The sequence below is a fragment of the Sylvia atricapilla genome, chromosome Z (genome assembly GCF_009819655.1).
Source record: "Sylvia atricapilla isolate bSylAtr1 chromosome Z, bSylAtr1.pri, whole genome shotgun sequence".
Classification (NCBI taxonomy): domain Eukaryota; kingdom Metazoa; phylum Chordata; class Aves; order Passeriformes; family Sylviidae; genus Sylvia; species Sylvia atricapilla.
In genome coordinates, this window is record NC_089174.1 from 24,571,508 (window position 1) to 24,643,596 (window position 72,089).

Sequence of the window (72,089 nt, forward strand, 5' to 3'; positions counted from 1 at the left end):
TTTTACTTCAAGATTTTTTGTTTGATCTTAAAGGTGTTTTCATCTAGGTAGACTCCCATGACCTAAGAGAATTCTGCTCAGGGAAGCTACTTCAGCCTTTGCTGGCCAACATCCCATTAAGCCTATCCAGGAAAATGAGATTTCCACAGGAACTGCTGCAGCGAGGCCCCTGCCTGGTTCTTTTAAGAACCTTGTTAGTTATTTTTATTTGTGGCTGGATTTCTGATCATCTCAGCATGTGGGCAATAAAACCAATTCCCAAGCTCTATCCTCCCCCATTAACTCCTTTATGTTCCTTGAGTCAGTATCTTTTGCTCCCTAATCTTACCCTAAGCAACTCAAATACTTTTCACCAGTTTGGTTCCATTATTACTCCACATTCTTTGCTCTTGCCTCCAGCCTCGATATCTCCCAGTCTTCATTTCTCTTACTCTGCAACAGTCCTACTCAAACACCTCATTCCCCCTCTCCAGTATTAGCCTCACAGTTCTCTCGGTTCAAACCCCTCTGAACTTCCTAGTTTTTCCAACTATTGATTCTCTCCTCCTTCACGTAAAGTGTCTAATGGGATATGTCTAAGTCACACACCTCACCCTGCTTCTCCTCTTCTTTTCTAAGCAGATCACTATCACTAGTTATGCTCCCAATGTTGCCACGTAAATTAATCTGCTACAGAAATAAACCCCATTTATTTAGGTAGGAAGGCTGCCACAAGTTTGGACAGTGGGATTGCTCTGGTAGCCGAAAGATACCTATTGGACCTCTCTGACATGTGCGCTAGGGGCACAACTACAGTACTCTTTTCACTTGCCCTGAATTGCAAAACAGGAATCATGTTTATCCCCAAAGCTCTTTTTGCTGGCCAAAGTAGTCTACATCCTGTCTCTTTGGGCTCAGGAGTGACAAATTGTGCACCTAACCTGTTTTAAGAAGTCTTCAGTTGTCTTTGGAACCTTTAGGAAAAAAAGTGCTGTTAATGACTGGCAAGTAGAAAGACATAGTGGTGTCTACTGAATGCACAAACTGACCTGCCACAAATGCATCAGCAAGTAACTGCTTCAACTCTGAACAGCACTTCAAGCATACAAAGTAAGGCACTAGTAAAGCACTAAAGAAGCTGAGAATGTTCATCATTACTCTAATTTGAACAACTTCAATGTATTGCAAAGGTTTGTCTTTGGAAGCAGGTTCTAATGCTACTCTTGCATACAGGTATGCTTCCAAAAGACTAAGATGAATATCTCTTATTGACACACATCAATAAACCACACTCTTAGTGAACTTCACAGAAAGAAACTATTTCAGATGAAAATTCTTTGTCTGGCTAACAATCCACTACATCTGTGTAAAACCTACTCAGTAGAATTATGAAATCCATTTAGCAAGGCCACACAACTTTATAAGTCCAGTATATTGAATAAAATATTTTTATTTGTATTTAATTAATTTTTTTGTGAAAAACAAAGTTTATGGAATCCGGAAATTGATGATAATAGGTAACTTTTAACTGAGACTTAATATAAGAGATTCTCTACCCAAAAATATGTCAAACAGTAAGATTATTAAGAACTTCAATGTTCTGTGCTATACTGTATGAAATGTAAACAATTTTGAAAATATTTCCCCATTCTATATTTTGACACAGTATGCACAAGTTTAAAAAAATAAAATTAAAACGAAGTTTAAATGCCTCAAGGGATTTCTTAGAAGTAAAGCCATCTGAAAAGCCATTTACAGTCTGCGGTGACAAACTTCTATATAATCAAAATATTCCCCTTTTCACAATGCAGAATAATCTGCGGAAGGCAACTTCCTATCAAAGTCATGCCAGCAAAACAGATCTGATTGTATGACTCCAGCACTTAAAAGAGCACATTGGTTATACATGGCTTTTAACCTTGGGCTACAATTATGCTACCAGAACTAAATTCAAGTCTAAATCAGTCATGTAGAGAAGTGTGTGTCATCTGAACACAGTTTAAAGTCCTTGTTTTCCAGATCTGATGAAGGTGGTGAAGACGCTCTGATGCTCTTGTGCTTACATTCAGGGCGGGGTGAACTTTGCAAATTCCAGATTCCCCAATTAATGACAAACCACAGATCCCAAAGTAGGCATGTAAAGCATCTGAAAGAAGGACAGAAAAGGAAAAATAAAATTATTTCAGGCTGTAACAGCCAAGTGTTCCCATATTTAAACACCTCCAAGTAATTACGGCCAAGGAAAACAAATAATCAGGTGCTGTATTTTAAACTTGAATTTTGATGAAAGGAAAACATTTCTGCCCAAAGCAAGCAGCATCATCTAAAGTCCAGACTTCTTTTATAACAACTTGTGCACTACTTCATTTTTTCTGAGTGCCACAGCCAAAAAGCAAAAGGACCTAACTATCTAAAAATAACCTGTCCAGAAACCAATTTTTTTTTGCAAGCATTTTTGGCCGGTTACTTTATGAGCAGCTAACTACTGAAACAACAAAATCAGTGCAAATAGCTACCAAGAGCAAGACTTAGAGAAATTGAAGAAACCACTGCTTTTCCTAGCTTCCCTTTTTCCTGAGAGATTATCCTAAGGATAGGAATTCATGCAGCTTGATCAAGAGATGCCTTCCACCAAAATGGGATACTCTTACTCTCCTGTTCCATGCTGCTGCTGATGCCCACCTTACCCCAGGGTTACAGTTCACTGAGTCTGCCTCATCTGGGTAGCAGTAAGCTGTCAGATTGGATTACCTGCCCATGAAATCACAGGCAGAAGATTGAAAGACAATGGGAATTTCATGTGCCCCTCGCAAAATCTCAGATAGCACTGTGCGGAGGTGTGAATAATTTAGTATCTCACTAAAATGATCACAGAATGGTTTAGGCTGAAATCAGAGACCGCTGAAAGCAGAGTCCAATCCTTAACCTAACACTGCCAAGACCAGCACTGAATCATGTCCCTAACTGTTGTATTGTATCTCCAGGGATGGTGACCCAAACATGCCTCCACAACATGTTTTGATGTGTGTTCGCATGGGAACACAGCAAGTCTACAAAATAGTATTTCCCTGAATAATCAGCTGGAAAGAGTTACTTTTTAACATTGCAAGTCCATATAACACATAGATTATCACAAGCAGTTGACTGTCTTCTGAAATCTCTTCTAGTCTTCTTCCTAAAAACATTATTGCACAGCAAAGATAGCTTGAGTCCCCAAATCTAAACAGAGCTTTTTATAAAGTAGGAGCCACATAGGTTAAAATCTAATTCTGACTAATTCCTAATTCTTAGGAATCTTTATAGTGTAGACATGATTGAAAGACAGCTTGCCTTTCAGACATGAGACTGAGCTTGCAGGAAGCTCAACTGTGGATCTATAACAACAAAAACGTAAGTCTTCAGAAGCAATCTTTCCAATGTTGCATCTAGAGTCTTTCATCATAACAGAACTCTTTATTTTTTCACAACTAACTTTTTCTTCCAAACATGGCCACAGACTTATGCCACCATCAGCCTGAGGAAAAAATGCTACAGTAAGCCTGGAAAATACACAAACATGCACACACAGTAAACAAAGAAAAACAATTATTATCTGTCCTGCCTTTCTTAAATCTTATCAAACAGTCACAACTATGCTAAAAGACAGAATCACGGAATCATAAAATACCCTGAGTTTGAAGGACCCCACAAAGGCGATCAAAATCTGACTCCTGGCTCTGCATTGGATATCCCAAGAGTTACACCAGGTGCCCAAGACCATTGTTCGAAAACTTCTTGAACTCTGTCAGGCTGGTGCTCTGACTACTTACCTGAGGAGCCTGTTCCAGTGCCCATCCACCCTCTGGGTGAAGAACTTTCCCTGATATCCAACCTAAACCTCCCCTGACAAAACTTCAGGCCACTCCCTCATGTCCTATCACTGTCACCAGACAGGAAAGATCAGTGCCTGCCCCTCCTCTTCCCCTCACAAGGAAGGTGTAACTGCACTGAGGTCTCCCCTCAGTCTCCTCCAGGCTGAACACACCAAGTGACCTCAGCCACTCCTCCCACGGCCTCCCCTCAGGCCCTTCACCATCCTCATGTCAACAGCTCAATGTCGTTTTTGTATTGTGGCACCCAAAACTGCCCCCAGCACTTGAGGTGAGGCCATTCCAGTGCAGAGCAATTCCTTCCAGTCCTGCATCCAAGTAATTTATGAATATATTGAAGAGCACAGGGCCAAGAACAGATCCCTGTGGAACCCCTCTAGTGACAGGTCACCAGTCTGATGTCACTCCATGCACTACTGCCCTTTTTGCCCACTGAGTGAACCAGTTGCTCACCCACCCCATGATGTGTTTACCCAGCCATGTACTGGACGGGCTGTCCACTGGAAGTGACAGTATTTAAAGCCTTAGATTACGACAACTGGCTTTCCTTGGTCAGCTACGGGGACAAGCTTGTCATAAAAGGAAATTAGGTTTAAGACAGGTTAAGGCACTTCATATATGATGGGCATTTGAAATAGACTTTTCTAATCTCTGACTCACAAGAAAAATGTTTCATTAAAATAAACCAAGATCACTCCAAATGATAATCTATATGATGAGGAGTAAATACATCTAAATTCCTCAGAAATCCTGAACTGGTTTTTAGGAAGAGGCAGATCCAAATCTATCCAAATCACTAGCACTGTATTTTCAGTGTAAGCTCACCTTGAAAAATTATGAACTGTTGTTCAAAATGAAATTATGAAAGGTTCTAAACAGATTCTAAACAGACTCTTCTTTTATTATGAGTAAATTTTTATCTTACTTGGTCAGTTTAAAGACTGTTCATCTTCCTTATACAAAATGCCATGGGCAAACACTACTGGCACAAGGTTTGTTTTCACAAGTTTGAAATACCTTAACTGTATTCTAACAACTTTTAAAATTAAAAGACTTTCACATCCTTTTGAAGATTTTCACTACTTCAAATTATCCACTTCTGAAAGCATAATAACTATCAGACATAGTCTTATAACCACAACCTGGAAATTACAGTACTTTGACTGCTTTTACATGTATCAATGACTTCTGAATAAGCTTAAATTACTAATTTACTAAAGAAACTTTTGATAAAGTTTTTGTTTTGATATATAGGTTTTGGTATATAAGCTTTGACATATTAAAGTCAATTTACACAGACACTTGCAACAAAATATTTCCTCTAAGCTGAACAGTTAAATGCATACTAAATAGACAGTGACACTCTTAACAGTAATCTAAACAACAACAGCTCACTTACTCTGTGACTGAAAAAGGAAAAACTTCATCTCCCTCTTTACACTTCAAGAGTGAAAATCTTATTATATTCTGAGACTTGTTTTTGGTTTTTTGTTTAGTTTTTGTTTTGTGTTTCGTTCTTTTTTAATTGAAGGGTATGGTTTCCCTTACATCCCTCAGATGTCTGGAATGTATTTCTTACTTAGAACACACTCACTGCAATTTTGAGAAATCATTTTACCTGGATGACTGTCTGGCCACTTGGCAAATCCACCAACAAGGCGATCTTGAGTTGACAGGATGTAATTTCGGTTTTTCTCAAAATTTGTATATTGGAATATGTTCAAGAGCTGCAAAGGAATTGGATTGTAACAGTAATATAAGTCTTAGTACTAAGTCTTTAACTAAGTCTTAGTATATTTTTGACACTACAATAAATGCCTATTTTTGAGGTAAGCAGTGACAGCACAGATAGCGCTCATCTGGTAAACCTCCATTTCCTGCATTTTTTGCAAGATGAAAGACATTTACAATCAGTTGGTGCATACTGGTGCACTTGTGTCAAATACCTAACTCTTTCAAGCAAAGAAAATAGTGCTTAAAGAAATCAAAATATCAATCAGTACCATCACTATAATATACCATCACAATCTCTATAGCTGTTCTGTACACTACCTTCAGCGTTGCTCCCACCCAAAAGGAATAGCAAGTGTCTACAGGTTTGTTGGGTCGTCCATGGTAGCCATTCTGTTGCCTCATTATACACCATCTTCTTATTCTGTTCAGTTCTTTTTCTGAAAAAACTTCCTCCAGTTTGCCCATCAAACACAGTGATGCAATACCACAAAACGTAGAGCCACCTGTGAAGAGAGAATAGGGTTTGCAATGCTTTGATACAGATATTCTGAAATGTGTATGATTTCAGTCAGAATTTTAACTAACTTATTAAGTCTAAAATACAAATGAATAAGAACACTCTAGTTCAGCAGGTAGGGGGGGGGGGCGGGGGGGGAGAAACACCTCCCCAGCTCTTGCAGAAACAACCCAGCTCATTTTCTTAAAGCTGTTTCTTCTCTCAGTGCTGTGCAATTAACATTACACGGCAGTCCAGAAATAAGTAACCAGCATTGCAACAGAAATATTTCTCCATTTGTAACTTAAAAAAGAAAGCTATTGGAATGCCAGCAATCAGACTGAAGCAGAAATGCCAAAGCCAGACTCAGACAAAATCCCCCAGAGGATATAAACAAACAGAACTGTCTGGTGAGCAGGAGAAAAAAAACCCCTCAAACTAAAATTAGTAAAAAAAAAAAAAAAAAAAACCCACCAAAAGCGCACAGTTAATACAGTGAGAAGTCTCCTGGACTCTCATGGTTGTAATACATAAAAATTGTGCTTCTAAGGAATTTTTTGCTGTCAAGGAAACTGTACAATAAAAAAGATAAACTCATGTTCTTTGTGTAGCCTAGCCAGCACTTTTTAAAGCCCATCGAAGTTTATTTTGAATGTAATAACTGATATGACAAAATAAGAGCATAAAGACCATAAGCAAGAAATAAGTAAAGATCATAAGCAAGCTGCTGACAGGTGACTTGAGTCCCAAAGTTCCTTATAATATCCTGGTGCTGGAAGACCCCAGAAGCTGTAAGGTTATTTTCATTCTGATGCTGAAATGCAGTGCTGAAGTACTGCTATTTGTTATCACTAACATTCTACAGAAAGTTACTTAAACCAATTGTTTTAATACCTAGGGGTATAATTTAAATTTTTCAACTTTATTGATCCAGCAAGAAAGAAACAGACAAAAATGCTATCAAAGCTCAATACTAAGGATAAAGATAGCAAATATTTGATAGGATCATAGAATCATTTAGGTTGGAAAAGACCTTTGAGATGAAAGAGTCCAAGCTTTGACCAATCACCACCTTGTCAAATAGAACACAGACCTAGATTTAGCATCAGTCACCCAGAAGTCAAAAGCTCCTCTGTCATAAGCAGACTGCTACTTCATGGCATAGAAACATTTTGCTTAAAAATAGCAGTCTCCTAGGGATTTCTATCCTCAGATCTACCAACTCTTTACAAAAATTAACTGCTGCTTTAAGATTTGAGCCCCAAGAGATGCTGTATGTATCAAAGGAAATGTTTCTAGGTTTTACCTAAGCTGTTGAAATTGGAAATGATCAGTTTCCAATTTCAGATACATTGCACAAAATCTCGTGCAGATAAAATCCTCAGAGTAACAACTGCACATGTGGAAAACGTTTGCTCTGTCAGCAACAGCTGACAACTATAAGCAACACCTTTCAACAAAACAGTCATGTGATTGATGGAGGTGATTAAGAGCTCATCTGTCCAAATATTAAGCTAGATCTAACAGAAGAAGAGTTGATATTTGGAGGCATGTTTTGGATTTGCTCCTCCTCACACACTTCCTTAAAAATCAGAAAAGCAGGAAAGGCATGGCATACTCTGCATCTCCTACAGCATTTTCAATACCACTCTGAAAGGTGTAGAACATTTTGACATTCTTACCATGAGATTCCAGTCCAGCTCCCTGTGCCAGGCCATTATCATAAGACTGAAGAAAAAAAATCCCACAAAGCAGTTACTTTAGAACCACATCACTTCAACAGACATTGCAATTTCTTAGTTTATCAGCAAAATTATCATCATTGCCACAATCTGACCTGAAAAAAATCTGAATCTCCAGAAGTTCTTGGCATAACACAGTTAACAAATCAGCCCTCTCTCAATGCAGGCAGTTTTTATGCCTTTCATGAAATTAATTTTAGTTGTGACACGTTAGAAACCTAAAAAAGGGTAAACATATTTTGCCACAAAGAAAAAAACATGTAATGCAGGTATAAAAAGAAAAAAAATGATATGTAATCAAAACAAAACAAAATTAAATAGATAATATAATCTGTCTCTAATCCAAGAGCAGTTTAACATTAAAAAAGGGGCAAAATGCAAGGTACTACTCTGTGTAGAATACTCAAACCCAAGCAATATTTTAGTAAGAAGCAAGCACACCGGCTTTAAAAAACAAAAAGAAGAAGAAAAACCACATGCAAGAAGAAAATTATAACATGCATTGGAACAAACTTAAATTTGCCTACAAAATATTACTGTAAAAAAATTACCATTACAGTGCTGAAAAATCACTCTGTTAAGTGCAACAAAAGGAGAAACTCAAGACTGGCAAAGCACCAAGAATATCATAGTTCACATCTGTCATGAGCAATCTAGGAACACATGCATATGTAAGAATAACAATCTTTCTTCCCTAAAAATCCATTAAATCATTTTACTTGAAAGGAAACAAAGGATTATATAGGAAATTATTCATAAAATGGAAAATGCTTGTTTTACAAGACTTTATAGAATACTGAATGAATTATCTCTGAACAAGTATCAAATTGCTTAGTAGGAACAATGACGTACATCTTAAAGTCAAATTACATAGGTCCTACATATCCTACATCAACTGCTCAATTAATGATCTGATCAGACAGTAAGCAGCAAAACCTTCGCCCCATATCCTGCAGATGCTGACTATGAAACAGTCTCTAAAACAGTGGCTAGTAGACACAGGATACTTTGATAAACCACTAATGACTCCCATAGTCCAAACCAAAGAATGGCTACAGAACTATCGTATCTTTAGAAATCACCTAAGGATTATTTTGTACATCTGCTTTTAAAGCTGACATTGAGAAGGTAAAAGCAAACAGAAGACACAGAAGCTACATTAAAATTGTATTCCTGGTTTTGAATTGTTGCTGCAAGCTGAAGCAACTAAAAAGACTAATATCTGATACATACACTTCAAGCTGCAGCTTGATTTCTCAAGTTTGAACCAGTAAATTTTAGTAATCTCTGAATGTTAAAGCACATAGTGTGAACTCTTTTTTTCACTGCCTTTTGAGAATCCAGTACAAATGTGCTACCACATTCTACAAATGCATTAATTGCTAAGAATTAGCAAAGCTATGCTGACAAGGCTAATTATTCTACAAACAGCAATTTTAAGAGGAGGTGGCTTGCTTTATGTATGACAAAGTAAAGCTGTTAAGTGTGCATCCCAGAAGCTAGTATGTTGGGTTGTACAATTAGCTTTAAACTCTAATAGACAATAGTTGACCATTGGCTAACTGATGCCTATTTATTTACAGACAGCAGCTGCTCTTTGGGGACCTGTCTGCCCTAAAGAACTAGGGAATACTTCTATTTCTTTGTCCTTTAGAGAAGACTCAAGAAATTGTATGCAAAAGGAGCTCTTGACTACTGCAACATGACAACTGCATAATTAAATATCATTGTCAGGAAACATGTAAATTCAGTTGGGTAAAATCTTTATTTTAAAGTCTACAAGTTTTACAACCAGCTTAATTATATCAACAGACCAATAAAAATGCATTTGAAGAAGACTATACTAGAAGAAGCAGATAATATTTTTAAAGCTTCTTGCAATATCTCTACTTTAAATAAAACCAAGCATTGTTGCAAAAAGCAGTGTCACTGAGTCTCTAGAAGTCATTCAAAATCTCAGCATCCTAGTGTCTGCTGTCTTTTGATTAGTGATATATCTGAGGTTTGAATGTGAAAGACAAGAATCAACCTACATTGATAAAAACTGTGTTGGAATCTGACTATTTTAGTGACAATAAAACTGACCCAGAATTATTTTTGTGATCAGCATTGTACAAACACTTTTTTAGTTGAATGGTAACAAGAAAGCTATTTATTCTGTATGAAGATTCAATTATTTTTAACATTTTGAACATCATTTATGTTGCAATCTCCTGCTGTTCTTGACATGCCTAACTACAAAAATGCACTCCCTCATTCAGCGGTATTGAATTGTATGTCACAATCTTCAATAGTGCATCACTAAAGGCAACAAATTCCAAAGAATAAAAAAAAAAACAAACCCACAAGCTTATTACCAATCACTGTGTTTAACCAGTCATGTTACTTTCAATCCACATGAGTTGCACTTCATTTGTATGCCAATTTGAAAAACCGAAAAAAGTTCTGTAACTGTCACATGCTACATCTAGGTGCAAGTAAGTGACATACAACTGTAAATCAGAACCTTTCTGTCAAAGCAGCTTAGTACTGAGCAATGAAATCTCTTTTGTTCTGTAACTAAAAAAAGTGCCAGGACGAGGTGACATTGTAGCAAAACAGGAATAAGCATTTACAATAAAGCCTATATTAATTGTATAGTTAGCTACACAAGGAGTAACAAATGAAAGAATCTCAAGCAGGATTTATTTTAAATCGTTCCATTTTATAGGTTAGTTTTAGCACCTTCTACAAAACCTTAGTGAGAGAAATCAATTTAACATTCTTGAATGCCATATTTCATGCTCATTGCATCTATTTATGAGATACACTTTAAGAAATACTTGGCTCCTGTGATAGGTAATTGAATTGAAATATATCTCAAGGAAAGCGGTGAAAAGAAATGAATGAATGAAAGAAAGGAACAACCACTGCTGTGAAATTAGCTTCACAATGGGCTAGTCCCTGAATGTCTGAGACTTCTTCAGACATATCTGCAGCTCTACATGTGACCAAGCAGGATGCAAATCTTTTGTGTCTTTTCCTAGAATTGCCAGGCACATTGCAACCGAGTTAATACACAGAAACCCTGGCAGACCAAGGAGTTTAAACCCAGAAAAAAGAGAGAACTAGTATACGTGTGCATACCAACTCTGCAGTGAATTGACAGCATACCAGTGGTTAAAAAAGTCGTACTGAACACGTGTATAGTTAACTTACCAAATCATGGTAAACCTGGACCAAAATAGAGCATGTCTTGCTACACATTTCTACATGCTAGGATGACTGCTGCCTACAGAACACTGTTTATAGGATCTCTCCAAGTTACATTCTGAGCTAGCCAGGAAAAGATGCAATCTTTGTGATAAGCCACAGAGTCTTCCGAAATTTTACCACGCCAAGACCCAATTCTACTTTACTGGTGAACAGAAGTATTAGTAGGAGGCCTTCCAGGATGTCTTGCCACGTTCAGGCTTCATTTAGTTTTTTTTAAATGGTATATATTTTTACAATAGGAACATAATGACTGGAATTTCCAGGTGCAATGATTAATGCTAAGCTCTAGAATCAAAGTATAAATTTGGTTCAAGATCCCACTACAGAGTAAATCTCCAGTACCACTTCAAAACTCTAAACTTTCAAAAAATCTCCACTTGCCTGCTCATTTAATGGCCACATCTGATGCTCTGTTTGGTCTGTCTTAGAAAAAAGTGGTGGCTTCTCGCTCTTTATTTTTTCAGTGTTACCTGTTACTTTACATATCTCTGTCACACTCAACAATCTCATTTTCAGAATAAAGACTCCTAGTATACTAAATACTCCTTTTACACAAGCTGATTTTACCTTTCACAGCTCAATTCAACTGTCTTTGTCCCCTTCCTAGTTCCACCATTTCCTCTGGGACCAAAGCTGCACTCAAATGTTCAAAAGGTTAACTAACAGACAATGTAATGTACAGAACTACAATGAGGTTTTTGCTCTTGGGTTTTGCTTTCTACTCTTTTGTAACATTTGATTCTCCTATTGTATCTCTGCTAAGCCATTTGACTAAAGACTGATCTCAGTGAACACTAAGGTCCAGAAAGGATCAGAGGAAGAAGAATGCTCCCAACCTAATCAGCAAGAGCAAGCACTCTGCCTAAGCTCCTCCCTCCAGACTCGGAAAGGATGATGGATAAGTCATTGTCCTTGGGTGAAACCCACTGAAAGGATTCAGCAAGGATATTCTCATGCTGAGAAGCCAAGCTAACTAAGGTGAGCTAACAACTATGGGAGAAGGGCTCTTAGGGGATGCAGGGGAGGAAAATTCCAGCATTCTATAGAAACCCTCTCATCATGGACTGTTTTCTGGGGAATGCAGGAGTGAGCATAACTTATTATGGGATGGCTAGGGAAAGGACCAATGGCAAGAAATGGAAATACCAAAGCAGATTGGGGAAGAACAAGTAAGGGGAAAGAGAGGGGAAAATGAGATAAAAGGTGCTGCTGAGGTGTGAACAGACTGCAGGTACATATCCTTGTATGACTGAGCCCTGACCTTGATCATCTCAATCTGTCCAGGACTACGGCAGTGTTCCAGAAAGCTTCTTGAGGTATACAGTAAGAAATACTAAGACACCCAACTACCTCCTTTAAAAATTAACAACAAATAAAAACCAAATTGGTGTGAAGCAGGAGATTTTCAAGTCTTTTTTTAAACTTATTTCTCACATAAATTTTACAATCTTGCTGCTCATTTACAACAGAAGTTGTATGTCAGCATAATTTTGGGTCTTCTTTGTGGATCACAAGAGTTTAATTCCTGTTTACTCACACTCCGGAAACTGCAATTTTCGAGCTTGGTCAGTTTCCTTAAAAAACTGTGTTTCTATCTTCGAAAATGTAACTCAATTAAACTAATGGAACCACATAAAAAAATGAAAAGCTCCTTTACTCCAATCAAATATGAAGACAACTTGCACAGACACAGAAAACAAATGTGTACATACTTATGAATAATTTTTTCATTACAAGTATCTAATAAATAAATTATGAAGTGCATGACTAGAAACACTTAAGCAGGAACTGATGTCAATTTGTTTATTTGAATCTGTGGGTCTTTTAAAAAGCAGTACTACAGCTTAATGAAATGTGAGGATTTTATTGGTACACTTTTCAAAAGTGCTTTATGCATTTTTTCTAAGTTACACAAACATCATACCTCAGTTTTCAAAAATTTTGCTTTCAATTGTTTAATTACTTTAAATAAAGAGGGTTTTAAATTTAATTTGCAGTGAACAAACACGCCAAATAAATTTATCTTGCTAACACACACATTTTAATTAAAATTCAAATGCAAAAATCCAATGTACTTTGTAATACTCAACTTGCTAGACCAGGAAGAAAAAAAAAAAGAAATTACTGTAATACAGTTTGGACAGAGATTTTTTTTAGCCATATTTAAGAAAAAAAGCTACAAGGCTTAAACCATATACGTAACAAGCAGTAACATTTTGCGAACACTCACCATACTTCTTCTGATGTAGTCTATTGCTTTCTTCATATCCATGCCTGACCAGTTATCGAGCATGTAGCAGATACAGGAAGCACAGTACACAAACCTCATATCATTCTCACTTCCTTCCAGCACTGCACAGAAACTGAAAGAAACATTTCTGTCTGTAGACACTGTTTCACCTGTTACACCCGAAAATATGAAATGCAGTTCAAAGAATTGCACAGTGCTTTCTTTAAAGATTAGTTTACAGTAGTCTCATAAATATAACCCAAAGCAACACTAGATTTTCTTTTTAAAAGGTGTGATTCTAAACCAAGGAAAATGCACAGAACTATAAACATTTAAGAGCCTGAGTAACTATTTCCAGCAACATAATGACACTGGTATTTATTTCTTCCAAGATGTTTATGCTTATGGTCTCTCACCTATTACAGTATATACAGATACCTGACTTACCATTTTACCTCTTTAGGGCAGAATTCTTTGACTCCCTAGGAATCCTAACAGCTCACAAGGCTTTCTTTCCTTACTGCAAGTTGAGAACCAGTTTCCCAGATATGTATAAAGGTAATTGCTAATACTACCATTTCTAACAGAAACGGTCAATCACTTTTTCATTACTTGTTGTTGCAATCTCACTAAAGTCTACAAACATTTAAAAATATTGATATCTGGGTTATTTTGGCACAATCTCAGAGACTCTTAAGATGATGATGATGGATGTCCTGATTTGGATGTTTGTACAGAAAGTGGCTAGCTGAACCAGGGCAGTGACCATCCCCCTGCACTGGGCACTGGTGAGGCCACACCTCAAGCTTTGTGTTTTGGACCCCTAACAACAGGGAAGACCACTGAGGTGCTAGAGAGTGTTCAGGGAAGGGCAGAGGAGCTGAGCAAGCGTTTGAACAAAAATCTGACGAGGAGCAGCTGAGAGAGCTTGGAGTGCTCGGCCTGGAGAAAAGAACACCAAGAGGACACCTTATCACTCAGCTACCTGAAAGGTGGGAGGGTCACTTCCTCTCTCAGGTGGGACAGAGGAAATGGCCTCAAGTTGCACCAGGTGAGGTTTAGACTAGGTATCAGAAAAAATTCCTTCATCAGAAGGGTTGTCTGCCACTGGAAAAGGCTGCCCAGGGCAATGCTGGAGTCACCATCCCTGAAGGTATTTAAATGTGGCAGTTAAGGACATGGTTTAGTACTGGATTTGGCAGTGCTGAGTTAAGAGCTGGACTTCATGATCTCAAGAGTCTTTTTCAACCTAAATGATTCTATGAGATACAAAAATAGGTAAATGGTTGAATTACCTGTGACAATAAATAAACCTTTAATTGTTTCTTTTAGGATTTGCTACTTGGCACACCTCCATTTGGTTCAAAAAGCTAGTTAGTATCCTCTGATGACTTACTACTGGGAAGAAGTCATATGACTTACATGACTACCAATCAAACTATTTTCTAATAGAACAAAAAGATTATAGCTACTTCTACAAAAAACATGTTTCTTATGTTTCATCTCACATGCAGGTTCCGGGAGTTGCAGCATATAAAGTATCTTTTACCTTCCATCCTCCAGCTGGAGAGCTCTCAGTCCTGCCAGTATAGCATCTTTATTTATTCGACTTAAATCATCTCCAAGAATAACCAGACATGATAGTCCTGTGTAAGTCATTGCTATGTGCCCACTGTCATAGGGATGAGATACACCTGGACCCTAAAGAAGAGGAAAAAAAATTGAAATATTAAAACTTATAGGACCTTATACTACAGGAGAGCGCCTTTTTTTTTTTTTTTTTAAGGTAAGAAGTAAACAAACTACTTTTCCCTTCACTCATTGGGAAACTGCAGGTATCCTGCTCAGCTTTCCTCATCAAATTCTCCTCAGCTCTCCTCATCAAACTAAGTTACTGCATAACTCCGCTGTTCTTCTAAACAGTTGGTCAGCAGAAGGTCTGGAAAAAAAACTTTGCTAAGAGCTCCATCTGCAAAACAGTTAAAGAAAAAGATGGGATGACCTCAACTGTACCTAAGTTTGCTGGGCAAATCACGCTGGGCATTAGCTCCCTGGCAGCTGGGTAAACACTCCTAAACAGCCAAACCTCTGGAGAGCCCATCAGCAGAGATTTTACAACATAATGATCTACAAGTAGAAAGCGGTGTGAGAGATTATTAGTTATCAATTGATAACTATTCAATCCTTAGTGTCAATTGAAACAATACCAAACTAGCCACTTAACTACTTTCATCTCTATTTTAAAATAACATTCAGAGTTCAAACCAAGCATTTATATACCAAATAATCACAGAAACATAGAATATCCTGAGTTGGAAGGGACTCACAAGGATCACTGAATGTAAACTAAGAAGCAAAAATAACAGTGAAAGGCTGACTAATCCTGCAATACAGGTCACAGAAATGAGCAAGGTATTGATACAGCTGTGCTAAAACTACTGTTTTTCTTTATGGTATTTTATAGGCCCATCCAGGACTGTACCAATTCATGAAAACAGTGACCCCATGTAACAAGATGACTGTGGATACTTGGAATGGTTCAGTTTGGAGTAACTGGAAGATAACGATTTTAAACACGATAAAAGCTATTTCAATACTGAGTAGAAGAGATAAATTTTAAGTTATATTTTGTTAGCGTTATTGCCCAATCAGTTGCAATTCTTATTTTGAAATTCATCCTAAAAACACAAGGAAAAAGCAGTATGAGACCAAATTTTAAATTATATTGGGTGTAACTGGTATTTTTAGGCAAGTCATGCTTATTTCCAAAGCCAAAAGGCTTTGCTTCTAGTAAGAAGCTGGGAGAAAAATTGTTATTACCCACCAGACAGGAAGAGATTGCTCTCATAAAAGGGAATCAAAGACAGTTGGGAAAGAGAGGGAGAAAAGAAGGTAAAATGAGTTCACAGCAGCAGTGAAAAAACTATGTAACAGAGGAATACAGGAGAGTGAGTGCCGAGAGTTGCACCTTTTCTCCCTTATTTCCAGTCCTGGACCCTCTCTGGAGAAGGCAGCACAAATCTCCACAGCTCCCACTCCCATCCCTGTATTGTTAGTGACCCCATCACTGTATCCTACTCTGCACATTGAACAGACATACAGAGCATATTAAATTGCTTTTGTAAAGTGGTCTTCTAGTGACCTGAGCTAATGGTGCAGACATACTCTGAGAAGATAACAAAGCAGCTATGGCCAGGGCCTGTTCTCTATGCACGTTGTCTTTTGTGAGAATTAATCTGGAGGTACCACAGGAGACAGATTTACTTGGATCTCAGAGACAGAGTAAACAGTTCTGTTCTACTGGCATTACCATCACGTTCTCCACAATCTCAGGCTTCTTTAAAAGAATTAACACTCAAAAGATGTAATTTGAGGGGAAACTTTTCAGCATTTAAACTTGGCTCAGCGATGTGACAGTGTTTCTACAATATCAATTGAACAGCTATTAAACCATAACTCATGGCTACCAGGAATTCCCACTGACCACTGCAGGGCTAACAAACTTTCTCTGCTGCAGAAGCATGGGCCAAGATCTCTCAAACACTAAAAAGAATGCTACCAAACAAGCACTTGCACTGGCCCAGTCAGACTTTCAAAAACCTTTCTTCTCACACCTGGCACTGTTGTACCAAGACAGGGCTCCCTCACCCAGGGTGCCAATCCACAAGCGGAGTTAAGCGGTTTTGACACGTATTGCACAGAGGTGCTAAGTCCACCAAGCCAACACACCTGGTTACAGGTGAGGAGCATAATTATGCCTTCAAAATACATAAATATGCAGTTACCTGATTTCTAAATAAACGCCTACTTAATAGCTCTTGGCCAATCAACCTTCTGCGTGCTTTGACGCATTTCACAATACATTTTGTAGGTGTTCAGCTGGTAGGGGTCTTCACTTGGACATAGGCAGCCTCAGCTTTAGAAAGGTGTTTTTCACATTACAATGACTTAAGTTCATCTAAAGCATGAATTAAGCTGATTTAGCTAATTTGAGTAAAACTTATGGTACATTGTCAAATGCAGTATCTAGCAACTAAGTGTCTTTGCTGCTGTAGTCTCTGTACTTGTTTCATAACTATTCTGCAACATCTTGCCATTTCTCACTTCATGGAACCACAAAATGCCCTGGGTTAGAAGAGACCTTAAGGTCATCTAGCTGGAACTCCCCTTTTCCATAGACCATGCTGCACAAGACTCCTAAAAATGTAATACAGAGATGTTTGATTAAAAAAAAAAATGCAGTGCAGAGACATTTTGGCCCAGGCTTACCTGCATCTTTTTAGTATTTATATTTATTTTTATCTTATATTTACTTTTATATTCTATGTATTATCTTTTTTGTGATTCACTCCGCAAAATATTTTTCATTATTCATCTTTCACTAGTATCAATGCTGCAGCCTTGAGAAAATACAATGTTGTGTCAGGAACACAAAAGACATCTTTCTTCTCCCCAAGTGAAAGCATATGTTAATTACCACAATTTTACACAAAAGGTGCAGCTATTTGCTTTCAATTTAGCCCTAAATCTGACTCACAACACTTAAAAGATACTGAAAAGATCTGAAAAGAGCCTATCTGAAACTTTGAAGAGACTGTTCACCCCTAAATTAAAAAGCTAGTTTAAATGTCAGCAACACCAAATCAGAGAGACTGCAAAATCTGGACCCATTTCAGTATATAATTATTTTCTAATTCTGAAAGTAATCATGTTTTAACTGCGGTAATAGGGGAGTCAGTCTTAGCCTTCATTCACAGTTAATACTGTTACAGTTCATGAGGGTTGTGCTGTGAGTTGGTGAAGTGGATATGCTTTTGTTTCACTTTTGCTTCTGTCCCAAAATACTGTGAAGACACTACCATCAAACACCTCCAAGGCAACAGCTAAAGTACCACTACTCCGCAATCAAAGCCAAATGACCTTTTCCTGAGAGATTCAGTGAAGCTGGATATTGTAACATAACTTTCGTTTTTTTCTATTATTTTCAAGAGTCTGTAGTGACTGAATACATCTGGCTACCTCCGGTATGGTATTTTCTTAGAGTTCAAGAATGAAATCACTGTAGTGGCTTGGGAAATGTCAATGCAAACCCAAAATGCTTACAGGCTTTTTCAAAAAATATTTTGCAAGACAGATTTAACAGAATACTTTTAAATAATGAAAAAAAGAAAAATTATGTGACTGTAAACACATCTTAAGAGTCATGGCAGTGAATTTCCAAGTCTTTTTTTTTGAGTTATTTCAGAACATTTCAGGCAACAGTGCTGGAAATGCTTTGAACCTTTCTTTGTCAATAAATCAAACAGATGCAAGCCCACAAATGCAGATACAATGAAAAAAGTACTGCAAAGCTTGTATAAAAACCACATCCACGTGCAAACAATTTTCTAGAGATAGTAACCTTGTAGCTAATTTCTAACATGATTCCACTCCTTTATCCCGTATGTATATTGGCCAACACATTCTAAGACACCAACAGACTGCAACATATTTCCAGTAAAGATAGTATTTCAGTATGAAGTATGTACTATTGGAAGTTGAGAATTTAATTAAAACACCAGAAGGTGCTGTGAGGGAAAAACAATGTTTTGCAAATCTTAACAGACTTTTTGTCTTCATGGTGCTTTACAAGATCTCAGAACTGTACTCAGAATAAACTCTTCTAGCTTCGTGCATTGGAGGATTTGAAAAATGTTTCCAAAAGTATGTACTGATTTAATGTACTATACTGTAGAGCTGCTAAAGGTGTGATACAGCTGGAAAAGGAAAGCAGAGGCCAGCTAGCAGGAAAGACTATGAAAAAAGTACAGTAGTTCTGTTCTATCTTTGAGCATGAAGAATCAAGTTGCACTGAAAAGTGGATGAAAAATCTGTGAGAGCACTACACTAGCCTCTACTAACCTAATTTCTGTCTTTCATTAAAAGCGTTTTCTTTTCTTATGTGTCCTAGGGTGACTTTGTGATGCTTGTATCCCCAGCTGTCTGTTCTGTTTATGCTGGATATTGAGTACATGTTTAAGACTGGTTTTGAGAGGGAAAGAGGGGGAAAGAAGAAGCACGCAGTTTGTTTGAGAAACTGCACTCGCTCCTCCACATTCTGCTCCTGGACTGTGCTGTCAGTGGACAGACAGTGAGAGAGAACTCTCCTTTGCTTTTTAGTTAGTTTTAGCTAGCTGAGGCAGAGACGTTCCCTGGCCGTCTTTTTTTTCCTTCTTCTTGGAACTGTTTAAACCTGTTCTGCACTGAAAACCCAGAAAACACTCAGAGCTCACGCCTGCAGCCCACTGGGGCCCAGGACAGCATTTCCAGCACCAGAGGGACTGATGAGAGTCTGGGCAAGCTGAGCTACAACCCACAGCAAGGACGCGCTCAATTTTGCCACCTCTCTTCAGAATGGTGAGAAGTTTTATTGTTTAATATTATTCATATTTTTTTACACTTGTGAACACTTTGCTTGCTGAATAAACAGTTTTTTCCACTTTTCCCTAGGAAATTTTTTCCCAAAGCAGTTGGGGGAGGGGCTGCTTGAATTGGCCTTCTAGAGGGACCCCATTTGGAGGGTTCCTCCCAAAATTTGCCCTAAACCAGGGCAAATCACCTTCAAATCATCTTTTCTTATGTTCATAACAAACAGGGATGAACAGAGCCTTGACTGAGCCTGGGTGGGTATCAGATGCAATCAAATACACATGATTCAACACAGGAAGAGAAATACCAGTTGCAGACACTGACTTTGGAAGAAACAGTCACCCAGTCTATTAATACATGCCTCCCTGGCTGCTGTCATTGCCAAGACTGTATCAGACATACTGGCATCAGATTGGATTCACCTTTCTCAGAGGACCTGGACAAGCTCCAGAAGTGAGTCATGAGAACTTCATGAGATTTAACAACACCAAGTGGAATGTGCTTACGCCCAGGTCAGGACAACCCCAGACTGGCGGGGTACAGACTGGGAGAAGAAGTTAATCAAGAGCTTTGGTTTGGGAGCTCTAGTGGGTGAGAGGCTGGACATGACCCAGACAGGAGCACTCACAGCCCGGAAAGCCAGACGCGTCCTGGGCTGCACCCAAAGCAACATGGGCAGCAGAGGATGGAGGCAATTCTGCTCCCCTCTGGTGAGACCCCATGTGAAATGTTGTGTCCAGCCCTGGGATCCTCAGAACAGGAAGGATTGGAACCTGTTGAAGAGGTTCATAGGAGGCTGCTAAGTTCATTAGAGGGCAGGAGCACCTCTCCCATAAGAAAAGGCTATGGGAGTTGGGATTTGTCAGCCTGGAAAAGAGAAGCCTTTGAGGTGACTTAATTGTGGCCTTCTTGTTCCTGAATGGACCCCTACAAGAAAGATGGAGAGAGACTTTTTACCAGAGTATGCAGTGACAGGACAAGGGGAATGGCTTCAAACTGAAAGAAGGCAGGTTTAGATCATGTATTAGGAAGAAACTCTATATTTTGAGGGTGGTGAGGCATTGGAACAGATTGTCTAGAGCTATGGAATCTCCATCCCTGGAAGCATCCAAGGCCAGACTGAACGAGGTCCTGAGCAATCTGGTCTAGTGGAAGGTGTCCCTTCCTGCAGCATGGGGATAGGAGCTAGATGATCTTAAGGGCCCTTTCCAGCCTGAACCTTCCTATGATATCAAAGAACAGCACGTTCTGCATCACTTAATTAGGGCTATTCTGGCCTTCTCTACCTTATGACAATTCTTCAGCTAGAGAAGTTTCCCTTTGTTAGTAAAAGACCAGAGAAGGAGGAGACTCCACTGAGATAAGCCACAATTTGCATGTCAGTTTCTTCACTGCTGTGAGAATTGAAATTCTAGGTATCATTTTAGTATGTTTCTTATGCACATTTCTTAAGAGTTCTGCAAAAATTTCAGTATTAACAATACAAAATTCTCTGCGTTTCAGACACTCTATAATTATGTAATTAAGCTACTATTACAAAAAAAGACACAAGATTATTTAGTGCCTAATTGAAAACATTTCATGTACACATTCTTAACTGACCTTGGAGGGATTGAATGGCATCCCTAAATATGAAGAACCTCTGAATCCACAGCGATTCATGTTCGATCCTGGAAAAGATTAAACCAATACTCAACTAACTTGTTGTGTGGAAACATTTATTATAAACAATTCTTGAATGAGACCAAGACATGTTAGTTCAACACTATTCACTGCCTTAACAAAGTGTGTCTCTCAGTTCCCAACCGTAGTTTATCTCTCTGATTAGCAAAAAAAATAAAACCACAAGCAAACTTAACTTACTTATTGCTGTAGTGACAAAACTCAAAGCATCAGATTGTTTTGTTTTGGTTTTTTTATTTGGTGTAAATACAGTTTGCATCACCACAGACTTGTCTTCCATGCTCATAAGAAAAAAAGAGAAAAAGGACAGCTCCCCTGGGAAAATGGCCAAAGTTAACATTTTTTTATTCCTCTCCAGATTCCCGCCTGGTAATACCGTCTGTTCCCAAGCAGAACTGTTTCAACATACTTTGCAACATGTTCAAGGGCAAACAATCTGCACTTTTAAGCACACTGTAGCTATCAAATATTTCTGTCAGTGATACAGTGTAATTTGTGTCACAATACCTGATCATGTAGCACACAGAAGTGTGAACCACACACAGTCAAGAATCAAGAGCTTTGCAGGGCTCAACCTTGCTTTTGCATGGCAAGACCTCACTTGTTTATTGCTCAGTGTCTGAAACTAAAAACACGTTAGGCTTTTGCCTAATGAATGCCACAATCAACCCGTAGCTGAGTGTTCTTAAATTTTCTCCACCTCTTCAAAGTTATTGAATCTTTAAGCTAAAAATCCTCATGAATATTAGGGAAAATTGCACCAGAATAAATAAGAATGAATTGTTATAAAGCTGAAAGCTCTAAGTAACATCATTATGCAATGTGCCTACAAGCTTTGGTGCAATCTAGCAACATATTACCTTCTAATTCTAAATATACTCTCTATATATATGCAAAATTCGGACTAGAAAGGTTTTATTAGCTTAAGAATTTCAACTTGGCCTGAAGTATGCAAGTTTCTCTACAAGACAAGTCTTTGGATCTAACTGACATGGAGCGAAACATCTGCAATTCTCCACTTCCTTCACAGTTCAGTCAAAAGTACTTTTCAATGATTCTACACACATAACAAAAGCAACTTCAGCTTGCTGAAAAGCTGGTGTGTCATAGTCATCCACACAGAGGAAACAGAAAGGAAAAAAAATTAATAGCTCTTTTATTTTATTGTAATATAAACATTCTCAGTAGAGAACATTTTTCTGTTCATTTGCAGAGTCAAAAATTTGCACTTCATGTTGCCTCAGTCTGTGGAATGCACAAAAAATTAAATGAGTCTTAAACACTTATCTAAGATCCTGAAGGACACTGCTCAAAAAAGCATCACACACAATGTGAACAAATTAGTAAAAGAAGACCTAGAATTCTTGCCCGGTAAGTCCCAGATTTCCTAGGTGACATGGTGGGAGAAAAAAAATCACCATTCACGTTAATTTTCAGTAAAAGTGAATATGCGTCTTTAAGCAAACTAGAACACTCACTTTGAAATGATGCTAGTGTGGCAACTCTTCATCCAGAAAAGAGTTATTATGCTACTAACACAGGTATTCTAGCCTGCTGCAAAGCAAACTGCTACAATTAAGAGAGCTCTGCAGCTGAACGAAACTTAGCTGACAGTTGCTAGATGGAAGGATTCATTCCAGAAATACTGATCCCTATCACTGGCCTTTCTGGAGTGTAGCTTATAACTCATTATCAAGGTAGAAATGGCAGCATGAAACCCAAGTTTATGTGCTGTTAGTGGGTCCCTTCGATCATCTTCTGAATTCACAGATGCTATACAAATACATTAAAAATAAATACATGAATGAAATCATGATCTATTATCCCCTTTAGATGTTCAATTTTCATGCAGCATTTTAAAACCTTTTTTGTACTACTAAACTTTTATAAACTAGAAAACAGCATTTGTAATTTTAGAATTGGATTTAAAGTTGGATTTTTAACCACATGCTATGAATTAATATCTATTTTGACACTTTTTTTTCTCATTTCCCACTCTAAATTTCACACACTGACTCGTAGGAAAAACAGAAGACCAGCATGCAAATTTAGGGCAAATTTTGCAGGGAATTTTACCTTGTCCTCAAATGTGCCTGCAACAGACTTTTCCTAGACCTTCAGTATTACAAGTGAGTTGCTAAATCTCTAGTCACAATACATGAAGTAAAAAATAGAATTCAGAGTTGATAAAGGAAGCATTAAAACAGGAACTGAAAACAACTTGTTTTTAACCACATGACTCTGGAACACTGATGTAGTGTCTCAATTTGGGTTTTTTAGCATCCTGTGAACATACAAGTTGAAAATCAAATGAGAATCAAGGCAATTTACAGGAAATGACTGTCTTTCAGTTTATGAAAGAAACTTTACAATGTGAAATTTCATCCTCTGTAAAGTTTGCTTTACTATTTTATTGCAGTGTACTTGCACTTCTTGTTTTATGTAATAGCTTACTATTCCTAATGAAACTCTTCACTTTCCTGAACCAAAAATGGGCTTCCAGGATCAGAAATAGAACTAAAAATTACGTAGACCCTAACTAAAAGGATGTGATCACGGCTTATGTCCCTTGGGAAAAAACTGCTGGAGTGGCCAGTTCAGCTCCAGAGAGTTTGCTGTGCATCGGTTCAACTGCAGCTGTGAAACGGCACCACCTGGTGTTCACTTCCACCACCAACCTTACTTAGCCACTTTCTGCAGGAGCTGAAGACAGAACAAAAAGTAACAAATATTTCATAAACTGCTGTGTGACTATCTGTGGTGGTTTGAAAGCTGAAAAAACACACCTGGAAAAACTTTTCACATTTGACAACTAAAGAAAACTGACCCATTTCCAAAACCAAAACACTTCATGCTTAAATCAAGAGCAGAAACTATACTGTGGAAAAAAAAAAAAGATGTTACTTACGTGCCCTTAAACCAGAAAGTTCTTAAGACATGTAAAAGAGTTTCAAGTGATGACCACAGACAACTTACTCTAAGAGCTCTTTTTTTACAGACAGGGAGTTTTTGTCATTTATATTTTATGATTTATCTTGCTTGGAAGGACTGCTAAACTTTACCACTACTTTTTCACATTGAAATTATTCATGCATTCCTCTGGCTGCAAGGCTTGTCTCCTTTTGCTAAGTACAGGAGTTTACATTACTAAGTCTTATATTAAAAAATCATAGCTTTAACATAGGCTGATTCAGTCAGTATATCCAGGTAAAACTGAGCATGAGCTCTTCTCACTGAACTAGAGCTTGTAATCCAGTAAATCTTGCTGTTCTTGTAAATCAAAACACTAGAGGATCTCATGAAATGCAAAGTTGCGTTCTCTAGAATAGATTACATATCCTGATAAATACTTCAAAGGCAGCCATAAAAGAAAGTTACACTGGAGAAAAATTTGTATTTTTGCTCAAGAAACTCATGATCAGGATGTTAACACGTACCAATGATTTTAAAAAAGTCAAGGCCATTTTATGACTTTTTTTTTCAGTACTGCCACATAAGAAGAAAAAATCATTAATACAAATCTAAATTTAGACTTTGATAGAAATAATTTTTACGTCTGCCATGTAGCATACTGGTTTTCAGTCTGGTATCCATGGATTCTGGGGATTCAGACAGACAAAATATGTTTCAGTGTTCCTTCTGGTTCTATTTCATAGTACAGGAAAGCTAGTGAAGCATCCAGCTGTCAAAAAGTACAATTTTCTCCCCCCTCCCTTAGCGGGCTGGCACTGGCACTCCCAATCAACACAAAGCTAACACAACACCAATGCAACACAAAGCTAACCTCTGTTAGATAAATAAATGTGTGGTTTTATCCCACTTCAGCAAGCTCTCAAGCAGGGTCAAACAAATGCCACTGTTCTTTTGGGGAAGGATGGTGGATGAATATGGCCAAGCAGTGTGCTTTCACGGTGTAATTAGATTACTTGAGTACAAAGCTCTGGATTCACTTTCTTTCAAAAGTGCTGAACCGGCTCTGAATGTGACTTGCAAGACACTGGAGTACATCTATCTTAAACTGCTATGAGTTGCACTTTAGGTAGTTAAAATAAACTTTAAATTCTGTCAAGGAGCTGCACTATGAGAGGAAAAACAGTAAAACACTGACATGATAAGGATCCTAAGAACAAGCAACTAGTTAAAAGAGGGTGTTTGTCAACTGTTTTCCAATTTCACTAACGCTTAAAAAAATAATGTGTTAATCTAAAAACACATAATTTCTGAGGCTTGCAAAAGAACCCTCCTCAAAATGAAAAAAAAAAAAGAAAAGAAAAAAACCCTTTAAGATTTCAACCTCTTTCTAGAAGAAAAATTAGGTCTTCTTGCAGTGAACACACAAAGAAAACAAAAACACATTGTCGCTATGCACCTAAGCAAAGCATGAACTAAAAGGCAAGGAAAGGTAACAATGGCCAAAATCTGTGCAAGATAAAGGCAAACTATTTAGCATGAGCTATAGAAGGCAGGGGCCCTTTGAACAAGCAGAAGGCAGCAGTTAAGGCAGCAGAAGCATTCAGCTAAGAATGTGTTTTTGTGTGAGGGTCAGTTTGCACATGTGACATGCTATTTATTCCCTGCAAATTAGGACTGGTATTGAGCCAGTCTCTGGAAGACTTGAGCTAAAATTACGGTACCTAAAGGACATAATTTGTTTGAGTCACAGCTACAATAAACCCACAGAAGAATACAGTCTATCCTGACAGACCCTTAACTTCAGCTTAAGTGCATTTTGATTAGGCTGACAGATCTTATGTTTGCTTTCTTACTGAAGTAGATCAAGATCTCACCACTTCAGCCTTAGTGAGCTTTAGTTTCACATAAAATTTCAAAGGTTACAAACCTTTGAAGTGAAGCTATCATTAGCCATCAGATATATTACATACCAGTAAATACAAATATGTCACTACAAACAATCATAGGGTAATGAGAGACTTTATCCTGAATTTTCTAGAGGTTCTGTAACACTCTGCTGGGTGGGTTGACTCCAACCAGCAGCTGAGGCAAGAACACAGAGATAAAGAGAAGACTCACAGAGTGAGACATAAACAGTCTGATAAGTAAAGCAGTTTGCGGGCACGCAAAAAAGCAAAGTTGGAATTAATTTATTACTTCCCATCAGCCAGGCCATTCCTTGAAAGCAGGGCCTCAGCAAGTGTAAAGGTTACTCAGGAAGACAAACGCCAGAACCACAAATATTGCTCCTTTTCTCCTTCTTTTCCCAAGCTTTTATTGCTGAAAATGATGTCAGATGGCATGGAGTGCCCCTCTGGTCAGTCCAGAGGTCAGTCTGGGTCAGCTGTCCTGGCTGTGCCCCCTGCTGTATCTGCCACAGGAAAAGGAGTGCAGAGATATAATAGCAAAAGGAGACAGCCTTGACTGGCACTGCTCATCAATAGCTGAAACACTAAAACATCATTTTAGTACTAGGCTGAAAGCAGAGTAGATTAGAGGCTACTATAAAAAAATCCTAGCCCAGCCACTACAACTACTATAAGAGTTATTGATAAAAATAAACAAATACTAAGTTTGCAGAGCACCAACTGCTCTGTCTCCCATCCACTGGAAAAGACTGTAAGGTAGCAGTAGTTCTCAAAAAAATTTGAATTCACCATCTTAAAAAAATGCTTTAAATAAAAATCAAATTAAGTACTGTGCATAAAAGAACCTTTGCAGGGGCAAACGTGAAAAGCAGAGAAATTTATTTTTCTAATAAGAATTACAGGAATTCTCTTTTTGATTGATACCAAATTCTAGAAATTCAACCACTCTTGCAATCAAGAACAAATCCCATGACTCTGTAAAAACATATTTCCATTTAAAATGTAGCTTTTAAATTGGTTTTCAGTCAAAGAGCCAAACTCAGTGAAGACTTTTATCAAATACAATGCAATTACTTTAGATTGGTGGAATTCATGATTATAAAACAGGATTTTAATTGAAATTTTTAAAAACCAATATTGCATAGAAAGAGAGATTTATCAGAATGCATGAAAAAAACAGCATGTTTCTTTAAAAGTAAAATGTTGTGCTTTCTTGGTTTTGGTTTGGGGTTTTTTTTTTTTTTAACTTGGACAGATTCAAATTTATCAAGCTAATAATCAAGCTATCAAGCTTTAACTGGATACACAAGCACTTTGAAACTAAAAACTTTAGTGCTGTAGCCTACCACAGTTTAATTACTTTTTCAAAGCAGCTGAAAGAAAGAGTAGGAGCTCTGCTGCTGGCAGGCTGCCAATTAACAAGCATTGCACCCACTCAGGATTAAAAAACAGAGAGCCAATACATCTTACTGAAAGTAGACACTACCAGAGTGTAGGCGTTTCCTTCTTCACATTTAGTTATTCAATAGCCAACCTGCTGCTATCAGCATCATTTACATTTTGTACTTTCTACTGCCCAACAGAAAAAGCAAAAATGAAATATAAACACAGAAGTTTTAGCGATCAAGTGACCAGATAAGAGCAGTGTTATTACCAAAAGCATAAGAAGAACAAGAGTTATTACAGTATGATACAAAAGTACAGGACTTGAAGGGAGGCTTGTTCTTCTAGTGAAAACCAGAGATTTATTACTTGGAACGCACAGAGTGTGCTGCTGGAAGTGCCCTCCCCAAAACACCTCTCAGTTTTATAAGCGGATGATAGCTAGAAAAAAGGAGCACATCTCTGTTGAACTGTCAGCCTCCACATCTGCATGCTGGGATTTTTACTGCCCTCCCTAGGAAGCTCTAAACAATGGCAATATTCTAAACACCGGGAAGGTAGAACCCCAGAGAATTACTGCATACGATCAGAGATAAACAAACAAACAGAAATTCCTGTTCTAATCGCTTTTCTTTGCAAACTTCCCTCTTTTGGAATTAAGCCTTGAAGACTGGAATAAAAGACAAAAAGTGAGCAACTCTTAGAAACAAAGCATGTATGCTGTGGAAAGATTTCTGAACAGGAAGGCACAGGAACCTTCTAATCATTAAAAAACTTTGTAGGAATATTTATGTAATCCAAACTCGTAATTTTCAAGAATCAATCCTGGAATAGAATACAAGAAAAGATAAATCTATCAAAATTAGTCCCCTTTTGTAGATCTGATGGTTTCTAAACCTCTGGAGTCAGAAAAAGGATTTTTTTATTACTGTAAAAATTAAGCATCAGCAGTCCTGACTCCTTCATAAAACTGATTTGAGATCTAATTTGTTGTATATAATTAGAATTGATAATAGAAGAAAACACACAATTTTCTTTCTACATCCATCCAAAGTACGAGACAAAGTACAAAGTCTGTCATTTTACAAAAAAAGTAATGGAATTTCCTTTTCTCTAGAGACCACCGGTCTGGGGCTATGCCCACACAAGCATTTAACATGCCAGCACCTTCTGTCACAGAGCAGCAGCGCCTCACCCATGTCCCCTTCCTCCCACCCCTTCTAGTGTTACCAACCATTCACCTGGGCTGCCACAGAAAAAACTGCCAACACCAAACAGCCCACAGGAACAGCACCTCCCTAACCTCTGCCAAACCAACGGGGAAAGAGACATTTCCTGTGAGTTCCTCACCAGCTTTTCTGCTATGCACTTTCCAATCTGAGGACAGCTGGGACTCAGCAGCCGCATTATTTCTTCTCAAAACTTTGGGTAAATTTAGCCTTCACCAGGGACTGTGTTTATCTTTTTTGCTTCCTACCCTTACACCTCCAATTCTCCAAAAGCTGTTGTATATAAACACACCACCGATCACAGCTCCTGGCATTGGAGTGGAAGTCAACAGAATCACTACTAGACTTGTAATACTTCCACAACATATGCATTTCTTTTAGAACCAGGTGAAACATTCCTCTGAAATGCCTAAAGGTGCAGCTTTATTATACTATTTTATACTGGCTTATCTTCAAACTAATTCCTGTTTTTTCTAGTTTTATTACTTGTGAGGGATCTATATCCAAGATTTGCTCAGTATCACTACCTGAAATTATCAGGACTGCACTTTAGGAAGGTCAACCTTATATTTTATAAAAACAAGAGCCATCCACTATTCCCCAAGTACAAAGCAAAAGCAAAAATGTTAATATCAATAAAAAAACTAAAAACTCACTCACTGTCTTCTGTGGGAAGGACCTGCAGGGAATAAATCCATTCTATTATATCATCTTTGTTCACCACATCTAAGGAATCCAACATATCCAGACCAGAGAGAGCGAAAAATGCAATCGTCAACCTAAAAGAAAAAGATAAGTCTTACACTTCCCACCATAAATGTCATGGGGAAATTAGCAAACGTTTGCAGTAACAGATACATCTATGAATTCTCAGCCTTTGACAGTGGTGCAACACAGAGCCGAGCTTAGAATGCATGAAAGTCATCTACTGGACAAAATAATGTTCTTTGTACTGAAAACATTTATCTGCCTCAACAAGGTTGTTCATATAAGCTGCTCCTCCTTTTATATAATAATGATATGTCAATTAAAAATTTACCTAAAGGTCTGTTTACCTGAAAGAAAAGCCCAACAAAACAACTCACTACAAAGTAAGCTAGGTCATAGTATTAACATATGGAGTACTTGCTCTCTGTGAAGAATTCTTAAATGAACAATCCCTTAAACATGCATTAGGTGCATATAATAAGCTACTTCTTATTGTGTCCCAAACTAAATTTCAGATGCTTAGATGTCAATGTCAAGCAGCGAAGCCTACTCTGTAAACAAACAATGCATAAATAGGCACATAGGATGAATTAACATCTAGAGGTACTTATTTCCGGTCCTTGGGTGTAAAGCAGCCTAGATGACTGCCTTAGAATGACACATTCAAGTATTCAACAGAGCGGGTGGAGTAGCTAGCAGGCTGAATGTCCTTCCTACAACTTGTTTCCTTCCATGAACAAGTGCTATATGACCTGCTAACTAACACCTTCTTTGCTGTGTTTAACTCAAACCATGGCAGCCACCCACACATGGCCCTCCAACAGTGCATTACTCACTCTGACAGAGCACCAAAACGACAGCACTGGGTTAGAACTTGGGAGAAGTTGCTATGAGAGAAAATGCTCATGTAATGGTACCTTGGATGTTCTGACTCAGACTAAAATTAGCTGGATGTATATTTTGCCACCCACACTTGTCTGCTGATCCTTCTTGAAATTCTTGTTCTCCTTACACCAGACAAGATGATGGACTGTGAAACAACTGCTAAACATGTAGAAACTATAACTCAGCATACCAAGGAAAACCAACAGTTAATAACTTTCCTTATGAGATTAAGTTGTAATTCGTATTTACCTTACAAACTGGTGACCCACCTTGGCCACCAGTAGTTGGTATCTCTGAAGCGACAGATGTGGAGCCTCCATAGCCACTTAATTTCTGCATGAGGTTCTGCATCAGAACCACGAACAGTAAGACCACAGAAAAAAATGGTGATGTGAGTCAGCCCAAAGCACACATCCAAAAGAATTATTCTAATTAAAACACAGCAGCCAAATGACAATGCAGCAGATGCTAACCTCAATACAGCAGCACAACCTCCTACGGTGACGTTCCTACCAGTGGGCCGGTAAAATATGTAAAATATGTCGAAGTGCAAAATTAACACTTCAAGGCTTATAAAAACTTTTACCATTGATCAGATATCTGATTAATCCAAAATCTGACCCTAGATAACAAATAACTAATTTAAAAAAAGCACTCCTTTTATTAAAAAAAAAAAAACAACGAAGGAATTTACTGCTCAGCTACAATAAACTACTTCTTTGAAACGCTGCCGGTATCTTCGGATTTTCACAAACACTGACAATCTTTTACTAGAGCTATTAAAAAGACATTTTCACTCTATTTTACCCAACTAAATTACTGCCAGTTAGGCAGAAACAACATACCATTTCAGCACTAGAAAATACTGCAAAGTAGGTGCAAAACCACAAGGCCATACATACAACACAGACGGCAAGCTATCTCATCTACAGTTAAAAATGCCTATGTCAGATATATGAATTTTAAAAGTGATTTCACATATAGTTACGGTATATGTGAGTTTACTTATTCAGAGTTGACTGTCTGTCTCCAGCACTACTAAAGAACAGCCTATAGTGTGATGGAATTTATTTACAGTGGGCAAGAGTGTCTGGCCCCACTGGTCATACACAGGTTGCAATACAGCCGTTTTAAGTACTGCACCTTTACTCCATATGCTATCCTCCCTCACAGAAAATCAGACATATGTCCTAGCAAAAACAACTCTTAGCAGCACCTTAGGCGACAAGACACATGCCAAGAAGTGTAAATACTTGATCTACAGCCATTTCCACAGAGGTCGGTCAACAGGACACTCCTCATGGAAGATTCAGACCCCTTTGTCTTCAAGCGAGGACAGAGACTGCAGTTTCACAGAAGAATTCAGAAGGCATTTGAAGTGATAAATTTGAGAAAAAGATTAAGTGTGCAACAAAGAGCACCATGAAGTACCAGTATCTTAAAAGATTTCAGAGACCTGGAAAGTTGCATTCTCTTGCAAAACCTCACTGTGCTGACAATCAGTGTGTATGAAACACTATTAATCAGGATGCTTAAAAACTACTCTTGCTGCCAACTACTGCTGCATGCAAATGACTACAAGATAAAATAATTACAAAGGCTTTGAGGCAAGAGGTTGAGTAGAGAACATGAAATGAATTTTCTTTATTCTCTATTATTGTTTGACAACCTACAGATTAAGTTGAAATGCACCAGCACAGTGAGGAAAATTTCACTCTCTATCACTCGTGTCTGGGTGAAAACAGTTTTCTACTGCAGTGCAGTAAAAAAAAAAAACCCATATGGCAAATTTATTTATTTATTTATTTATTTAACAAATCTCCCTTTAATTTAGTTGAGGTAATCTACGTCAAAATAGAACCACTTCAATTCAAACAAAAGGGTAACAGCATTTCTTTCTGCAGCTGTATCAGCTCCAGAGGTTTCCTGAAGGTTTGCTGAAGTTAGTGACCTTGAACTTGGCAAAAAGGGAAACTTAATACTCTTGAAGACAAACTGGATATAATGCACTTATGGTTCAATCCCCTGCTTAGAATTTGTCAACAGACAGGTGTGCATCCCTGCAAAACATGCCTATATTGTCAAGGGATTCTGAAGATCACTGGTCCCACCTTTTGAAGAACACAAGGCCTCAGAGATGACCCAGGACCCTGAGAAGCTACATCCTCAAAGGTGACTCCACCACTTCAATGGCAAGCTTTTCACAGCGAACTCCTCTAACAGTGAATATTTTTCCTACAGCGACACAACTCTCCCCCAAGTGCCTCATTCCCACAGCCTCCTGCCCCGCCACCATGGTCCCTTACTAACAGTACACCTTTCTCAGTATGTAGCTTCCCACCAATGGAACACTTTGATTAGATGCCTTCCTCTCTAGGCTGAAGAGAGAGATTTCTTTACCTCTTTTTAAGTGTCAGTGTGGCTAAGGTTAGCTATTTGTGTTACCGCTGTAGTACATCTGCATGCTCTGGTAATTTTAAGGCCTGTATATAGCTGAGCATAGGATGCCCAGATTTCCCCATGCTGTCACTAAAATAAATGAGAAAATAGACTGAAACGCCAGCTAATTTTTAATGCATAAAGGATTTAGATAGCTGCAACCAAACTTTCACAAAATTACACAATAGCTGGGGTTGCAAAGGACCTCTGGAGACCATCTACTAAAACCCCCTTCTCCTAAGGCAGGTTTCCCCAGGATTGTGTACAGGCAGATTTTGAATATCTCCAGGGAAGAAAACTCCACAATCTCTCTGGGCAGTCTGTTTCAGCGATTAGTCACCCCCAATATGAGGAAGTTTTTTCTCATATTGAGAGGAACCTTCCTGTGTTTCTGTCTGCTGTGTTTCGCCCTGTCACAGGGACAATTTAAAGAGTCTGGCCCCATCCTCTCGCCATCTATCCTTTAAACACTTGAAATGCATTGGTAAGACCCTCTCTCAATCATCTCTTCTTGAGGCTGAACAGGCTCAGCGCCCCCAGCCTTTCCTCACACAACAGATGTGCCAGTCCCTTAACCCTCTTCGAAGCCCTCTGCTGGCCCCTCTCCAGCAATTTAATTTCTAACTTTTCAGTATAAAGTTATTTCACACAGCTCAGCACTATCTGTTCTAGTCCTTACACCTTTATGCCAGGTGTTTGCGCTCTAAACCAAAATAAAGTAGTATGACCTGATCAAAGCCATGGAGCACTCCTCACAGGATGACTTGCAAGACATTACAAAGTGTAAGAAATTTTACTATTTTAGGTTATCAAACCACCTACATGTCTCCAACATTTTTTTTTACCAAGTGCAGCTTGATAATCTCATTACGGGTATTCTTACATCTTCAGTGTAACTATCTTAAATGAAGACTTGAAGAATATCAAAGAATTTAATTTTGAAGCCATTAGAGGAACTAACGTCCCTCCAATTCAAAGTGAGCAACACACTTCACTAGCATTTTCTCTTTTAAACTAGGCACTGAAGACTTTAAAATACTTGTTACATGGAACAAGAGTCTCTTGCATGCCGCAGTGAAGCTTAAGTGATTTATTTTAAAATGGCTTCCAGGTTAGATTAGGAGAGTGAAGCACTGGATTTAAAACAGATTAGAAGGATCAACAAGTCTTCCCTCGTGGATGTCACGCAGTTTACGCGAGCAATGACTACACCCCTACGTTAGCACATAATTTTTGGGAGCCGTCTGTTGGTGGCCGAATTTATAGGGATTTTTTTCCTTCCAGCCGCGGACCGATGCTCCGCGCCCCCGGAGGCGGCAGCGCTCCGGGAGGGGCTTCCCGTCATGGCGCCCGCCCGCCGGGCGGGGAGCGCGGCCGGGCCCGGGACGGGCGGGGGGCGCACATGACAGCGCCCGTCCCGCCTCCCGGTCCGCCAGAGGAGCCCGGCCCGCTGCTACCTGCTGGTCTCCAAGGACGAGTAGCGCTCGGGCAGGATCTGGAGGCACCGCTGGAAGAAGCGCACGTGCCGCTCCCGCAGGAAGTCCAGCCGCTCCGGTTCCCCCGGGCATGGAGCCGCCGCCGCCATCTCCATCTTGCCGCTGCTGCCCGCGCCCGGCGCGCCCGGATCGTGTCACCCGCAGAGCCCGCCCCGGGGCGGGGAAACGGAAAGGGAAGGGGCCGGGGGAAAGGGGCCGGGGGGAAGGGGCCGGGCGCCTCAGTTCACTGCGGCTGGGGATAGGGCGGTAACCCCACGGCAACCCCACGCCACAGCCAGCTGTGGGGAAAACGCGCTTTTAATGCCAAGGGTCATCACAACCGGCCGCTCTGATATCCAGTGCGTCAAACTCGACACTCCCAAAATACATTGGTAATACACGCCATGGGTCAAGCCAACTCTGTGCCGGCTCCCGGGAAGTGCTGGCTGCTGCTTCGTCCTGTGGCAGGGACATGCTGGCGCGCAGCTACGACCCTCCTCTCCAGGCTGGGACAGCTCTGACAACAAAGCAAAAAGGCATAAAGTATAAAAGTACACTTGTGTCATGCTGCACGTCCATCGGTCCCCTCCTCACCTCTGAGAAAGGCGCAACAGCGGTTCCGCAGCTGCTGGTGCCATCTCTCGCCTGCGTTCCTCCCAACACTTGGAAGGTCTATTCGACCTGGACGAGTCTCTGGTGACCCGAATCTCGACCTCACAGTGAAAAAACAACCAAAAAAAAAAAAATTAGTCTATTTTGTTCATCACAAAAGGAATTCTGTGATGCTCATTGTGTCTATGCCATAGAAGACGGTGACACCGCTTGCAGGTGTCACTAAATTTTAATTATTTAAAAGGTTCAACTCTTGTAAAACCCAGTGTATGCAAAATGTTTCTGGGAGATAGCCTACTTATTTAACTAATCGTAGAAAACTATTTGAAAAAAATAAAAGCCAACGCCCAAATTGCAGCCTACTTTTGTGATCTGTAGGGCTTCTCTAGTGAAATACTGCCATGAGATACATAAATTCTAGGGATTTCTCCCCGGTTTCTTTTCCCCCGCTGCAATTTTGTCTCTTGATAACAGGCATGACTTTTTGTTTTCCTTTATCAACCATTTAGATAAAACAATCACTTTTTAGATCAATGGAAAAAAGGTCTGCTTAAACCACCAAATTGCACACACATCTTTGGTTAAAACAAACGAAAAATTACCTTCTCTCTTAACTTGGCCAATCTTTTTTCTTTTTCTTGTTTCTCTCTCTCTTTAGCATGTTTCTGTAAAACCTTTAGCTCCAGTTTATGTAGATCCTGAAACACATTGAGTGGAAAAGAAAACATTTTCTTTGGAAGTAAAATAAATGATATAAAAATATACATGCAGCCTTTTCACAACTTCATTTTGGGTTTTTTGGGGAGTTTTGTTTGGTTTTGTTTTGAAATTACTGTAATAGTAAAGAATAAGGTTTCACTAGGCAGCTACATGCTATAGCTTGTCCTGCACAAACACAATACAGTTACATGGCTTGGAAAAACAAACAAACAAAAAAGTAGTAGTTTAAACTCTGTTTGTAAAACTTTAGTGTCAGTGAACGCTGACAACAGCACCAATTCTCCAGTAACTGCATGTACATTGACATAGGATCTGACTTTGCCTAACAGTACTGAAAAACACAGGACATTCAAACAACTCTTTCTACCTACCATCTGAATACAACGCTCACGTCCTCTGATGTCTTCTTAGGCAGCATAGCCCAAGTACTTTTCCCAAATAAATTATTTACTGAAGAAATAAAACCACTTCTATATGTATAAAGAAATTCAAGCTTGAGTAATCCTGTAGAATACAGGATTATTTAGATACTGAATAAAAGGAGCATCTTTGTCTAAAATCAAGTTTCATACTGTTTGTCTGCAATAGATGCTGTTATGTAATGAATCAATAATGCACTTTGAATGAAACTTAGATTTTAAAATCTGTTTAACTGATTATATCTTAGGAGGGTGTATCAAAATTAAAACAATGACGTGCAAAAATGGAGATGAAATTACGCACATGCTCTTGAAACTTAGAAATTTCTTCTGCACCAATTTTCTTCCTTCCCTCCTTTTCAGTTTCCTCTCTCTTCTCATTTTCAAGCTTTTCAAGTCCCTCCTTTACCTTTTTTTGCAAGGTATTCTTTTCTAACAGTAACTTCACATGGCTCTGGCACTCTCTTTGTTGCTTTTTCTCTTTCTCTTCTAGTTTTAGTTGTGATGCTTGATCTATTGCAAATGCTACGACTTTCTGTTTCTTCCAGACTTCAACTGCAGCTTGTTTTCTTTTTCTTTCTTCTTCTACTTTTTGCTTCTGAGCTTCTTCACGCTGTAGGCATCTTTCCTTGAGCATTTTTTCTGATTTCATTTTCTCCTTCAAGCTTCTTTCTTTTTCTTGCTGCTGCTTTTCTTTCCACTTTTTAATTGACTGCAAGAGACCACAGGAAAAAAACTCTAAGGTTTTCATGAAAATTTTGCATATTCACATTGATTCAGTCTGATGAAGACACTTGTTCCAAGGACACAAAATGCACATAGGAATTAAAAGTTTACTGAAACCAAGAAGCACCTACATGTGTTTTCTTTTTTTTTTTTTTTTTTCCTATTTTATGGATCACACAAGCAGGTTGAACAGATGTCTGCTAAAACTGTTTCAGTTACAGCAATAATAATAACTTTGAGTAGTTATAAATGTTGATGTAATATGCTTTTTTAATGCAAACATATTTCAGATCTTACTTTTTTCCCAATTAAATACTGTTTTATAGTAGTTCTTGTGTCAGTATGTATTTTATCACCTGGATAGTTCTTGAGAGAATCATAATTCGGCATGTCAGTCTGTCTTAGGTATATTGCTTATACAGTGGGACAGACATTCTCAGAGACAAATGTTAACACGAAGACAGGACCACTAACTGCTCTGGGCTTGGCACCTAATGTGCTAGATCACTGAGTCCAAAAGCATTTATAATGTACTTTGGCAATACACAGCCCACTTCTCCACATTGTTAGGTCTTTGCTTATTTGTAATTATTTATTAAAGACAAATACTTTGGCAGGTTGGGGATGCTACAGACCTCAGTTATATACCATATACGAGAAATCTGCCTAGCAGTACTACCAGAGATGCAGATACAAAAACAAGAGAGCATTGATTTCAAAAATAAGTATGTTCTCTGAAATCTTCAAAAGCTTTAGAGGGGTTATTTTACCTCTTTCTTTCTTTCATGTAAAATTACATATTCTTGATACCATTTGTCATGCTGTTCTATATCTTCTTTTGTTCTTCCACTGAGATACTCAAGGGCTTCATCCATATAAGACAGCCTTCCTCTATATTTTGTCCGTATTTTCAGAAAATTTTGATGGTCATAATCATCCCAGCCTCCCTGCCGCCCCCCTGTTCGCTGAAGAAATCTTTCAAACTCTACTACTTCTTCTGGTAGATGGTTTTCCAGTGTTTTATCCACTGTGACCCTGGCTGATGGTAATTTCCAAACTTTTTCTGCTGTTGAGCTCCCTAATGCCCACAGTTCCACTTTCCTTTCACAGAGACTAAGCTCATTAATGACAGCTTTTTCCTCTTTCAAAAGCTGCTGATATCTGAAAAGAGACAAACACTGAAATGTAAGAAAAAAATTCCAATATTCATTGTCCATTCACCAAAAAAAAATTTTAGAATTGTTCAATGCCACACAAGAGCTATTCTTCAAAGAGTAAAAGCTGAAGTGGTAACAGCACAGTTGTAATGACCCGATAATAAAGCCCTACACAATGAGAATTAAGTTACCCTCTTACTGAAAGAACACATTTATGGCACACATACAACTAACTCAATCCCCTTCTGACATCAGTAGAGAGAGGAAAAAGAAACCTTCCAAACCAAATTAGACAACATAACAACAACAAAACCACCACAATCTAATCTCTTCTCCAGCCTCTCTAAAAAGCCTATTCATAGGCAAATAGTTATTACATTGAAATGCTGCAATAGTTATATAAACACCCTCTCTAAATGGCAGTTTATCAAGATTCTAACACTGATTGTTTGTGCTTTGATTTACATACCGCAGGAATTACTACCAAAAGTGTAAATCATAAGAACAGTTTGCTAAATTAATGTGAAGTTTTCACTGTGTCTTATGAAAGCCCTTTTTCTAGTAGCTGAAACATGCATAAGCATACATTTGCTTCTGTTCCTCTTTAAAAGCATTGATTGCATTTTCAATTTCTTCCATCATTTCCTTGATCTTGTCAACAACTAAAAGGGGAAAAGAAGAAAAAAAATCATATCACTGAAGAAGTCTACAGTCTTTGTCAACACTATCCAAAAATTCATGACATATGGAGATTTTCAGGACACATATTTCTGTGTACAAAACAGCCTTAAAAGACAAACTCTTATTTTTTCAAAAGGTGTGTTTAGGAAGGGACTTAGCTAACTGGATGCAAATCCCAGTACAAATGTTTATTTCCCTTAAAGAAGTCTCACCTTGACTAACCTTCAGCTGATTCCCAAAATAAGACAGACCTATCCCAGAGTTACACTTTAATTTTTATAGCAATGCAGTTAGTGACTTAAGCACACTCAACTCTGGTTTATACTGGACTATAGCAATCCTATTTAACCTGCAGGCCACTACTTCTACAAAGGTGAGAAAGAAACACCAGAGTAAGACTTCGTCCTGTACTGTCAGCATGCTGTAGTCCTGACTTAAGACAGTAATACAGCTGTCCAGAGAAGATATATTTTGCAGTGGAAAATCCATCCATTAGATTAGATTATATTATTAGACTAAAATCTCTTTCACAACATCTCTATAGACACACTGAATGCACAGTTTAATGAACTTGTATTTTGGTACAGTTATATAAACTAAACCTTATTTTTCAGTTTTCATGCCTTGTTAGTTCTTAGTATCTTGACTGACAGTGTAAGAAGATAATGATTTTTAATAGATAAAACACTGAATAAATGAAATGGGATGCATTTCATCCAGCATCAGAAAGCCTTCAGCTCGTAGGAGGCCCTCAACCTGAGCTCCACAAAAGGTAGTGGGTACCACTACCATGAGGATGGGTCTTTCAGAGCCTATTACCCAAAAGTTTTAAAACATCCAAACTGAACAAACTGCTGCAGCATTTTCTGTAGAATATTCCAATTTACATTTCAAACCACGTGGTGGCTAGAAATGAGTTCCCTGTAGAACCTACTCTGTTACCTCTTACCAGATCAAAGGGAGTTACATGGTAGTAGAACACCCAGTATATTTTGCATAAGGCAAATGTTATAGATAGGAAATCTGGCTTTCAACAGTCTCAATGAACAAACACACATCACCTGTAAGACAAAGTAAGTTTCTGTTTCCACAAAGAACTGCACAACCTTTCACCATTTCTTGGGTTTCTGCCATTTCTAGGTTTAGTCTTTCTTTTCCTGCAAAATCATAAAGACTGGAGGAGTGTCCCAAGCCTGCATGAGAAAGACAACTATACAAGAAACTCATCTGTAGAGGAAAATGTTTTTAAATCTGTTGCCATGACTTACACTCTGGTGTAGGCTTCACATCTTTTAATTGCTGCTGAAGTCTCTTCATGTTGTTTTGTATTTTTGATAGCTGCTGCAGGATTTTAGCTTCTGTTAAACAAAATAGGGTGCTGATAGTTCTAACAGTTTCTTCATGCATTAAATCCAGTAAAAGAACAAGAGCAATGAAGTGTCCAAAATAAACCAGGGGTTTGATTGAAGCAGGGACACAAATTCTGTTTGATGATAAGAAACTGCTACAATACTAAGCATTTTTACTGGTAATTGCATGTATCTGACCACGTAGTCTATGTTAGTTCCCTACACGGCATCAGCAGATTTTAAAATTAGGAGCTCCCATTTCTAAAGGGGACCTTTGAAAAAATTGCCTATGCTTCTAGAGTTTGGAGGCAGACTTTGACCAAAGCTTCAAAACACCCATTTATGAAGAGAAAACAAACTTTGAAAGTGTGCATGAACGTACTACTTCAACAGGATTCATTTATTCTTTGTTAAATAGCGAAGAATCAATGTTTTAATGTGCTCCCAGCAGGTCTGCACTTACTTGCATTGTTACCACTTGGCTCCTCATTAGTCTATAAATACACTGCTGAAGAGCATGAAGTTCTGGCTGCATCTAAGATACCACAGAGCTGTATCTTCTATCCTAAAAGATTTGGATTAAGGAAAGTGCAAGTTTCTGCTGAGAACACAGAAAATCTTAAAGCGCAGAGATCATGCTGAAAGATATAATATATCATAATATAACATAATGAATGGGGAATTGGAGGGGAGTTGTACACTTTTGTATATTTTAGGATATATTCCTTCACATCTGACATGTAGTGCTCTCATCACTGTCCTCTTTATTATCTCATAGCATCCTTTCCATCCATATGCCATGCTCCCTTCTTACTCATGGAAAAGATTCTGACTTACTAGCTTAGTCATTCCTCAAAAATTTACAGTTCCTAAGGACTGCAAGATGTAAAGGATATTCTATGATTCCTTAAATAAAAGGCACACATCAGAACACATGCAAATTTGTAAGAAAGTATACTTTCAATTGTTTCTACATTCCTTTTCTTTTAACATATTTTGATCTGTATCAGATGGCATAGCATGATTTATGTAATTATCGTTGAAAGAATTCAAGTACTGTGAGTAAAGGGAGTAACTTTGTTTCTTGAACTATATTATAAGTCTGTAAGTGGAACAGATTCTATTAGGACAGACTGTGTACCATCTCACAGCACTATTTGAACTAGGAATATTCATTGCCAAAAAACTCAGAAAATGCAAACACAGAGCAGTTTAAAAGGGTATTTAAAGGCAACGATCAGTGTGTGAATGTTGAGGTAAGAATATTTGCAATACAAACACAAAATTGATTGCAAGTTTCTTGAACAGCACAGTGGTTTTACATTGAAGATCAAAAGAAAACAGTTAATAACATAAGAGGTCCAACATGTTTATGCTTCTGAATTTTGCCATGAATTGTGTGTTTATAAGCACATGGTGAAATATACCACATCAGTTATCTATCTTCCACCTAAGCTCATCTCTCTGTACTACTAATTTTTAAACCATTTACAAAAAAATCCAGTATATTAATGGAAAAGAAAGTAAACAAGCCCAAATAAAACCTCACTTACTTTCCATTTTCCTGCTGACAGTCATGCTGTGTTCCAGTTCCTCTAGTAATCTGTATTCTACCCTGAAATCACTCTTCCTACTATAAAGGTGTCCACTTTTGTCTTTTTCTATATTTGCAAGCCTAGGAAGAAAGAGTGCCACACTGAGTAAGGCAGAAACACTCAGAAAAAGACCAAGATTTTCCAAGGTTAGTGTGCAGGCTGTGTTAACAGGCCTGTTAGATTTTATAAAAAAATCCCTTGTTTGTTCTACAACTGTTTTCAAGGAAAATATTTCTTCAGCTATAAGACTACACACCACAGTAACTCAAGAACTTTAACAAGAAATTAACAAGGAAATCGCCTCAGTGGCACGCAATGGTTTACACACTGAAATTTTATGTGCATGCTTTCTCTCTAGGAGGCTTGCGAGAGTTTTCCCTCAAAAGTTCATGCAGACAGTTCCCATTAATGCAGTGGCACACCTAGATGAAGCCCCAGCACAGACAACATTACAGAGGGATGCTGAGCCACAGTTAAATGGCACGCCTCATTTCCAGCAGCATGGGAACATTTACATTAATCAGCAGTCAAGCCCAGAATCCGGGGTAATCAAGGGTAACTCGATTCAGTAACACAGTGTAAAACACTGGTGTGAGACTTAAGTGCCCTGTTCAACCAGGATTCACAACGGCAAAGGTCTCCTTCCGTCAGACGGCTACATTAGCTATTCCTCATAAAGCTCATCTGTCTGAGAAGAAAACTCCCTGTTGCTACCAGTGCAGTTGTTATCAGCACTAGATCAAGATGTGGGGAAGCAGGTTTAAATCACTTATGTGGCTGAGCTGTCTTGAACTCCTGTTTTTCAAAACAGTGGCCTAGATATTCTAGATGAAGTCTTTCAATCTTCTGTTGCAGCAGTGCCCTTTTTGTCGGTATGTCTTAAGGGCTTTAGGTCCTTAGAAGGTAAGCAGAGCTAAGTAGGGAGACTGAGAACTCAATTGTGCCACACACACTTCCTTTTCTGTGTACCTAAGAGCAGCAACTCTTAGTAAATTCCTACATGACTAGTCCAAATAGTTATTTCAACAACGGGGCATTTTGGAGCTTATAAGCCTGTCCTGAGCTACTGTAAAAACTACAATAGCCTAAAGATTTCATTACCATACATTCGAGTTAATATTAGCTCCAGAACAGAATGAAAACATACTTATGATAAAGCGTTTAACTTACTGAGCTTTTAGCTTTTCTGCAGTTCTTAAGAATTCAACTTTCTTAGCTCGTTCAGTTTTGATCTTCCAGCTCTGAAATTGTCGGCCAGCACCTGCAGTACTGGAACAGCTCTCATTCTGTAGATAACAAAATCAACTGTTATTTACAACTTTTTTTTTTTTTTTTTTAATTTATTTAATGCTCGTAGGCTACTTTCAAGCAGACAACACCATAGTGCAGAGTTCGGCTTTCTACTAGCGCGATTCAAGTACGATTCAAGTAATTTTAAGGGGCACGGGCACGGAGCTGGATTGAGGAGTGACACGCCCGCACACACCAAGGCACCGCTCAACAGGGAAACGCCAACTCCGCCACGAGGAAGGGCCGTCACAGGGGCTGGGCCCCGCGGCCGGCCAGCCGCACGCATCCGCGCAGCCCGGCACTCCCCGGGAGGCTGGGCCGCCCCGGGACGCGCGGCCCCACCGGGCCCAGTGCCGGCGGCCTTTACCTGGAGCCGCCCGGCCGCCGCGGCCAGCGCCGGGGCCAGCGCGGCCATGTTGCCGCCGGCCCGCCCCAGGGGAGGGGCGGCCGCGCCCCTGCTGCCGCCTTTTAACTCCTTCCTGCCTCGGCGCCCTGCGCGCGCTGGTCCGGCTTCCCTCACGGCCGGCGGTTTGCGTCGATTGCTTCCTTCAGGAAAACCGGGATATACCTCGTTATTGTCTCAAATGCGAAGAGTTCCACATGGTTCGATAAATTCTTAGAGCGAGTTCTGAAGATCTTGTTTCTCACTTATGTGTGCAAATCAGACTTTCAAATGAATTGCCATTTAACATTTCTTTGGAACAGAAGTAATTATTTATCTAGGGGCATTCCTGCTACAGAGGTTTTAGGAACCAGTGTTTTCAAAGCCGCAGGACGCAAACGCATTCAAAGATCCTGCCTGAAGGGCTATGCTGAAGATATTTTATTGTCTAATTGATGTTTTTAATAGCACTTTCTAGATATATTTTCCCTCTTTCTATTTTATCACAATGCTTGTTCTCTTTGTATTTGCTGAAAAAAGAATTAAAAAGTAAAGGAGAATATTTCAAAACATGGAAATAATCTTCAGCATAAAATAAAGAGGGTTGCTCTCACAGATTGCTCCCTGGAAGGCTTGTAAAAGTGTTCTCTTCTCAGCACTGTTTCAAAGTCTTCTTTCCCTTGGCCTTAACTATTGGGTGTAAGAGAAAAAAACTAAATTGTGTTAGCATTTGCTTTATTTTGTCAGCTCTTCCAAGGTTCCTGTTACTTGTGAGCAGCAAATTGGTCACTGGTTGGAGACTGCTCTACAGGATGCACCTGTTTTCAGAAAGTGCTTTAATAAGGTGTGTCCACTCATAGTGTAACTCAGCTACTGTTCAGTAGTTCATTAGTTTCTGGCTGCTCAATCTTTATGACTGTCTTACTTTACTTGTGAGTTACTCAGAATCCTGAGGATTTTTCACAGTTGTTCTTGAAACAATATGCAGGGATATTTCAGGTATTGGAGCATAGAGCTTTGCTTACTTCTGGCTTTGGACAGCAGGGACTCAGACATCAAGTTGTGATGCTGGTATAAAGATGAACCCTGGCTTTCAGCTGTTCCAGGACATTACTTCATTCTCTCTGTGGAGAAGAGCTCGTTTCAGCCAGGATATGCCTGCAGTGGGTTCACCTTGACTGAACAGTGGCATCACCTGGAGCACCAGGACTCCACAAAGATCCTCCATCACTTGCTCTGCTCAGCAGGACAGGGAGAGAAAATGAAATGAAAAACTCGCTGGTTGAGATCAAGGCAAAGACCACACTGGGAAGCAAAAAGATTTATTCTCTAATTGCCCTTAGCAGGTGATATCTGGCTACTTTCTGGGAATATGGCCCCAGTACATGTAGCAGTTACTTTAGAAGACAAACACCTTAATAAAAAAAAAAAAAATTGTCACCTCTTAGCTTTTGTTTTCACAACATCATGTGGTATATAATGTCCTTTATATAAGGGCCAGCTGTCGTAGCTATGTCTCCTTTCCCAGCATCTTGCACTGAGGCCTCCTGGCCTGCTGGCCTTTGTGGGAGGGAGAGACAGCCCTGAGGCCACCTGAGCACTGCTCACCCTGGAGCCCAGCGCTGGAGTGGTCTCAGTTGTTGTGGCTACAAACACAAAGCACAGCTGTTTGAATGTTAACTCCACCTCAGCTAGACCAAATATGACTGTGACTCTGGGATGGCCTGTTTGCCAAACAGGTAAATAGCTAATCTGAATTCAGAAGAAGCAATCTAGATAATTACGTAATTTCCTTCTCACCTCTACCACAGTCTTCTTCGGCTTAGTTTGGTATTTGAAGTCAATGAATCCTTGACTTCTCTGTGTATTTTACTTCATAAAATCAACCAAGATTTGGCACAAAAAGAAGGCATGGAAGTACGCCAAGGAAAAAATACAGTTGTTAACATTTATTTAGAGAATAGAGTGTATGTAGAACAGGAAAAAAAGCAAATAACAGGACAAAAAAAGCTGTTAACTTGGAAGATGCAATGCCAGCAATCCAACAATTGATCATGGCCACCTTATATATTGGAGGGGCTTCATATGTCCCAGCATTGATTCAGCAGTATCTGACATTTTCTGAAATTCTTTGTGCCAAATACAGAAACAGGACTGCACCAGAACTTAATATTCCTATGCATGATATCCTGGAGGAAACCACCCATTTCACCACAGGATATAAGCCTCCCCAGAAGAAACACTTTTTGAAGTACATGTTTCTCTTCAGAGAGCCATTTTTTTCCCCTTTATATTGCTAACTTACTTCTGAGACCTCAACAGGGATGATTAGGATAGTTGCATCAAGCAGAAAAGACAGACACTGTAACAGAAGTAAACTGGAATTAGTTTAAAAGAGGAAGAGTAAATTAATAATCAGAAGAAACTAAAGCCTTTAACCTTCTGAGTGCAGCTATCCACTTGTGAAAGCATTCATAATATTGTCTAGTTATCCCACACCATAAAAGCATCCTGTTGCTCTTACCAAAGGCTTTCCCTGTATTTTTATTTTTGGAAATGGTGTGTCTGCTCTAGCCTAGCGTCAGACTTGGAAATCAGAATTAAACGAACTCAGGACATGCGTCAGGGTAATAATTAAAGAATAAATAAAATGTATATGAGTGCTGAAAAAAGCTGTTGCAGGTACATGGGTGATACGTGCTTATTCTGGGCAACTGTAGTAATGGACTGGGGGTGTGGGGTGGGTAAGTAGAGTATGGAGGAGAGCTGATAGGTGCACCTGCAGTAAGTGCTGTAGTGACGCTGTGCACATGGATCCAGGTTCTGCACTATGAAGGCAGAATGCTTTCATCTTGTTAGCTTTTGTCCACCAGGTGTCATCTGAGAAGCACATGATAGCTACTAAAGGCTTAGCTTTTGTATTTTCATTTGTTTTTAGAAACTAACAGCAAGCTTTCAGTGTCTGTAGATAACAGAGCTTGCATTCAGCTCTTCAACTGTCTCTGTCCCTCTTTATGGGACTATCTGGCTCCATATTAATACCATCAGCTTCTCTTTATTCTCTTTTTGAGGACTGGGTGGTCTTCAGTTTTTTCTGTGAGTCCTGATCTAGAGTGCTGGCAGACCTGACAGCCTGGACACAGACAAGGCTGTGGCTCTTCAGCTGCAGACCAGTGTCCCCCAGTGTCCCCCAGTACCTTCTTCTGCCAGTGCCTAACTTGCCCCAGAAGTGAAGGAGCTCCACTACTTGATAGTGGCATTATAGAACTTCATTTTCTATTCCCCAGATGAATTCTTATTCCACTCACCCCAACTCGTTTTTGCATAAAGCTGTGCTTTAGATAGAAGGGACTTTGGTAGATGGCATGATGGCAAGGAAAAGTAGCTTAGCTTTCAGGTTTTTTCCCTGTAGATGATCCAAAGAAACTAGAAGCACAAGATATGAAAAGAGGCCTGGAGTCAGTAACTTTGTTTTAGTATGTGTTTGTAGAAGAATATAGGTGGTATGAACAAATAAAATAAAATAAAATAAAATAAAATAAAATAAAACTGTATTCTAAGTATCCACTGAAATATCTGCTCATGTAAACAACTTTCCCCTCCCCTCCCCTCCCCTCCCCACCTATCCTCTCCCCTCCCCTCCTTTCTCTGTTTGAACCCTCAACCCTCATTGAAATCTAGATTTCACTATAAAATTGAAATGGAAACCAAAGGGGAAAAGAATAAACACTGGCAAAGTCCAAGGGTCCTAAGTGAACATAATTTTAGTGTCTTTCACTTTCTCCTGATTTATAACTATATAAAAGACAACTGAATAGTTATTAATCCTATTTATTCTTTGTTTTCTCCAATTCTTCCCTTCATTTGTTTTTCTGTTTTCTAGAATTTTTAATATATTTTCACATAATTTCTTGTTCTTGCCTCCTTTGTAATTATCTCCTTGTTTATCTCCCTTTTCTATTATAAAAGGAGAACAAAAATGTTGCCCACAAATGTACTTGAAAGAAACAAAAAGAGATAGCAGTCATGCCAGTAAACAAACAATTTCAAATGTGTTTTAAGCCTCAAAGTTTTTCTTGAAAATCATTTAGGATGTGATGAAGGTGTTAGTTCTAAGTTCAAGTCCCAGTGTTCCAAAATACTGCTCTTCTTAGATCTTGGCAAGCAGAGGACAGAAATGTGCTTTGGCAAAATTACAGGAGATTTTAATCTTGGCCAAACCTTAACACAGCAAAAAGTTGGATTCTGTCCCTGGTACACATTTGTACGCTCAATCAACAACCTTAGCAGCTGCTTGTCTTGGGAACTGGCAGACTGCATAGGTCACATTACTACATCAGTCATGCTGGGGCTTTAAGACCTTACTCAGCAGCTGTCTCTGCCACTTTTTCATCATGAGTTTTTAATTTATCAGCTCCTATACTGCTTTTCTGTAACCGGTTATTAATGCAGTCAAGTGTGATTGACTTTCTTGTGGCCTTTTGCTGCCCTTTTCTGCATCTTCTGCAAAAAACTGGCTGCCTACTTTGGGCTGTCGTGAGCTATTCCTCCTCCTGTCACCAAAAGGCCAAGATTTAACTAACTCAAATCACGCTCAGCAGAACTTTGAATACCTCAAACACATTAGAGACAAAAAAACCCCAAAAAACCAAACCAAACCAAAAACAAAAAAAAACCCAAAACAACAACAACAACAAAAGTGTTACTAGTGTAATGAAGGTTCTCTAGGGAAATGTGTGCTGCAGAAAAGAGAGGGGGTGCCTGGAGAAAATGACTGGCTGGCAAAGATGGTCTGTACTGGGTGCAAGTGGAAGGATATTGGTGCACAAAAGCAAATTGGACATATACAAATAAAGATAATCACCTAGTCTGTCACAGGTGTATGGCCTAGCATTGCTGAAACTGGAAGTGTTCAAGAATTTCAGCACTGAGTTCATAATGGGCACATTAAACCCCTTAATTTTTATGATTACTTTTGTTTTTCTCTGTTCTGGTCCCTAGCAGTGTGCTATGGTAGCTATATGGTAGTTAAGTGATTAAGTTAGTGATCACATAGTATTTCTTTTTTTTCTTTTTTTTTAAGTTACTCTAAGTCCTTATGCTTAAGCAGCTGAAAGAGCATGTGTGTGACTTGGGACTCTAACTGCACAACCAGCACAGCAGCACATATATGTCAATCACAGCCACAATTTTCACTTCCATTATTCTGGAAAATATATGGCTGAAAGGTGCAAGACACATTCTCTGCTATGTAAGGTGTCTTTGTAGTTTAAAAAGGAGTACATAAACATAAAGTCCATTTGCAGACCACCCCTCACCCAGTACTGTCGAAATTCACATTAAAGAAAACCTTGAAATAAGGACAACATTTACTACTTTCATGGCCATCATAAGGCTATGGCAGTTTCACAGATTATTCTGGATTTCAGTAGCACAGAGTTAAACATTGTGCCTTTCACAGATTTACTCTTGCAATGATAACAGTTTGCTAGAAGGTTTTAGTCGCATTCACTGAGATTCATTTGACCAACACAGATTTATCAAAGAGAAGCACATTCCAGACCATATTAAATATTGCCTCTAATTTTATTCTTGGCCTCAGAACAATTTGCTGGAAAATGTGTCACGTGCAAGAATATACCAGTCAGTGCCAATATCAAGTCAAGAAAGTGTCTGAGCAAAAGACATGGTAAAATTTTGTGAGTGTTAGATAAGATCTTGGTACTAATTTATAGGAAGGGATTTAGTGAAGAACCTCAACCTATTGTCTGTTCCCTTGGTATTTCATGGTCTCTCTCTTGTGGAGTATACATTTTCAAAGTCATATGATGCTGAGGTAAGTATTCCTAATTTCTGTTCTGGTAATGTCCCAGTGAAGTCATTTGGAATGTTGCTGTATGAAAAAGTTGACACAAACAGTGCTTGATGCTTTTGACAAAGTTTTAGATAGGTTTTTCAACCCCGAATACTACAGAAGCAGCATTGACAAGCAGTGAGATGGGAAACAGAGCTCAGGAAGCTTTAAAGGCCTTCATTTAAGTTCTTGTCTTTATTTGTAATTTTACTTGATTTTAAAATAGAGCAAGAAGACATCTGGTAGAAAAACTTAAAAGTGGAAAGAGGGCAAGGACAGAGACCACTTGTTACCTATGCAGGGACTGATGTGGTAATCTGCTGCCATTCCCACAAAATTGTGCTGGTAGCAATACCTTTTGGCACCTCATTACATCAGTCCTGTGGCTCCCAGCATAGCCCCAGGAAGGTGACACTGTAATAAGAACCTGACAAATACTCTGTGTTGATGAATTTGCAGATGTGTCTGAAGACAATGATCTCTTCTTACATATTTAGCCAACATAAAGCATGAAGTGACATAGACTTTTTTTCATTGTATTGCTACTCCTGCTACTACTTTAGAGGGATCTGCATAGTCATTATTGATTCCTATCTGCAGTAGACAGAAATAAGAAAATATTTGAAATTACCAAAAACGTGAAAATAGATACAGAGAACTCTAGCTTTAATTGTGTGTTGGAAACCTTTAGTGTCAGGTAAGGCTTGTGGTAACAGGGCTTGAAAATTTTATAATTAGTACATAACTCACAGCCAAATGGTGAGTTTGAATGGGCATCAGTAACTACATTTTTGTAGTTTTTATTCTTTTCTATTAGTGTTTTTTCTTTTCTTGAGGTACCAGAATTTTGTCTGTTTTAAAGCAGAAAATGAAAGTGAAGCACTTTTGATTAGTTCCTGCCTGTTGGCAAAACTGCAAAATATCAAGCTGTTTTCAATGAAAATGAATGGGCTATCAGAAGATATAAAACACAGTCACTTGCATCTAAGTGAAGAAAGTCTTTACTTGTGATATCAAATATGCAAGGTGCTGGTGACAGCTGGAGTGAAATATCTCACAGTGGAGGCACAGTGATGCAGTGAGTCTGGAATACATGATTTAGGAAAAAAAAAGCCATGCAAACATATGTAGAGTGTTTGTATAGCATGCTGTTTGCTAACATGGACTGCAACCCCCCATATCACACTGGCTTTTAGTTAGATAATCCTAAGTCAGGGTCAGAAATATGTTTGTTTGGAAAAAAGCAGTGTTGTGGGGCACTGTAGAGAAAGTGAGGGACATGTGTTTGATTTCTCCTCAAACAGGCTCTTGTACCAGGCCAAGCCATGCTTCAGGCACTGATAAGGAAATGCTGTAAGTCATGCAATGAGATTTTTTTTTTCCCTTAAGTCTTTGAGAGTATTTCTGCTGATTGCATGTCTGAGAGAAAATAGCTTGCATGAGAAAGGTGAGAGGCTTGACTATATGTTATAGAACTTTCTGGCAGATTGAGAAAAAAACATGTAGCACAGTATGTTTCATAGTTACAGCCTGTTAATAGGAGAATTTCAAGGATTATTCATCAGCAGACAGCCTGGGATAATTAGATGATTTTAGCTGTATATGGCCCAAAATCTAAGGGTCAGGGTGAGATTACAAGTAATTTTAATGCTGGTAAGAGTAGTATGTGCACAAAGCCAGCTGCCAAACTGGTGATTTTTGGTGTAGGCTGTTCTGTAGAATTGCTAAAAATTACATCTATGGGTTTCCACTTCTTCCTGTGTTCAATGGGTAGTAATCACAGGCAGAATATACTTCTCAGATAAATTTTCACAGGATACTTCTGAGCTCCACACAGATTGAGTTACACCCAGAGCTAAGGCAGCACAAAATGTTGTTTAAAGCCACTGTTGCCACTACCACTGCCATTCCCCTCCTTGCCTTCTGGCTGAGTGGTCACTTCAGCACCCATGGGGACCAAAATTGAGCAGTTGAATGTCAGGACTTTTCTCAGAAGGCACGCTTCTGCAAATTGATAACTACACCCTGTCCGTGCCACATAAATACAAAAATAGTAGCTATTACTCAAGGCAAAGAAAATATAGATGCACATCCTTTACAGATATTTAGCTGAAGCTGTGTTGAGAGAGGTATTAAATCCCTGAGCATACAATAGTCAATTTGGAAACATATTCTAGTTTGATACATGATAACACTGGAAAACATCCCTCAAGTTCAACATTCCCCTTGTAAACTATTTCACTGAGCAATTCCACCATTAAGCAAAATGTTATATGCTCTGACAGAACTTCTTAGGCAATTTTCTCCATTTCCAAGCAAAGTTAATTTTTCTTTTTTCCCCTCTTGTGTTATTTTATTTATTGGTGAACTCCAGTAAGACTGATAGACTGTCTTTCCCTCTGACATCTGTCAAAAGCTGTTTCCAGTGACCTTTCTTTTAGGGACAGCAGAGATGGATCCTGACCGTTCCTGCTAGTCAGCTTAAAAATTAAGACAATGCCATTCGGCTGATAACTTCTAGTATCCCAATTGCATCCTGCATTGCTGAGGATAGTAAATGTTTTTGACAAGATACTGTGAGTGATCTGACCTTGGTGTGCCTAAGAGGAATTGTCTCTTCATTTTTTTTTCCCTGCCTCTATAGACATTTCCAGGTTTTTGTTTTCAAACTGGTGGGGTTTTGTCACAGCAGTGCACAGAGCACTCAAATGAGTAGCATTTGCTAGGACTCAGGGACATGAGCCAAGGCACGCTCCTGCTCTGACAATGCTGATGTAATGTGGTTTGAAGAGTTCCCCCACTTAGAGAACTATACTACAGTGAGATACATGGATTTAGCATGATCTTTGTGTCAGAGGATTCTATTAACATGTCAGCACATACACACTACCTCTTCAAAAAAAAAAGCAGTCTTTCTAAAACTCTGTTTTTGTGCCCTTGGCACTAGATGCTGCTATGCAATAAAGGTCACTTTGTGTCCTTTCCCAGAGCCAGATGAATGGCCCAGAAGGATTTTCCCAATGCACCCATGTCCGAGGTGGCAGAGAGCGGACGTGTTGTCTACCCTATTCCCCATCTGAGGGCTCCAAGTCTAGAGCTGAGGGCCGAAACTTGTTCCAAAATAAGAAGCCACATACCTGGAAATGGCTGACTTTGATGGGGATCTGGGACAATGAGTCCCCACCATGGGGAACATGGCTTATCTGCAGATCAGGATCTGTGGTTCTGCCTTCCATTCTTCCCTTGGTCTCCTTCTGGGTGCAATCAGTGTGATGTGAGTGTCTCACTGCCAGACTATGTTTTACTTCACAGCTACTCTGATCATGTTTGCACTTACACAGATTCCTGCAAGGGTGAAGGGACAGGCACAGTCCACAGCCATGAAGTCAAACCAAAATGCTGGGTCATTTAAATTTATATGTGTCATATCTCAACTTACTCCCAGGAATATGCAAATGAGAAGTAACCAAATTGTATTGTAATCCTTTCATTTCATACAGCTTTTACATAGCTTGGCTTTTATCTGATGACATTACACTTGGGTGGATGAAGAGGTGGATGCTGACAGAGCCCTCTCTAGCACTGCTGTTGGACCATCTGCAGGAAATAAGAGTGGCTTCTTGGCTATGGAGACACCCATTCAGACTGAGCCTGTGCCTGCCAGCTCTGTACTATCAGATGTAGTAGCTGTTGGTGTCAAATCCTAACCCAAATGCCAAATTCTGTAACCAGGTACATGCATGGATAATGTGACGTGGTTGAGTAGGTCTCCCATAAAACAAATGTTTGTGGTCTCATATTCCAAGGTACTGAGGAATATGTAACACAATCCCTCCCCATGCCAATACTGATTGGCAGCCTCAGGACACATTCTTCTGGGAACCTGCTGATATGTATATGTAGTCTGATTTTAAGCACTTCCAAAAATGACCTTAACTATAATTCTTTGTCTAACAGCTCTGTCTTATCTCTCTTAAAAGTATGTCTTCAAAATGTTTTTTTTGTTTTGCTATATCTAGTTCACAAGAAACTTGAAATGCTCTTTGTAAAGGTCACAAAAGAGCAAGGAAATGAAAAGAAAGATCACTTCTAGGACCACAATCAGCAATTAGAGGAAAAAACAAAGGTAAGGGAATTTACAAGTGCTTGTGCAACCCCAGTGCAACTCCTGAAACCTAATGCACAGGAAGTAATATTAATCCAAAGCAAAAACCCCCAAATTCTTCCAGAGGCTTTTCATTTATAACAGCAAAGCTTTGAACAGTTCAATCATAATGTGCTTTTTAGTGAGTCAGGCCGTGTCTCTCTGTAGGCTCTTTTTCTGAGTTAGGTCCCATCTGACCAAAATATGTTGCATGAAACACTGTATCCAGAAGAGAATGCAATACAAAATTGTACAGAATGACTAAACCCCAGACCTAAGCCTGAGATGTCTAAAGCATTTCTCCTGATGTGTGGAAAGCTTTCTGCAGGATGCACCTGAGATGGCAGCTGCTGTCAGAGCTCACCAAAAAGTGTGAACAGTAAATACCATTTTCTCTCATGCTCCAGTCCTGAGGACATTTTCACTCCATGTTTGCCATCTGCTGGGTGTTGATTGGGAGGCATGAGAAGTGCCTGTGCAGCTCCCCTATGCTGTCCTGGTTTGGGGCAGCCCTGCACACACACAGCTGCTGTGGTGACACGATTGCTGGGTGCCCAGAGATGGATGCCCTGAATGTTCAGATGTATTTCCTGTACCAAACTGGAAAAAAAAAAAAAAAAAATCCTTTTTGTCTGGAGTTTCAGAATGTACCATTACCCACTACCCACAGTATCTGTGCATGTACCTAGAGAGTGGCAGTAACCTCTGTCTTTACAAACCTCTCTGTACATTATACTCACCTCCATTTCAGTGTGTTACATAATTTTACAAAACTGGCCTGCTACCTAAAGTAAGACATAATTAAATTGAAATACCTTTCATTACAGTGATTAAGGATTATTAGGAAGTAAAGTCTTGTACTTCGCTTGAAATTGAAGTGTTCACAATTTCCTTGTGAAATACCCACACAATACCCACTGAGTCTCAGACATGCTGTGCTATGCTAATAGTGTATGAGGATCAATTTTATTTTTCTTAAACAATTAATGCCTTATCCCTACAGAAATACCATTTCTAGGTCAGTTTGGACACATTGTCATGCACAAGTCCTTTGAAAATCTTTGCTAATGTGTAGTTAAATCATAGCTGTCATTTCTACAGAAACCAGTACCATGGAGCAGAGACCCACATTAGGCTTTTGTGTTCCGAAGCCAAATGGACTAAATCAGATGTTCCCCTGATTAGAAAAACTAGTAATAGCAAATTGATACCTTTCATACATTTCCATTAGTAATCCCAGTAGATCTAATTAAAAAGCTGGTTTAAAGCAGTCATTATTTTCATTTGAAATTGTTGAGCAAAAGCCAGTTGTCTAAAAGCCAGAAATGGGTCAGTATTACAAATTTAAAGCATTGCTTGCATTGCTGCTCCAGAAAGCTGCGTACTCTAAAGGTATTAATGACATAGCCAAAAACCAGGCAGTAAACACTTTTGGTGCTTGTTGAATTAAGGCACTGAACTGCTGTTATCTTTGTAACTGCCTAAACTGTTAGCAGTTTAGTGGTGTTAGTGGTGGTTATATTTTGAATATAATCCAGTGCAAAGATTAATGTAAAAATTTTAACTGAAAAAAGTCTTAACTGTCTTTCAGGAAACAAAACTCAGTTGATACAGAAAAATATGCAATATAGATACAGAAATTAATCAGATATTAATATGTTGAATTGGTCCTTCAGAATGAATGCTCACCTTTTGAAAGTTTTATGCACAATCCAGAAAGACACAGGCCTCTGACTCTTGATGAAAATAGTAAAAGTTTGATTTCTAAATACACTGTAAAACTCTGTCTGTGGACAAGTAAGAATGTACCACCTGGACTATTACAATTCAGATCAGAAAAAGAAACAGTAAACCTGCTGTCTAAGCTGTCTGTTTCTTTAGTTCTAAGGGCATTTTCATTTTCCGGCCTTTTGTCAGAATATTTAGAGTGCTGAAGAAATTTGTCCTGCAGAAAAATATTAGCACCCTTTCACAGCATCTATATCAAATCAATATGTTGCTATAATGTCCTCTCTAAAGTCCATTAAACATCACAGTGCTTGAGCAGGAGCTTAAATGATCTAAATAAATATACAGGCCTCTGTTTTTCTAGGTTTTCTTTTTACTCTTGCAGTTTGAAGGTACATTAACATAAATATAAACATACATTAAAATGTTGGATGCATTAAATGAGTCAGCACCAGAAGCTGCTGTCCCAATGAACATGACATTAGGGTCACAGGAGGCACTTCACAGGAGAAGAACTGCCTTCTGCTCCTGTGTGTGACAAATTCCTCAGTGGTAGTGGATGAGCCTCTGAGGGGCAGCCTGGGAGGGAAACAAGAAAGGCAAAGACTGCTGGTAAAGCACAGCCACAGCTCACAGGAGAATAACCCGCTGCAGCAGGGTGCCCACCGTCCCCTGGAAGCTCACACTGGGACAAATCCAGAGGCTGCCTCCAGAGGCTGCTGAAGGGCTGAAGTGTTGCAGTTCTGGTGGAACTGGTGCAGTTCTGCTCTTGGGATGGTGGCCACCTGGAGACACATGGCTGTCTCGAAATAGCTTCCAAAGATGATGAACAGACTGCACACCTCCCAAGTGCACGTTTTTGCTGGGGGTCCTATGTCAGGCATCTGACATGTTTGCAGAAAAGAATATAGCTCTTGCTATGAATTATATATTCTAAATTTAGCTTTTTGATTTCTTTAACAGCAAAAGATTTAGCTTTTATCTTACCTGTTTTGTTTTCCTATTTTGCCTTGCCAGCAGAGGCCAAGCCTGTTAGTTTTTAGAGGAAAGACCTAACAAGGTCTTTCCTCTAACAAGTTGTTAGAGGAAAGACCAGGTGCTCCTAGGTAAAGTAAAAATTTCTTATGGCAAATATAAAGGGTCATTAGTTTAACGTGGATAATGTGTGGGGTTTTTTTGTTTGTTTGTTTGTTTTGTTTGTTTGTTTTTGTTTTTGGTTTTGGTTTTTTTTTTTTTTTTGATTGAGTGCAGTTCATGGCAGACAAAATTATTTGTTTCAGGTCAATCTTTCTGCTGGCTTAAGAAGCTGCAAATGTGCCAGGTATCTTCCTCCAGCTTGACCAAGCAATACCACGGTTGTAATTTTGGGGTATATATTCAACCTCTCTTGTCTACCAGCATTTTCTGTGCATAGTGGGCTAGCTCTGATTTAATCAGCACTTTTCCTGGCTGATGTTCTCCTGACTTTTAAACAGTTGATCTAGTAGATCCAGCTAGAAACTATGCAATATAGGGCTCTTCTACCTACAGCGGTACATCTGCAGCAGAATGTGCTACAGACAAGAACAGATCTGCCAGGAATCCTATTTAAAGATCCAGCTGCTGAAGCCTGAAGTGTTATGTTAGTTTTACTTTCTTTCTGGTTAGTTAGAGCTAGTTTAATGTTTGGGGGAATAAATAGACAGCTGCCACAAAGAGAGTTGGTGATTATATAGGCAAATGCCATGTCAGTGAGAGAAAATGAGCTATTTAAGTGATGCTTCAAATGTTGTGACATGGGAGAATACGCAGGAAGGCTGGATCCAGCACCCTCTGGACTCAGGGATGTTTGTTTCATGGCTTTACTGAAACAGCCTTGGGTGCAAGTAATAGCTGGGAAGTGTCTGAAAACATTACTTTGACAAACAACAATAGTAATATAATCCCTTCTTTCTCATGGAAAACCTTTCTTTACACAATTGTGGCTTCACTGCTTACTAAATGTACCTGTGATTTTGCATATTCTGTGCACATAAATTCATGAGGCCTTACTGCAAATATGTGTATGAGCTTTACACCTGCCCATGCAAAGACTAAGCCTGAACAAAAGCAAGGGTTTGTAAAGCCACTTGAAATGAAAGATATTTGCAAATGCAAATGAATATTATTACGGTAATTTCTTTCCTGATCATGCATGATATGTTTTATCTTAGTAAATTTCAGGTCTTCATAAAAAGTGCATAGATATCCTATTTACTAGAATAGGAGAAGACAGCATAAATATAAATGGGGTTTACCTTCAGGTACATGGACATAAATGCAAAGCATCATGCAGTTCTGTCCTGTTGTTATTGGGAAGACACTTTAAAATGAACCTGAAAACACCTGGCAATCTTGCAATTCCTAGGAGTATAACCACATTAGAACTCTAGTCTTGCAACATTTCTGAATGTTGATACTCCTTTAGAAGGGCATTTTCATGACATAGCTTTGAAAAGACATGCATGAAAGCCAAGAGGGCTACAGACACAGTCTCACCTGTTAGAGGTGCCTGTGAAGCTCCAGACTGTGCTGGAATGTCTCTTTGATAATAAAGGATCATTATCTTACTCTTTAAAATAGAAGATGTACATGCTGTGTTTCCAAATACACCTTTAATGCCATGTAAGTACTGTGAAATTATTGCCTGCCATGGAAAAAATCATAGAGGTAGAAAGAAGTTCTGAAATTTCCTGAGTCATAAGTTTCTAATGTTTCTGAAAAAGTAGTGAAGCTGTAGGTTCAAACTAGCAGTTTGCTGTGCCCAGAGGTCGTGGCTGTGTGGGTGGCAGAGGGCTGGCAGTGCACAGTTTGCCTCTGAGAGTCCATGAGAGCAACTTGGCAGGTACTGCCCTGAAATTTTGCCTGTACCTGTTATGAACAGGCTTACAGCACCACTGAGAACTCAGGCCTACCCAGGATGGCTATATATTTATTCATTGCTAGATGTATTTATTTTGCACATGAAAAGGGAAGAACTAAAAACTAATTTTCCAATAAAGGAAACATCCTTGGCCAATGGGGAAACAATGGGCATTTACCACAAGAGAAAATCCAGAGCACATATTTCAGTTTTGTGTGTTTTCTTACTTCTCCATCCAGAAAAGGACTTTTACTAAAACGGTGTAGGAGTTGCTGAATGTGGCTTAGGCCAGACTGAAAGGCTGATGTTCTCATGTGGCAAAAGAAAAGCTGGTTAGGAGCCTCATGGAAAGGGTTTTGCAGTAATTTGTGCAACACAGAGCTGTAGACAGTAAAATACATAACAAGCAAGTGTGATTGATTGCTGGGGGTGAATGTACACTCTAGTAGGCCTAGAAGGTTAGTTATCAGTGGGAGTGTTATTAGTGATGTGTAGGATTAAATATAATTTGCGTCCTCCCTTGTTTAGTGGGATCATTACTGTTTTGTAATTAAGTGGAAGAATTGTTGTTGGAGGGTGGAAAGGTGTTTGGCAGTTCTCCGATTGTCATTGGTGGTGTGGGAAGTAGTAGGGCAGGAAATAATACTGAAAGAAGGATTAGGGCATTCCTAAGAGGGATGGATGGGCTTGTGAATTGGTCAAAGTTCATGGTCAGGTTCAAGGGTTTTTTTGTGGTTGTGAGGGTTTTGTTACAGGTGAATGATGGGAGTTTGGATTGAATGGTTAATGAAAAGGTCAATCATGGTATTAATAGAATGAACAGGCTAGCTAGGAAAGCCCACATGGAGTGAATATGTGTTAGCAAATATGTGTTAAACATTCAGTCACTGTCAGTTCCTCTTTCATGGGGATCCAGTTTTGTAGTGATTTTTACCCAAGATATGTAAACTTTTTGGCATTTCTATCCAAAAAATATTATGTGGTATTATGATATGTGTTATGGATATGGTAGCATTATTAGGACTATGGTATTATTATTAGAGTAGTATTCCAACCCCTGATATTTTGTAAACCATAAGTGCATTTATGGTCTAAGCAGGAATACATGCAGCTAATAATGTATTAATCATAATATGCTCCCTGCAGACCTGCTACTCTAAGCTTCCTACTCTGAAGCCAAAATGGGGGGGAACATGTGGTCCAAACAAAGATGCTCTTGACTTGATTGCTGATTTTGTTTACATCACATATGCATTCCTTTTTTATGCATATAAAATTGCAGGACTTTCTTCTTTTTCTAGAAGAAAGCCCTGAAATTTTTCAGATGAAGGAATGAAATACCATTAGGCTACAAAGCCCAACTTTGTAGAAAATGAGCTTTGCATCAGTACAAAAACATCAGTTTTAACATCAGTTAGAAGGTTCACCCACAAGCATCATTGCTCACTTTACCTTGCTTTGATCATATCACATCATTTACCAAGCTTATCTAGTGAGTGAAACAAGTGAGTGACATAAAGTGTTTCCCAAGCAGAAAATAAACTGCAGTCAATTATCAGAGAACATGAGTAAGTTATTAGATATCATATTAAAGAAAAATAAATTATCTACATTTTATTTCTTTTGTGGCGACCTTACAGAGAACCTATCAAACTCAAATGAAGAGATATAGTGTTTTTCAAACTCGCAAATCATTGCAAACATAGACATAAGTAAAAAAAAATAGACTCCAAAAACACATAATGCAGTGACTAAACACTCTAGATTATGCATTTTTTGTACTTCAAAATTTTAAAATAAAGTGGTTGTTGGAAGAAAGTCAGCAGTGTAGATGGAACAGGCCTATATGGGGTTTTTGAGCAGTCAAAACTTACAGTTCAGTTTGATTTTGAATCTGCAATAGTACCATTTTACTGATTTTGGTGCCATTTTACTTAGCTGGCTTTGATTTATTCTTCAGCTGTTTTCTCATCCGTAGATGTCAATATGTGGCTGGATGACCCAGTGTTGTGTGTAACATCTATATTTTTTTTTAAGTTTACCTCACTTCTGAGTGTTTTCTTGCTGTATTTTATCCTGAGGGATTTAAAAGTCATCAGAAGAAGGGTTGAAAGGCACCTGGATTTCTGTGGGGTTGGAGTCATGTCCAGCCAGTCCCTTACAGAGCTTAGACAAGAGCCCCAGCTCCTTTCATGCCACCACCATTTGCCTCAGGATTTAAGACAGTCACCATCCTGACTTCTCAAGGTCACAACGCTCCTGGGTGTTCTGTGCTCTCCCAAAAAAAAGTCTTAAGGCTTCCTATCCAGGATACATGTCTCAAAAATTATGATCAGGCCAATTTTCAATCCAATCAGGCCAGGGATCAAAATTATGCTGGGCCAATTTTGCTTTCTGCTCATTTTGGGGTAGGTCTCACCCCACGCACAGAGTAGATCAGACGGACAGTCTGTCTGTTATGAATGGTAGCAGGGCCATCTGGGGACTACGTCAGCAGCTTGAAGGGTCCTGGGAAGAAGCATGTCTGCTGGGAGCAAGAATGATGAGGAGGCAAAGGCAGTGATGATCTCTCTGTTCTGGGGATGCCACATTGCTGCTGTGGGTGACACCGCTGAGCCAGAGTGGAGCAGCCACCCTGGTGGTGCAGAATGGTGCCCTACATGTATTTACATTTTTCATGCCAGATTTCTTATGGGGTATGAATCCCTTTTCAGTGGTTTTGAAAGTGGTTTTCAGTTCTTGCCTACTGAAAGCAAACAAAGGTCCTCATTTGTCTCCCGGGGCAGGATACCTCTTAACATTAGTACTGCTGTTGCAGATTCCTGTTTGGTTTACACAACAAACTGCTCTCTTAAATGTACCAAGGATGGAAAGTTTAGAAATTCAAGGAGTGCTTGGCAAAAAAAATCATCCTTCCTTGTTCCTCAGTGTATATTCAAGAAATAAATGAGACACAGTTTTGGGAAGAGAACCAATGTTGCAACCACCTGCCTTCTTTGGTGAAGAAAGCTGCTCCATTAAGCAGTGCAGGCTAGTGCACTTTGCACCCCACGGACCCTCTCTAAAGCAATCAATTTCAGTCTAGCATCAGTCCTGTGAATGTGAACAAGTTATCATAATAGCATAGAATGGTTTGGATTGGAAGAGACCTTAAAGATAATTTTCTTTGGCCCAGCTGTGATGGGCAAGGACACTTTCCACTTGACCAGGCTGCTTCGAGTTCCATCCAACCTGCCTTTGAACAATTCCAGGTATGAGGTACTCACAGCTTTTCTGGGCACTCTGTTCCAGTGCCTCACGTCTCTACAAAATGCATCTGTCAGTTCATTTGGCAACATGCAATCCACATTCTCTACCTGTACAATTCATAGAGCAATAATTATGCTAATTAGGTATGACTTCAGATGAGATTTTCAGATAAAACAAGGCAGGTAATTTCACCTTTAACCTGATTTATCTATTCTAATACTTTTAATTGAACTGGTTGCAAAGTGTATTTGTAAGAAAATAAATTGTAACCAAGAGCTTTAGTAGTAAGTGATCCCTTCTCTTTTTTGGTGGGGGTAGGATTGTTCTGGACTTTCTCTTTAGACTCTGCAGAAAATATCACAATGGCTTTTCCTGAGAGCTCCCTGAAAAACAAACAGTGTACTAACTCTACATCCCACTCGGTGAGGCTGGCCTTTATTGCTCTGTGTGCCTATGTATCTTTCTGCCTGCTTCTGAACCATGGTTTTTTATGTAAAGGCTACTTGTCCAAATGAAAATATTGTTGTTCCAAAGAACACAGGCAAGCAGTCACACAGTGTATTGAATTGCTAGCTGGCATAAACCCAAGGCCTTGGTGCGTTGTACAAGGAGTTCCCAGCTTGAGAGTGTGCAATATGATGGAAGATCATATAAGCAGAGACAGTTTGTCATCAAAAAGACTTTGCATAACTTGGAGTCTCAGTTACAAGAAATGCCCAAAAAGGTATATTTACAGGTATACCTAGCTTTGTATTATGAATTGCTGTCAGTACTCTAAATAATTAACATTTGAAAGCAATAGTCTAAAGGACTAACACAGCAATGATAAACACAGACAAGCAGTGCCCTGAAGTGTCGTGAGGTAACAGAGTGGGAAACATACTCAATGAAACATCTACAATGCTCAAAAGCACCATATGTTGCTTTGCCAAGAGCTCTAGCTGTGCCACTTAACTATGCTGAGTTTTAGTCATGAAGCAATACTTCCTCCTGGGAGGGAATTGGAGTTAATGATCCTGCCTTTAAAGAGGCTTCACAATGCAGGAACCATCTCCAACCACAAGCTTGCAGTCTTCTTTTGCGGCAGGGGCCATCATCCTTGTTAAGATTTCTACTGTGGTATATCCAATAAAAATAAATTTTGCAAGACTAGTCAGAAAGGGATTTTTTATGCAATTCTAGAATATTACTACTCCACAAGCCTTGGGGTATTAATATTATTTGATGCCTTCTGGAAACAAAAGACCAGCCCTAGTGGTTGGAAGATCCCTCCCAGCTCACCTCCCTACACCACGGGCAAGGAAAAGTCTGGGAATCCAAGTAGGAAGTTTTGCCAGTGCCCACCACTACACTGATTTGGTTCATACTGATTCTTTTTTTCCATTAGGGAGATACTGCCATTGAAAAGTGGCTCCAAATCTGCCAGATTGCTCTGCAAGGCATATTGGTTCTCAAAACCATTCAGAAAATGGAAGAAAGAGGCAAGTTGTTCATAAAATGGTAAAAGACTAAGCAGTGAATGCCACTATGCCGCTAGATGTTTAGCTATGATATAGCTTCATCTTGGACACTGCATTTTGTTTGAAAGAACTCAGAAAAAGTCAAAGAATTGGGAGGATCCAGGAAAAAAAAGGCGAGATTTGTGAAGATAGAGAACAGCTTCCCTATGATAAAAATTCAAACAATTTAAGACACTTCAGACTGGAAAGAGGGCAGAACTCAACTATACCAGCTGTTTAAAAAACAAAAAAAAAAACCTTAGTAAACCCCCAACTTTGTTCACTGTAGAATAAACTGAAATAAACATAGGAGTTTCCAAACAAACATAAGAGATGGTTTTTTTATGGTTAACATAAAAAAATGTTAACTTGAATCACTCATTGCTCCAAGACATTATAAATGATAAAAGGAGCTTTTTAATGTAAATTATAAAAGTTTGGATTTTCTAAAAATTCAGTATATTGATGGGAAAAGTCCATCTAGGTTTACTAAACAAACCTCCACCACCTAAAATTAGAATAACTTACCAGGTTTTTCTAGGCCTTCCCTGTCCTTTTATCGATAATATCAATGCCCTTATAGATAGTCAGTAATCTGTCCTTTTCTGTGAAAATATTTATGACTTACAAAATACTTAAAAATGCTAGGCAAATATTCATAAGTGAACGGAAAGAATTTGAATTTCTCTGTGAAATGGTTGGTAAGATTAGTATATCAATCTGCATAGCTAGGTTCAGCTTTGAGGGTGGAGCTTCTGATCCATCTCACACACTTATGGTTGTGCAAATGCTTATGAAAACTGATTTTAAAATGGACTGGATTGACTTTCAGCCCCAACAATGCACACAGTCTAATTTGTTATCTTTTGAGCTTAATCAGATGAATGCCAAAAGCAAAAGCAACTCCAGCCTCAAAATGGGATTAGAATATTACCACATAATTCCTGACTTCTTTGAAAAGCAAGAGCAGCATTAAGAAGCCCATGCAGATGATGAGCTTTCTGCTTTCCCTGTACACTTCTACCTGACCCTGATCAGGGTGTTCCTGCTTGAGGTTACTCCTGAAGTCTTGTTCATGTCTTAACAATTTATGGGGATTTTTCATGCATATTCCAGGTGCTGTAATGAAATAGAAAATGTATGTGTGGCTGAACTGTGACATGAAATCTCTAGTATCTCAGGAAACAGAGAAAACACATCCTCTACAACTCCTCTTGTAAAAAGTTAAACCAAATTATCTGTATCATTTTACTCCTCCAAGGGACTTACTATCTCACTCAGGTAAGGCAGTGTAAAAATATTTTAAACGTCAAAGTGGAACTCACAGTGCAGAATATAGATTCTAGTGTCAAGCACCCTAGTTCTTAACAGGGTTTTCATCCTTGGGTGTAATTTTGGCCTATTAAAATCACAAAGATGAACCACAGATAATTATTTGTCTCCAAAACCCTGGATCTTCTCTCAAGATGAGGTGCTGATTGCAGGCAGATTTAAACTGGACATGTTTTCCCACAGCTTGCTAGTTTATGCCTGCCTGTAAAAAGGAGAATATAGTAATGAAGTGATTAAGCAAAAAACTGACATGTACCGGAGGTAAACTACTAAAATACTATCCAGTAATCTCAAAAGAATCCCAAAAGGAAAAGTTCCCCTCATATACTTACTACAGTTAACTACTGCTGCCCAGAAATTAGAACTGTTGGAATGCTAGGAAAAATGCTTCTGTCTGGAGCTTTCCATTGCAGGAGGGCACTCACAATATGAGTAAAAAGGCAAATGGTATAGATAACTGGCCCTCTGCTTGTGTATCCAGGCAAAAGCCATGTCATGCTTTTTAGTTCTGTTGCTTGGTTTTAGATAGATATATAGATATGAAGCCAGTGTCATTATCCAGAGCTGCTATTTCAATGAATAACTAGGTGCAGACAGACCCTCAGGCATAATGGAAAGGGCCCAAGATGGGACACAGAAGCTGTGTGTAAGTTTCCATGTGTATTTTTAGAGTTAGGGGGAAAAGGAAATGTACTCTCTCCATGGTAATCTGTGCAAGAGAGAGGTGTATTCCTCGGTTTAAAGTGTTCTGCTTTGGTATTTCCCCATGGCATTCCTGAGCCAGATGGGCTGCCTGAGGGACAGTTCCCATTTGCCATAGATTTTCAGGTCCAGGAGAGAGACTACAGTCTACTGGGAACCCAAATTGTCCAAATACATAATGACTTTTTGTTGTATCACCTATTAGGTAAGAAGCAGACAGGGTAGAGCTGCCCAGTCCTGGATTCTAGACAGTCCCAGCCACTCTAAATGCACACACATACCTGTGTATGCACTATAAGCATACACTCCTCAAGAGGAGAGAAGACGACAAGGCTAAATGAGTCTGTATATAAATGTAGTCTCTAGTAGGCACAAACATTGCACTGTGTTTCAGTGGGAGGAAGGTCAGAACCCTCTAACAATGTTGCTGGGAGCGGTGTGAAGTCCATCAGACTGAGTCATCATCCAAACCTCTAAGAAAGCTGCAGGGTTACGGAGAAAATTTAGCTGTGATGATCTAGCAGACTGACTCTGCTTGTATATTAAAGCAATTAATTTCTAGATGTCCCTTGTGTGATGGGAACCTTAGCATCTACAGAAGTGTGGAAATTCAAAAACAGATAGACTAAAATTTTGCAGTTTTAATGACTTCAAAGTGAATCCAGCTATTCTGGGAGGTAGAGATGTCTAACTATTTGGTTTTTGCTGACCTAGACTAGGTTCAACTTACTTGCAAAAGAACAAATCAGGCTCCACACTGCATAGCCAGGACTTCCCTAGTAAGTATTCAGGCCAGCAACCAGCTCTGACACTGGCACTCTACAGCTACACCAAAATGTGCAATTAAACAAAACAAATTAATAGTTACCTCATGGAATTGGCTTAGCTTAATCATTCTATCAAAGTGTGAAAAATGACCTGTTGTGAAGATGCACTTTATAGCCTGTGCTGGGGCAAATTTTCCTGCTGGGCAAGCTCTGCTCTTAAAACAATAATACCCAGGGAATGGTGTGACTGAGAAATTCCTGTTAATGTTTACTGTGTTGCAGAAAAGAGGTTATTCATTTCTGAGAAGAGTATCAGGTTCAACCTGATGTGGCCAACAAGAGCTCATTTTAGAACAGACCATTCTGGCACTCGTGTCCAGATGCGTGATTTCACTGAGGGATGGATTTCTGTGTCCCTTTTAATAGTTATGGTAAGAAGTCTCAACTCTGTTGAAGATGATTTCCCTCATTCTCAGTGTGTTTCCAACTATTTCTTGACTTTGTTCAGCTGTTTCTTTAATTTCTGTAGCCAGGAGAAAGGACAAATGAATCAAGGGGGGTCTCAGCTATGTTGTCATTTACCTGTTTAACATATCTGATGGTATAGCTGTGAGACCCCAATGTGAAGTGCAGCCCATCAGCCCACACACTACTTGTCTGTCAGCACTTGAACATAGGAATCAAGAAGAAAATCAGTCAGAAATGCCTCTGGGGGTTCTGGCAGGAGCCTTTTTATCATGCAAAGACACTGCTTCAAGGTTGTCCCTGTGGCAGCAGGAGAGAAGAACCCAGGAGTCAAGGTTCCTTCTACATCATCCTTCTCAAGATATCTTTCCTCACTTGTTGCCCCAAGAGGTATGAGCAGAGACAGAAGCTCCATGTGAACTGGGTTGCCTCACTTTCTGCCCTGACATAAGTGTCTTCATGGGAGCTCATAGGGGTTGGATGGTAATGTAGTGTTTTGACTGATGCTGATTCCAGATGCTTATAAATTACAGGACCCAGAAGAATAATAAAATTAACTAGAAAAATTACCAGAAGAGTAAAATAAAGTTTGGGCTCATTGCAGTTTTTCTTTAATTTTTTGGAGATTTTGAGCAGCATTTATGTTGTATTTTCCACATCTCTGACAAGTAGAAATATAAGCTTATTTTCTGATTAAAAAAAAGGAAGAAAACAACTCTGTCATTGTTTAATCCCCTGCTTCATCATGAATAAGGTGAGATTCATAGTCAAATTCTGAGAGGAATAGGAAATGCCATTCTCACCTGACATGCAAGCCACTCTTGCCACAGAGCATGGTCACCTGTGCTCTCACACTCCTTCTAATATTCCTCACCTTCCAAATAAAAAGCCAGGCACTGTGGTCTCATGAACTGAAGATGATGGGCAATCTACATAATAAAAGAGAAACATTTATCATCTTGTATTTTATGATCACAGAATCACAGAGTCAGCTAGGTTGGAAAAGATCTTGGAGATCATCAACTCCAATCTCTGATCTAACACCTTTTATCAACTAAACCATGGCACAGAGTGCCACGTCCAGTCCTTTTTAACACTTAAAAACACTTAAGTGTTAACACTTCCAGGGACAGTGACTCCACAACCTCTGGGGGCAGCCCATTCTACTGCCCAACCATTCTTTCTACACAGAATTCTTTCCTTATGTCCAGCCTAAACCTCCTCTGGCACAGCTGGAGACTCTGTCTCTCATCCTGTAGCTGGTTGCCTGGGAGAAGAGACCAACCCCCACCTGGCTACACCCTCCTCTCAGGAGGCTGTAGAGAGAGACAAGGTCCCCTCTGAGCCTCTTTTCTTCAGGCTAAAGAACGCCAGCTCCCTCAGCTTCTCCCCACAGGACTTGTGTTCCAGTCTCTTCACTAGCCTTGCTGCCCTTCTCTGGACATGCTCCAGCATCTCAACATCCCTCCTGAACTGGGGGCCCCAGAGCTGGACACAGCACTCGAGGTGTGGCCTCACCAGTGCAGGGGAAGAATGACCTCCCTGCTCCTGCTGGCCACACCATTCCTGATCCAGGCCAGGATGCCATTGGACGTCTTGGCCATGTGAGCACACAGCTGGCTCAGGTTGAGCTGCTGTCAATCAGTACCCCCTTTCTGCCTGGGCACTGTCCAGCCACTCTGTCCTAGCCTGTAGTGCTGCAGGGGGTTCTTGTGGCCAAAGTGTGGAACTTATTAAACTCGATATTGCTGGACTCAGTCCATCAGCCCATCTATCCAGCCTATTCAGGTTCCTCTGCAGAGCCCTTCTACTCTCCAGCAGATCCACACATGCTCTCATCTTGGCGTCATCTGCAAATTTGCTGATGGTGGACTCAATCCATTCATCCAGATCATCAACTGAGATGTTAAACAGGACAGGGCCCCACACTGATCCCTGGGGAGCACCACTGGTGACTGTCCCCAGCTGGATGCAGCACCATTCACCACCACTCTCTGGGCCTGGCCATCCAGCTGGTTCTGAACCCAGAAAAAAGTGCTCCTGTACAAGCCAGCCTATGGGCTGCCAGCTTATCCAGGAGTGTGCTGTGGAAGACAGTGTCAAAGGCCTTGCTGAGGTCCTGCATCCAGGTGGGTCACCTGGTCATAGAAGGAGACTGGGCTGGTGAGGCAGGACCTGCCCCTCCTAAACCCATGCTAGCTGGGTCTGATCTCCCAGATGTCCTGTGGGTGCCATGTAATCACACTCAGGATAATCTGCTCCAAAACCTTGCCAGACACTGAGGTCAGGCTGACAGGTTAGGCTGTAGATCATAGCATCATAGAATATCCTGGGCTGGAAGAGATGCAGAAGGATCATCAGAGGCGAACTCCTTACCCTACATGGGACACGTGAAGAATCACACCATTTTCCTGAGAGTATTTTTCTGAACATTTCTTGAACTCTGTCAGGCTGGTGCCTGGTCCACTTACCTGAGGAGCCTGTTCCAGTGCCCATCCACCCTCTGGGTGAAGAACTTTCCCTGATATCCAACCTAAACCTCTCCTGATGCAACTTCAGGCCACTCTTTTGTGTCCTGCCACTGGTCACCAGACAGGAAAGATCAGTGCCTGCCCCTCCTCTCCCCCTCACAAGGAAGGTGTAACTGCACTGAGGTCTCCCCTCAGTCTCCTCCAGGCTGAACACACCAAGTGACCTCAGCCACTCCTGCCACGGCTTCCCCTCAGGCCCTTCACCATCCTCATGGCCTTCCTTTGGACACTCTCCAACAGCTCAATGTACTTTTTGTATTGTGGCACCCAAAACTGCCCCCAGCACTCGAGGTGAGGCCACCCCAGTGCAGAGCAGAGCAGGACAATCCCCTCCCTTGCCCAGCTGTGATGCTGTGCCTGAGGCACCCCAGGACACGGGGGTCCTTCTGGCTGCCAGGGCACTGCTGGCTCATGATCAACTTGTCACTGACCGGGACACCCAGGCCCTTTTTGCAGAAGGTTTTTCTTTCCTCCCCCTCCCCACTCCTCCCTGACTACACCTTCTAGAGTTTTCAGGATCCAAATGAGTTTTTCACAGCTGGAAAGATGTGTGGGTTGCAGACAAAACCACCCTGCTGTCCAAAGATAATTTACTGCTTCTTGCATGAGTAATGTATTGATTTTAGTTTGAAAGTTTCTTCCTAAGAAAATTAATGTCTATATCTATAAGCTCTCTCGTAAAATGTAATATGCTCAGCATAACAGGAACCAAGTTAATTAATTAGAAGGGAGGCTGTTTTTCTTGATTTCAGAACAGCAAGAAGAGAACAGGAGGTGAAAATGCTCCTTTCTGGTGATGAATAGTGCACAGCATGAGGAAGAGGGGAGCTGAAGCACTGGGATTATAATGTGTGAATTTTTTGAGCTGTGCAGTTATTATCTGACCTTTTCCACCAGGGCTTCATTGCCATTACAGGACATCCAAATAGGATGTGTAACCAGGTAAACATGCTCTCATACTTACAGGACTGCACTTTCCTTATAAACATTGTTCTTATATGCAGCTCAATAAATGTAAAGTGGTTGTGAATAAGACCACCAAACCAAGGCTAACACATATTCCACTCTATATTTTATCTGTCCTTTAGATTGGGGATCATACTGAGACATATGAGGCACAACAGAAATTATATGTACAGGGAAGTCCTAAAGGATTTCATTAAAGCCGTCGTTATTCAGGCTTTTGAACCATTGTGTAGAATTTAATGGGGACCCTCCACTGCAGACGGGAGCATTGGAGAGGGCACTGATACAATTATTGTTGGTTGTCGGAGGGAGGGAGGGAAATGCCAGCTTTACTGCCATTGCTGGTATTGTAAGCTGGCATTACTGAATCTGACAAAGAAGTTTCTGGACTGAAGAAAAATGCATGTGTTCTATTCCTGCTTGACAACAAGGTATGTTGGAAGTTTTAGAGCAGTGGTGGCTGTGACGAGAAGTGTCACAGGATGGGAGCTTACACAGTGCAGGGTTTGGTGCAGATGAGAGCTATCTAAGCAAGAGGGGCCTCAGAATCTGTGGTAATATTTGGCATCGTGGATACAGGAATGGCTCTTTCCAGCTGACAATTTAGATTTGTTCAGGCAACTTCAGCAACAGAGAATTTATAGAATGGGAAGCTTTTGGCAGTGGATAAGCCTGTACCTGCACTGAAGGCAGGAAAAGGATTCTCGTTAATATAATAGAAAGAAAAAGAACAAGCTGTTGCTCCACATGCCTGATGGGTCCTAGGCATGCATTCCAGCTGAGTAGCTCTGGGCCTGGCTCACTGGCAGCCCATGGAACAGGGCAGAGCTTCAGAGGGATGCACCTGGATCCAATGCCTGAGACCCTCTGTGGGGTGGAGAATGTGCTGTCCTCATCTCCACATCCAGGTCCAAGCCCAGGGAGGAGTCCAGCTTGGCCTAACCACTATAAAGAAAGTAGTGCAGCTCCTTCATTAAAGCATTATTTTTGGGTAAGAAACAGAAGAAGCTTCACCTTTTGTGTTCCTGTGACTTTAGGCTGCCCATGTGAAAGGAGAGTGAGGCTGGGAGTCTCACTCAGGCACACAGCACTCCTGGGTATGTGATCTCTGTGGCACTAGAGAAAGAACTGGCCCACAGTGGAAAACAACATGAAGGCAAATAATTCTTGATTTTGTTAGAAGAGGATGCTGCTTGTCATCCAACTCTCTCCTGTTCAGTGAAACAGCCTGCAACATCCTAAAAAGTGTAAACAATATGGAGTACACAGTGTCTGCCTCCTTTTCACCTTGAGAGCCATTGCACTTAACCTATTTGTTAACATTTTGTGAAGAAAGCAGAAAAAAAAAAGCACTACATAAAGCCAAAATCCATTTCTTTTAGTGCAGCAGATGTGGAAAAGTCAGCACTGCAAGTCATGGGTGGTCCTTAATTTTTTCCAATATGCCAAGGGAGCATAAGTCCTGTTACTTTACCCAGGGCTGGGAAAAAATAAAGGAAGGTTAATAATTAAATGTCTACTCCTGATCCTGCAGCATATCCTTCAAATATCCAGAAAATGCAAAGAGACTGCAACCTTGGGACAGAGTCCTGATCACCCTTAGTGACCTGGGTGCCTTTTGCCCAGGCAAACACACATCATTGAAGTCAGCATGACGCCTTGCAAGAATAAACTTTACCCTTGTACAGGAAGAGGCTGGCAGGTAGAAGTTAAAGTTTAGATAATCTTTTGCTACCTCTCATTCAATAAAACAGTTTTTGTTAAATGAAAGGAGAGGGAGATGAGACGAGATAATATATGTGAATAATATATATGATAATATATATGATAACATATATGCTTATGAAATACACAAAACAGGCTCCTGGTTGTTATAAAAAATGCAGCAACTTTAATTGCACTCAATGCTTTTGACAGAACTTCAAAATCTAAAGGATTAAAAGCTTTCTGACAGCTTCTTAAGTCAGTTATGGTCGAGTCAGCCAACAGTAGTGTGTTGTGCATTTGGGGAAGATAACTTTAACCCACATTAAAAAAAAAGGAAGTGAGAGGGAAAAGCCCTTATTTATTTTTCACGCTGCCACAGCCTATGATAGCTCCCCTGAACAAAACTAGTGGATGCAGTGGGAAAGGAACAGAAATTGATACCCGTGCTCATCTTATCCAAAGTGCTGAGTGGGTTTAATCATTAATAATTTCCATTACACACCAAGGAAATAATTGCCCGTTACTACATAGTTTAGGAGGGTTTTCGTTTTTATACTGTGAAGGATATGATGTGAAAGCGGCATTTTAGGCAGAGCTTTGGTGAGGGGTTTGGGGAATACTGAATCACCCCCAAAATAACATGAGGACTGGAAGAAGACTGTAGGGGAGAGGAAAGGGCAGGTGTTTTTGGACCCGCTGCATCTCTCCAGCAGTGTACTCTGCTCCAGTCTACAGTTATCCACAGCAGTAAAATTTTGTCACCCACCACTTTCCTCAGTGCACAGAAGTATGCCAAGTACCTGTTGTGGTGGCAGTTGTAACAAATTTACTTCCACTTTAAAGAAAAAGGCATCAGGAAATCATTGTCAATAAAAGTGAGCAAAAAAGGCATGGGAATTAGAAGCCTGAGATTTTTTGTTAGGTCTTCTTTCTTTTCTACACCCCTGCCCCCCACACCTCCCCCATCACTATAGCAATATATGCACATATTTTAAAAC

At 39.6% G+C, this 72,089-nt stretch overlaps 2 protein-coding genes and 1 long non-coding RNA gene across 4 annotated transcripts; 1 reads left to right on the forward strand and 2 right to left on the reverse strand.

Moving 5' to 3' along the window:
• Positions 1 to 1,411: 1,411 nt before the first annotated feature.
• Positions 1,412 to 34,531, reverse strand: PGGT1B (protein geranylgeranyltransferase type I subunit beta). The gene is given in 10 exon segments (XM_066339694.1): positions 1,412 to 1,991; positions 1,994 to 2,125; positions 5,467 to 5,575; positions 5,901 to 6,085; positions 7,761 to 7,806; positions 13,306 to 13,438; positions 14,855 to 15,006; positions 21,316 to 21,383; positions 29,489 to 29,607; positions 34,318 to 34,531. Coding segments are annotated over 10 exon segments (1,125 nt in total). The 5' UTR covers positions 34,452 to 34,531; the 3' UTR covers positions 1,412 to 1,944.
• LOC136374367 (uncharacterized) lies at positions 14,168 to 15,905 on the forward strand. Its single transcript, XR_010745893.1, has 3 exons — positions 14,168 to 14,297; positions 14,820 to 14,955; positions 15,770 to 15,905. It is a non-coding gene; the product is annotated as an uncharacterized lncRNA (long non-coding RNA).
• Positions 34,532 to 34,635: 104 nt separating the features above from the next.
• CCDC112 (coiled-coil domain containing 112) lies at positions 34,636 to 43,336 on the reverse strand. 2 transcript variants are annotated; one of them, XM_066340051.1, is made up of 10 exons: positions 43,252 to 43,336; positions 42,765 to 42,880; positions 41,553 to 41,674; positions 39,919 to 40,008; positions 38,556 to 38,631; positions 37,583 to 37,973; positions 36,391 to 36,798; positions 35,550 to 35,645; positions 34,930 to 35,048; positions 34,636 to 34,852 (listed from the first exon to the last, which is right to left on the reverse strand). In XM_066340051.1, exons 1-10 carry the CDS (start codon positions 43,297 to 43,299, stop codon positions 34,822 to 34,824), a joined length of 1,497 nt encoding a protein of 498 aa, XP_066196148.1. In that variant the 5' UTR covers positions 43,300 to 43,336; the 3' UTR covers positions 34,636 to 34,821. The 2 variants fall into 2 exon arrangements, with proteins under 2 accessions (XP_066196148.1, XP_066196147.1); XM_066340050.1 differs by lacking the exon at positions 43,252 to 43,336 and adding an exon at positions 43,081 to 43,185.
• Positions 43,337 to 72,089: the final 28,753 nt, after the last annotated feature.

What these genes read in the sequence shown, in the direction of transcription:
- CCDC112 (XM_066340050.1), bottom strand. Translation starts at nt 43,170, where the DNA reads ATGCGTGCGGCTGGCCGGCCGCGGGGCCCAGCCCCTGTGACGGCCCTT. An exon ending in TGTGAAGCCTACACCAGAGT is followed by an intron (nt 38,632 to 39,918) that starts GTAAGTCATGGC and finishes TTCCCCTTTTAG; the next exon opens with TTGTTGACAAGATCAAGGAA. An exon ending in AAAGAGGAACAGAAGCAAAT is followed by an intron (nt 37,974 to 38,555) that starts GTATGCTTATGC and finishes GTCTCTTTTCAG; the next exon opens with ATATCAGCAGCTTTTGAAAG.